Below are 72089 nucleotides of genomic sequence, written 5' to 3' on the forward strand. Positions count from 1 at the left end.
CAATGGTACCTTGTCATTCAAACTGCATACAAACGTGGTGCCAGGTTTTCAAGATTTTGTGGAGATGATCAATCCTTTCCAGTCCACTTCTTATTTCATCCATCAATTCTGGGCCAGTGCATTTATCTGTTCCTTCCCTATGTATAACCTTTATGTCGCAAACAAGAGAAACTGCACTGGGAAGGAGAAGCTGGGAAGCCTCCCTGGATCTGTGTTTGAAACAGGGATGTCTGGCCAGAGCTACAATATCTACAATGCTGTCTATGCTGTAGCACATGCTCTCCATGCCATGGATTCATCAAGAGACAAGTACAAAACAGTGGGAGATGGAAGAACATGGGATCTCCGGAAACTTCAGCCATGGCAGGTAGTTGCACCTCCAGGATTGAAATGGCAAAACAGTATAATATACCATACCAGAATTAACTCAAAATACAAGAAAAGCAAAATCATAAATAAATTAGAAAAGGGACAACTACATTGGCAGGCTTAATTTCTTAGACCATGACTGAAAAGGAATGTCCAGCCCCTTTGAAACCCATGAAAGCTGTGTTCTGGCTGGAAGCGGCTGTGGCAGTCAGTAGGATTCCGATATAAGCTGTGCTTGTATGTCCATTATGGACTTGCACAGTCATGTCCAGAAAGTGAACCTGTTGTGTGGACTGGCTGAGATTTTGTCGTAAACAGTGCTTTTGCTGGTTTCCTCAGTTTGGGCAGGGGGCAGGAAGCATTGTATGCAAAACCCCAATCCAGGGTCACAACTAGGGATGGACGAAAGTCCCTTGCCTGTTCTCGAAGCTTGCTTCGCGGTGGGGGGGAGGTGCTTCAGTTCTCCCCCCGAAGTTCAGGTAAGGGGGGGAGGCGCCCCATCCCTCGCCTGCGAAATTCAGGCCGTGTAGAAGCGCCCCGTCTAGGCAAATAGCGTTCCCTTATTTTCGCCATAGTCTACGTAAATTTTTACATAGACTAGACGTGCCAAAATAAGGAATTCAAATGGCGGCACCCATGGGCCGCCGCCATTTGCGTACGCGCGTTTTTTGTTTTTTTTTTCAAAGTCACCCATCATAGGCTACGTGACGATTTACGTAGCCTATCGCGGTTGACTTTGGAAATCTAGCCGTGATAGGCTACGTTACTCGTTACGTAGCCTATCACGGGGATGGTTTGGTTTTTTTAACTTTCCTTTTTTTTTTTGCAATGGCGGCAGCGGCAGCCGGTCGGGAGACCAGCTGCCACCCCCGCCCCCCAACGAACCGCCGCCAAACCGCCGCCGGGACCCGCCGCCGAGAAGGACATTTGGCTACGGTAAGTCCCATCCCGGGGGGGTGGGGGGCCGGCGGAGAATTTCCCCACCAATTTCGGGGAGAAATTCTCCCCCATCCCTAGTCACAACCCTCTGAAGAAGCCCATTCAGAATTCCTATTGTAGCATATTAGGATTCTTGTTTTGTATATTGTGGAGACCACAGGTGTTCTGAGAGTTATTCGGTTTGTGTTGGTGCTCTGATAGTTGACATCTTTCTTCCTACCTTGGATAGACATTTTAAAATGTTGGGAAAGTACAAACTCTTGTAGATTCATTTTTGGTAGTAATGATTCAGTGGCTAATAGGTAGTTAAAATCAGGTTTGCATAGCAGTGATATTAACCAGTTCCTTGCTTTTTGACCCCATTCCTTTTTTTTCTCCTTCCGTTTAGCTTCACTGGTTTCTCAGAAACACCCATTTTAACAACAGTGCTGGTGAAGAAATATTTTTCAATGATAATGGGGACCTGGCAGGGGGATATGATCTCATCAACTTGGTCACCTTCCCCAATGAATCCTTTCAGAGAGTCCAAGTTGGATGGATGGACCCCCAGGCTCCTGCAGGGAAAGAGTTCATTGTGAATGGAAGTGCTATTATGTGGAATCATAAATTCAGGCAGGTAAGCACAGTGATCAACATCGCCACCATATTTTATGCACAGACTCTGGATATTGGCCTCAGGATCTTCTGCATTGGGATTTAGCAGCAAAACCTGGTGTCAAGGTTCATCTTATGACCTGGACCCCCAGAGCAACTCCTTCAGGATCTCTTGCCTCCCTAAGAGGCCCACCTTCCTTCTTTGCAACTTCCCTTTCCCAGTAACATGGGGTTTAAGCTGTAGACGTGGGGTGACTGACACTGTAGAACAGGAGTTTAAACACAACAGCTTACGAGTAGATTTAAAGCAAACAAATTACATCCAAAGGTATTTACACAATAGAGCTGAGTGATACAAACGGCATTAAAAGAGAATAAAAGTGGCAAAACACAAGTTCCTTTACCTTAGCTGTACTTAGACTTCTCCAGGCTGCTTCTTCCTGCTCCCTCTTCAGTCTCTGGTCTCCCAGACTCTGCTTCTACTGGCTCCTCACTCTCTTTTTATACCCCCTCCCTCAAAATCAAATGTATTGTTTCAACCATGAAGAAACGAAACTTCAGTGGAGAAATGAAACTGACACCTGACTGGAGAAATGAAACTAGTCCTCTCAGGGTTACCCCTCCCAACAGAAAACCCCAGACCTCTAGGCCTGACCTGGCTTCCTTTTCCCTCTGTAGGCCTCAGACCTTTGCACCTGGGCACAGCTAATATGATGGAGATCAGCTACTCAGCCTCTCCCTGCTGTTCCCCCCTTCCCACTTTTCTTTGGTACATGATCATCAGATGATGTATTCAATAAGCTTTCCAGGAGGGTGAAATATATGTAGGACCACAGGTCTCAAGATTGTCTGCTTCCTGTCTAGGACTGGGCAAATCTGTCTGTTTTGCTTTCTTTGTTTGTGTAAATCTCAAGGTCTTTCTCTCCCAATATGAGCTTCATGAATTGTAGTAAAGTCTTATCAAAAATTAACTGAAACAAAATTCTCACCCATCTACACCCACCAGATTGAATCAGCACAAGTATTCCCAGCATAAAGAGGATCATGACGTGCCTGCTTGCCGTATAGCTGCTTAGAGTAGCGATGGGCAAACTCACCAGTTCTTGGCTGACACACCCCTTACTAGGCCCCCAACAGCTGCCTAACCCTACTCGCCACACACGGCGAGCTCCTGAGCGGTCCATGGGCAGGTGGTGAGAGGCTCATGGCCACCCACTCCCTTATTGACCTGTCATTTTGAGTAAAATTGGCAGCTGGGCCTTTTCCATAAATAACCATTTACGCAAATGGTGGCCATAAGGTGGCCATTTACACAACATTACAGGTGTCAATGGTCCATTGACGCCTGTAACGTTGAGTAAATGGCTGCTTTATGGCCACCATTTGCATAGATGGTTATTTACGAAAAAGGCCCAGCTGCCATTTTAACGCAAAATGACAGCTTGGTGAGGGAGCGGGTGGCCACGCACTTGCCTGACTGAGTTGGGCAGGCAAGGGCATCCACGGACCGGTGTTTCACGGATGAGCCAGTGAAAAATTGCTGAGCTTCAAACCCCCACCAGAACCCCTACCACCCCTAGTTTAAAATGTGGAGGAGAAGAAGGTGGCAACCCAATTAAGCACTAACATGGTTGAAGACATCGGGATTCATATCCAGACTTATAAGAGCTCAGGACTCAGATCCCTGGGCTTGGGTGGGGAGTTTGCCAGTTTGGGTTCCTCCCCCATTTCATTTTTTAAAAATCTTAAATCCTTTTTGTCCTGAATATGGAGATCTTTGCAAAGTTTGATAAGTTTTTCAAGTTTTTCTGATGTATTTACTATTTTATTATGTTTATGATACGGTAATCTATCCAACTGACTAAACTAATGATGCAGTTCCCAGAGGCTGTACTTTTGCGTTATACTACCGTCTGATTGCATTGCTTTTTTCTCTCTCTCTCTGCACCAATGGGAAATTGGAAATCAATGGTAGGACTAAATGAATCTGATGAAGTGGACTTGTTAGTCTCTCACTCTGCAGAAGACTCTCTCTTTTGTTAACCACAAGAGACTATCAAGGCTACATTCACTAGAAACTAGGGATGGCAGAGGATTCCACAATGGATCTCGGTGAGGCCGAATGCCAGAAGGCCCCCTGAAATCTGTGGCGGAACGGCCTGCCACCTCCCCGCCCCCCCCACTGATCCCCCCCCGGCACGAGACTTACCTGGGACAGATCTTCTGGGCAGTGGTGGCGGCGGCGGCGGCGGCTAGTCTTCCGACCAGCTGCTGCTGCCACCATTTGTCTTGTAAAAAAACACACACCAAAAAAGACAAAAAACACAAAAAAACACAAAAAAATAGGACACGCTACGCTATTTTCATTCCCCTTTATTTTCGCCATCATACTCTACGTAAATATTTATGTAGATTAAGTGGACAAAAATAAGGAACGCAAATGGCGGCGGCCATAGCCGCCACCATTTGGGTAGGGGTGCACGAAAGTCACTTACCTGGTCTCGCAGCTTTTCACAGGGGGGGGAGGCGCTTCGCTTCTCTCCCCGCGAAGTTCAGGCTGGGGGGGGAGGCTTCCCACCTTGCCCAGCCGAAATTCAGGCCGGGGGGGAGGCTTCCCACCTCGCCCGGCCGAAATTCAGGCCGGGGAGGAGGCGCCTCGCCTCGCCCGGCCGCGAAATAAAAAGTTTTTTTTAAAAAACGCCCCCGTGATAGGCTACGTGACGATTAACGTAGCCTATCACGGCTAGATTTGCAAAGTCAGCCATGATAGGCTACGTAAATTGTCACGTAGCCTATCACGGGTGACTTAAAAAAAAAAAAAAGCGCGTATGCAAATGGCGGCGCCCATAGGGAGCCGCCTTTCGCGTTCCTTATTTGGTCGCTGTAGTCTACGTAAATCTTTACGTAGACTAAGGCGAAAGTAAGGGCAACGCTATAAGGAGACTCTGACCTCAGAAGTGGGAGTTGGACATCCCTCCCTGTGCTGCCCTGTCACAGCTGATCCAGGAGCCTGACCTCGCTTGCCCTTGCTCATGTCCTCCCAGACTCACCCTGACCTGTCTGGCAAGGGCCCGCATAATGCCTCTAGTATTGCACATGTTACACTTTCCTGGTCTCAAACTGCACATAAATATGCACATTTTTAAGCCCCCTTTTTCACAAAAAAAGGGTTGCAAAATGGTGGGCACTCACCAGACAGTCCTGGAGTGAGTGCGGGCATCTCGTCAAGCTTGCAGGGGCAGCGTTTCAGCAGGCGCCCTGTGAACCTGAGCCTGGGTGGGTTCCTACATGCCTACCTGCAAAGGAGATTGGTTTCTTATGGATGTTTGCAGGTCCTTTACATGACATTGTCAACCTCCAGTGCCTCTTCTGTGCTTTCTGACCATTTGGTGTGGAGAATGTGGATATGCAGACATTTTTCTGCCTCTCTCAAAATACTAGAACCTGGGGTATCCCATGAAGCTGATTGGAGGAGATTCAGGAGAGATCACAGAAAATACTTCTTCACACAGCGCATAGTTACACTATGAAATCTGCTACCTCAAGATGTAGTGATGGCCACCAATTTGGATGGCTTTAAGAGGGGATTAGATAAAAACCTGGAGGAGGAGGCTATCAATGGCTCCTTGTCCTGATGGCTATGTGCTACCTCCAGTACCAGAGGCAGTAAGCTTATGTACACCAGTTGCTGGGGAACATGGGCAGGGGGGTGGTATTGCACTCATGTCCTGCTTGTGGCTTTCCTGTGGGCAGCTTGTTGGCCACTGTGTGAACAGAAAGCTGGACTAGATGGACCCTTGGTCTGATCCAGAGTGGCTCTTCTTATGTTCTTATGTCTCTACCAAATGCACAAAGAGAAAGACTGCCCACAGCTGCTTATTCGCTGATATTTCTCCTTGATACCTTTCCTCCAGACTGACTCCTCCAGCCTTGGGTAGATAACTCTGTTGAAGGCTCTCTGGAGTTTGCTCTTCAAGGGGCAATGTAGGAAGAGGATTCGGTCTCTTCTCTCCCCAACAAATGGGGAGAGCAGTAAGGCATATCTGATGCTTTCAAATAATAAAAGACAGTGTATGACTTTGCTTTCCTTTCTTTTATGAATTTCTCCCATATTTTGTTTTGTCATTGATGAAGTAAACTATTAATAACAGAAATTGATGCATTTTGATTTTATTCTGCTGATTTGTGTATGTGTGTGTGGCCACTTTGGTTTGGGCAGGAGTTGGTTTTGATTTTTCAGAACTCGAAGAGGCCATCTAGGCCATCAAGTCCAACCCACTGCTCAGTGCAAGAATCCCAAGGGGCTATCTCCACCAGTGATTTACTCCAAGCCAGCTGTGTGTTGAGGTTGTTAGGGATACATGACATCATGGCCATCTAGCAGCCACCCTGAAGTTATCAGGGAAACCTGGATTTCCTGTGTCTGCTTAAAGTCCGATTCTTTTCCTTGTCAGGTTCTCCTCAGTATAGTTGCTGTGTGCCCCAAACCCCACCTTTACCTCAGATTAAGGATGGACGAAAGTCCCTTACCTGGACCCGCAGCTTGCTTTGCGGTGGGGGGGAGGCGCTTCGGTTCTCCCCCGAAGTTCTTGGCGGGGGGGGAGGCAACCCGCCCCTCCAAGCCGAAATTCAGGCCGGGGGGGAGCGCCCCGTCTCCCCAGCTGCGAAATAAAAAAAGTAAATTAAAAAAAAAACACGTGATAGGCTACGTAACGATTTACGTAGCCTATCACGGCTAGATTTTCAAAGTCAGCTGTGATAGGCTACGTAAATCTTTACATAGCCTATCACGGGTGACTTTGAAAAAAAAAAGCACGTATGCAAATGGCGGCGCCCATGGGCACCGCCATTTGCATTCCTTGTTTGGGCAGGGGTAGTCTACGTAAAGATTTACGTAGACTACGGCAAAAATGAGGGTTGCAAATAGCGTTACCCTTATTTTCGCCGTAGTCTACATAAATCTTTATGTAGACTACCCGTGCCCAAATAAGGAACACAAATGGCGGCGCCCATGGGCGCCACCATTTGCATACGCACTTTTTTTTTTTTCAAAGTCACCCGTGATAGGCTACGTAAAGATTTACGTAGCCTATCGTGGCTGACTTTGAAAATCTAGCCGTGATAGGCTACGTAAATCGTGGCGGGTTTGTTTGTTTGTTTACGTTGTAAAGGCGGCGGCGGCAGCCGGTTGGAAGACCGACCGCCACCCCCGCCCCCGCCGAAACGCTGCCGAAACACCGCCAGGACCCGCCACCGAGAGGGACATTCGAAGGAGGTAAGTCCCATCCCGGGGGGGGGGCGGAGAATTTCACCACCAATTTCGGGGGGCCGAATGCATTGGCATTCGGCCTCCCAGAGATTCATGGAGAAATTCTCCGCCATCCCTACCTCAGATATGATAGCCCTGCCCAGAGATGTGGCTTTCACCATGACCTGGGTCAAGGGGTGTTCCCTGTGTGTCCCGTCCCTGCACAAACCAATTCGTGTCTCCTCAGAAGTAACTCCCATTGTGGCCAATGCGGTTTGCCCTCTGAATGCCCACACCAGAACGTACAGAGATCCCCCTCAATTGCCATGGCACAGTTTAAAGCCCAATCCCCTAAGTGTGGTAAAGCTCGATCTCAAGGCTCTGTTTCTCCTTTGTTTGTTTTATCGCCTTAGGAAGTAACTACTTCAACCTTTCATTGTAGCGATCCTGTGGGTTAAAATGGGGGCTGGTTTCCCATCTCTATGTTCTCCCCCTCTCTTTCCCAGCACAAGCATATGTGTGTCTACTTGGAAGAAATTTCCATTCTGCTCAATGAGGCTTGTTCCTGAAATGCAGGCACATTTGGAGTTTCAGGTGAAAGGAGGAAGGAGGAAGGGGGGAAGCCTCTCTTACTGGCTGAGCAGCCCCTGCTGGTGAGATGACATTCACTCCAACCCCCGCCACGAAGTATGTTCTGTGAAGTGATTTTTACTGCTACAAAGAAACTGCTCATGGAGCCCTGCATGGACCAAAGCACAGCAAAGCTGATTCCTTGTTTAAAAGATCCAGTACTCCTCCATTAGTTTCTCCTTCCTTTGTTGTGGAGACAGAACCCAGTTTAAAGCATTCCGTGTTAGAAGAGCCAATGCTGATCTAACATATGCAGTTCGATGTGTACTGTTTGCCATATCTAAGAATATGATGTTCCAAAACTGTAACACACAACAGGACATAATCACTGCATATGAATATATAAACCCTGCTGATTCCAATTTCTCCAACATAGAATCATAGAATCATAGAGCTGGACGGAGCCACTTAGACCATCAGACCCTCTGCTCAGTGCAGGAATCCCTGAGAGATGACTGCCCAGTTTTTCCTTGAATACCTACATTTTTTATTGTTTCTAGTCGCTCTCCTTGCCAGATGCACCATATTCCATCAGTGTAACAATTTTAATGAATTCTCTCTAAGGATTTTCGATACGGTTTTCTTTGATTGATTTATCCATAATGTATCCCATACTTTTTGCTCGATATCATTACTGGTTCCAGGAGGCATTTTCACTTCCTCACCTGAATTATTTTATTTATTTATTTATTAAATGTCTACACCACCAATTAGCCAAGGCTCTCTGACAGCTTCACAAAACGAAACGTGTAACCAACATAGTAAATCATAAGATGAAAACATACATTTAAAATGGAATACAAGTGAAGTAGGAATGAAGATAACAGCCAGCAGCAACAGTGCAAAGATCTAAAAAAATGCACTAACACAATATTTAAAATGGAAGGGCTATAAAGCCTGGAAAAATGAGGTCTTGATCTGGCACCAGAAAGACTACAATCATGTAGGTGCCAAGCGAGCCTCTTTGGCAGGGTGTCCCAGAACTAAGGTGTCACTGCTGAAAAGGCCCTTACCCTAGTAGCCGCCTACCTCACTTCAATCAGCCAAGGCAGCCAGAGAAAGGCGTCTGAGGATGATGGAAGGGTCAGGGCAGATATTTATGGAAGTAGACAGTCCTTCCAGTTACCTGGCGCTACGCTGTTTAAGAGCTTTGTAGGTTAATACCAGCACTTTGAATTGGGCTAGAAATGGACTAGCACCCAGTATAGATCATAAAGCACTGGCATCATATGATCATATTGGCCAGTCCCTGTTAACAATTTCACTGCCATATTTTGGACCTGAAGCGAAGGAAAAGAAAACAGGAAAGAAAGCACCAACAGCCTCATTCTGTCTCCCTCCCCCCAGCACACCCCAGTTATCTGTTAGCTGTACTTCAATGTTGTCGTTCAGTCGTGTCCGACTCTTTGTGACCCCATGGACCACAGCACGCCAGGCCTTCCTGTCCTCCGCTCGCTCCCGGACCGTGCTCACATTCATATTCATTGCATCGGTGATGCTATCTAGCCATCTCATCCTCTGCCATCCCCTTCTCCTTTTGCCTTCAATCTTTCCCAGTATCAGGGTCTTTTCCAGTCACTTTTCTCTTCGCATTAGGTGGCCAAAATATTGGAGCTTCAGCTTCAGTATCTGTCCTTCCAATGAGCAGTCAGGGTTGATTTCCTTTAGGATTGACTGATTTGACTAGGGATGTACGAAAGGTACTTACCTTTCGCGGATTATGTTTATGGTTAGGGGGGAGGTGTTCTGTCCCTCCCCCTGGAATCCTCGCTGGGGGGGGAGGCGCTCTGTTCCTCCCCCCCCCAGAATCCTGGCCAGCCGGCTGTGCTCCACAGCGATTCTGCGGAGCCGCCGGCCAGCTCCGCCAGCAACTGGACATCCGGCCACTGGCTAGCAGGGACGCAAATGGCGGTGTCCATAGCTGCCGCCGTTTCCGTCCCTGCAGTCAGCTGTGATAGGCTACGTAAATGTTTTCTTAGCCTATCACGGCTGACTTAAAAAAAAAGCTTGTACACAAATGGCGGTGGCCATGGCCGCCGCCATTTGTGTACACGCGTGTGTGTGTGTTTTTAAAGTCAGCCGTGATAGGCTACATAAACATTTACGTAGCCTATCACGGTTTTTTTTTTAAACCTAGCCGTGATAGGCAACGTAAATCTTTACGTAGCCTATCACGTTTTTTGTGGTTTTTTTAACTGAAAATGGCGGCAGCAGCAGCTGGTCGGAAGACTGGCCACTGCAGCCGCCGCAGCCGCCGCCGAGCCGCCGCCGCCAGGAAGATCCGCCCAAGGTAAGTCTAGTCCTGGAGGGGGGCGGGGGGGGCAGGACATTCCACCACCAATTTCGGAGGGCCGAATGTGCTGGCATTCTGTCTCCCCGAGATCCATGGCAGAATTTTTGTACATCCCTAGATTTGACCTCCTTGCAGTCCAGGGGACTCGTTGTGATCCACACAATCAAACGCTTTAGCATAGTCAATGAAGCAGAAATAGACTTTTTCTGGAATTCTCTTGCTTTCTCCATGATCCAGCAAACGTTGGCGATTTGATCTCTAGTTCCTCTGCCTCTTTGAAACCCTGCTTGTACTTCTGGTAGTTCTTGGTTCACATCTCAGTTAAACTGGAATTGGAATGTAAACTGACCTTTTCAAGTGTTGTGGCCACTGTTGAGTGTTCCAAATTTGTTGGCATATTGAGTGCAGCACTTTAACAGCATCATCTTTTAGGATTTGAAATAGCTCAGCTGGAATACTGTCATCTCTGCTAGCTTTGTTGTTGGTAACACTTCTTAAAGCCCACTTGACTTCACTCTCTAGGATGTCCGGCTCAAGTTCAGTGAGCACACTATCATGGCTATCAGGGACATAAAGATCTTTCCTGTATAGTTCTTCTGTGTATTCTTTCCACCTCTTCTTAATCTCATCTGCTTCTGTTAGGTCCCTGCCTTCTTTCTCCTTTATCATGCCTGCCTTTGCACAAAACGTTCACTTGAGATCTCCGATTTTCTTGAAAAGATCTCTAGTCTATCCCATTCTATTGTTTTCCTTGATTTCTTTGCATTGTTCATTTAAGAAGGCCTTCTTGTCTCTCCTTGCTATTCTCCGCAACTCTGCATTCAGTTGGATATATCTTCCCCTTTCTCCCTTGCTTTTCCCTTCCCTTCTTTCCTCAGCTACTTATAAAGCCTCATCAGACAGCCACTTGGCTTTCTTGCATTCCTTTTTCTTCGGTATGGATTGAGTTGCTGCCTCCTGAACAATGTTACAGACCTCCGTCCATAGTTCCTCAGGCACTCTGTCTATTAGGTCTAATCCCTTAAATCTATTCCTCACCTCCACTGTATATTCATAAGGGATATGATTTAGGTCATACCTGAATCGTTTAGTGGTTTTCCCTACATTCTTCAATTTCAGCTGAAATTTTGCAATAAGAAGCTCATGATCTGAGCCACAGTCAGCTCCAGGTCTTGTTTTGACTGACTGTATAGAGCTTCTCCATCTTTAGCTGCAAAGTACATAATCAATCTGATTTCGATATTGACCATCTGGTGATGTCCATGTGTAGAGTCGCCTCTTGTGCTGTTGGAAAAGAGGGTTTTCTATGATCAGCGTGTTCTCTTGGCAAAACTCTATTAGCCTTTGTCCTGCTTCATTTTGTACACCAAGGCCATGCTTGCCTGTTATCCCAGTGATTTCTTGACTTCCTACTTTAGCATTCCAATCCCCTATGATGAAGCGGACATCTTTTGTTGGTGTTAGTTCTAGAAGGTGTTGTAGGTCTTCATAGAACCAATCAACTTCAGCTTCTTCGGCCTCAGTGGTTGGGGCATAGACTTGAATTACTGTGATGTTGAATGGTTTGCCTTGCATTCGTACTAAGATCATTCTATCATTTTTGAGATTGTACCCCACTTCTGCTTTTCCCACCCTTCTGTTGACTATGAGTGCTACTTCATTTCTTCTAAGGTATTCTTGCCCACAGTAGTAGATATGACGGTCACCTGAATTAAATTCGCCCATGCTTGTCCATTTATTTCGCTGATTTCCAAGGTGTTGATGTTCTTGCCATCTCATGTTTGACCACCTCCAGCTGACCTTGATTCATTGCTCTTACATTCCAGGTTCCTAAACAATATTGTTCTTTACAACTTCGGACTTTCTTTTCACCACCAGACACATCCACAGCTGAGTGTCCTTTCGGCTTTGGCCCAGCTGCTTCACTCTTTCGGGTGCTACTTGGAAATTCCCTCTGTTCTTCCCAGAAGTATATTGGACACCTTCCGACCTGAGGGGCTCATCTTCCGGCGTCATATCTTTTAGCCTTGTGATACGTTCCATGGGGTTTTCTTGGCAAGAATACCTGAGTGGGTTGCCATTGGGGATGTCAGGGAATTCCACCACGGACTGAAGTGGGATCGAATTCCCTTCAGTCTGTGCCACGGAATCCTCTGCGGAACGGCACCACGAGGTCCTGCAGAGCCAGCAGTCATGCGGCTTTTTTTTTTGTCATCCACACAGAGTCACAAAATTTTCTTAAATAAGAACTCAAGGTAGTATATTCCGATAATAAATACGCAAGTTTTTTTTTAAAAAAATGAATTGTGGTCACCGCCTTGTTTGTGGGTGTTCTTTTTCAATTGAAATCCTCCCTCTCCGTTTACTTTCAGCCAAAACACTTCCTCCTCCTCGGGGCTTCCCAAAACAAGGCTGCCCTAGGTGTGCCTGAGCGCTGCACTCCTTGTTTAAAGCAACACTGTGAAAGAAAGAAAGAAAGAAAGAAAGAAAGAAAGAAAGAAAGAAAGAAAGAACCTTTTAAAATGACCATGCTGTTCTGGAGCCCTGCACGAGTATTATTCCCCCTGCGAGGCTTTCTATTTCCACATCCAGCCTTGTTGGTGACATGGTGAGGCTAAAATGAAGAGGAGAAACAACTCTGTGCATGTCTACTGAGAAGTAAGTCTTACTGAGTTCAATGCAACTTACTCCTACACATGTCAGCACCCCACTTGCCCTCAGCTCAGCTTTGTATTTCCACATCCAGCTCATTAGCAAACCTGTTAGATATCTCACAGGGTGACTTTGGGCTGGACTCTAACCACTACATCATATTTCTATTATGAAACTCATGAAGAAAAAGAGACAGTATAATGGAAAGTTCTTTCTGAAGCAGTCACACTTGTACAAATGCAGCATGAAGGGAAAGATCAGCAACCTTCTCTTTGTTTGAATAAAAAGCACACTCTGCACATGCTCAGGGAATGGACAAAATGAGGAATAAACATCCCAGGGAATATGAAGAACTATATTCTTCTAGTGTGTGCGTGTGCGTGTGCGTGCGTGTGTGTGTGTGTAATCTCCATCCATCCAGCTGATGCCTGGAACCCCTCCCCCCATTCACCCAAGGGTCTTCTGAGATAACTAACAGGAGGTTTGATAATGAGCTGGATGTGGAAATACAAAGCTGAGCTGGGGGCAAGTGGGGTGCTGACATATGTAGGAGTAAGTTGCATTGAATTCAGTAAGACTTACTTCTGAGTAGACATGCACAGACTTGGTTCTCCTCTCTGCTCAGCTTTGTATTTCCACATCCAGTTCATTATTATACCTCCTGTTAGTTATCTCAGTTTTACTCCACAGGACCTCGTGGTTAGGGATGGTGGAGAATCCCGCCATGGATTTCAGTGAGGCCGAATGCACTGGCATTCATCTAGGGATGTACGAAAGTCACTTACCTTTTCACAAAACTTGATTCGAGGTGAGGGGGAGGCGCTCCGTTCCTCCCCCAAAAATTCTGGCCGGGGGGGGAGGCGCTCCGTCCCTCCCCCCCAAAATTCTGGCAGGGGGGAGGCGCTCCATCCCTCCCCCCCGAATCCTGGCCGGCCGGGTCTGCAAATGGCGGCGGCCATAGCCGCCGCCATTTGCGTCCCTGCAGTCAGCCGTGATAGGCTACGTAAATGTTTATGTAGCCTATCACGGCTAAGTAAAAACAAAAAAACGCACATACACAAATGGCGGCGCCCATGGGCACCGCCATTTGCGTTCTTTATTTTGGCACATCTAGTCTACGTAAACATTTACGTAGACTACGGAGAAAATAAGGGGAACGCAAATAGCGTAAACGCTACGCTATTTGCGTTCCCCTCAATTTCGCCGTAGTCTACGTAAATATTTACATACACTAGACGTGCCAAAATAAGGAACGGAAATGGCAGCACCCATGGGCGCCGCCATTTACGTACGTGCAGTTTTTTGGGGGGTTTTACTCAGCCGTGAGTTTTTTTGGGGGGGGTTACTTAGCAGTTTTTTGGGGTTTTTTACTTAGCCATTTACGTAACCTATCACGGTATTTTTTAAAAATCTAGCCATGATAGGCTACGTAAATCTTTACGTAGCCTATCACTTTTTTTGGTTTTGTTTTTGTTTTACAAAAACCAATTTGTAAAACAAATTGTCCCACCAATTTCAGAGGGCCGAATGCGCTGGCATTCGGCCTCCCCAAGATTCGTGGCGAAATTCTTTGACATCCCTACATTCATCCCTCCGAAATCCGTGGCGGAATGGCCTGCTACCCCCCCCCCCGCGCCACCGCGGATCCCACCTGGGACGGGACCAGCTGCCATGGCCACCATCTTCCGACCAGCTGCCATGGCCACCATTTGCACTCTGATCTTTTTCTTTTTTTTACCCAGACGTGATAGGCTACGTAAAGACATACGTAGCCTATCACGTCTGGGTAAAAAGAAGAAAAGGCGTATGCAAATGGCGGCGGCTACAGCGGCCACCATTTGCATTCCTTATTTTTCGCTGTTTTAGTCTATGTAAATATTTACGTAGACTATTACGGTGGGGAAAAAAGGGAACGCAAATAGCGTAGTGGGCACTATTTGCGTTCCCTATTTTTCACCGTTTTATCCTACGTAAATATTTACGAAGGCTAAAACGGCAAATAAAAAAGGAACGCAAATAGCGCCCACTACGCCATTTGTGTTCCCTTTTTTTTCCTGCCGTAATAGTCTACGTAAATATTTACATAGACTGAAACAGCGAAAAATAAGGAACGCGAATGGCGGCCGCTGTAGCCGCCACCATTTACATATGCCTTTTTTTTTTTTACCCAGCAGCCAGTCCGTGGCCGGAAATCCAGCTGCGGATGGCCCTGGCCTGGCTGGCTGCTCCACGGAGCAGAGCTGGCCATCGAGGATTCCGGGGGGAGGACCGGATCCCCTCTCCCCCCATCAAGGATTCCTGGGGGAGGGACGGACGGCGCTACTGGAACAAGGTAAGGGATTCGTACATCCCTACTCGTCCTGCCATTCCACAGAGGATTCTGTGGCACAGACTGAAGGGAATTCGATCCCATTTCAGCCCGTGGAAGAATTCTCTGACATCCCTACACATACTATCATCCCTACTTGATCACAGTTCAAAGAGGGTTCACAAGGGACTTCCGGTTGGAACCAATGTCGCCCTCACAGCATCCCGCAGAGTCTCTGCGGGATGCTATCTCAAACGGCTTTTTAAAAGGTTGAAAAACCTTTTCATCTCCCCCCTGGAATTAAAGGGGGGCAAGGCAGCATCTGGATAACATCTTGCAGAAAAGTACTCCCCATGAGGCAGCAGGGGGGGGTGGATTCCAGGATTATCTTCCCAGAGCTTAACCATCGCAAAAAGCTGTGCTGAAACTCCTATTTAATAGGAGAAAACAGGGCTGACGTGTTCCATTCTACTATATGGATTAAGAAATATCAACAACACCTGAGGGATGGTTTAAGAATATCAACAATATTTGAGAATATTGGAGGACCTGCAAGATTTGGTTGAAGAGAAACATGGCTACAGCGAGGAGAAGAAAGGGGATTGCATCTCCGCCCACTCCTCCTGTACCTCCTTTGCCAAAATCTCCCAGAACAGAAGATATAGGGTAATTATTTACTTTGATAAAAACTTTATCTTCGCAATTTGTGGAGCAAGCCAAGAGGTTGGATTTAATCCACAATTCCATCACCGCCCTGCAAGGAGCTGTGGATTTAATTAACCCTTCCTGGCAAAAAATGGAGACGAAGGTTAATGAGCTACGAGATAGGCTGACAATAAAGGAAACTACAACACAAGATTTTTTCAAAAATGTCTCTGCCAGAATATCCCAGCTGGAGGCCTTCTTGCACAGATCCAATGTACGTATTACTGGGATTAAAAATCTGCCTAGTGATGTAAATTTGCCTACCTTTGTGGACAAGCTTTTGCATGAGATACTCCCTGTGCCATCTGATTACATCAAAGAGGTGGCGAATAAAAGAAGGCAATTCATCAAGGGGAAAAACATGGCAAAACAAATGAACTTACAACATTACTTAAAATATCCTGCTACATTTTGCATTGTTTCTGGAGGTCAGATGAAGAAGTTCTTATCATGAAATGGCGGAGGCATGTCTGAACATAAAAATGCATGACATTTCTGTTCCAGCCCCATGAACTGGAATCTTTAAATAAGCTTTGATAACTGTTTATGTTTAGTGTACATAATTCTGGCTAGGCCAGAAGATCTCTGATTATACATAAATTCGTTTACTTTCCTTCATTTTTCTTCTCTTTTTAATTTTTCTTTAAATTCTCTTTTTCCAAAATAGATATGATCTGCTGTATTTAAATATATTGTTTGAGGGTGTATTGTGCACACTCATTTATATATCTAGTATAAAATATACCACTGATTGCTGTAAGGTTGCTTTTAAGCTTTATTATTATATAACATTATAATTTTATCTTTTTTTAGATCACTATTATTATTATTATTATCATCATTACTATAAGATTACTTAGTAAGATTTTGATTGGTTGAATTGTTAAGCTTTATTATTACTATTATATTTTAACTTAAGGGCAATATATGGTTACTGGAATTGAATTGTACACCTGCTTCCTTGTTTTAAGATTGATGATACAATATTGAAATGTAAGGTTGATTATTAAACTGTAATATTGTTAATTATATAGGATCACTGCCTTGTTGTGGCGAAGGGGCTTGCGTAACTCAGTGAAGCCATAAGCTATGCCGTGCAGGGCCACCCAAGACGGACAGGTCATGGTGGACAGTTCTGACAAAATGTGGTCCACTGGAGAAGGAAATGGCAACCCACTCCAGTATTCTTGCCAAGAAAACCCCATGGAATGTATCACAAGGCTAAAAGATATGACGCCAGAAGATGAGCCCCTCAGGTCAGAAGGTGTCCAATATACTACTGGGGAAGAGCAGAGGGAATTTCCAAGTAGCGCCAGAAAGAGTGAAGCGGCTGGGCCAAAGGTGAAAGGACACTCAGCTGTGGATGTATCTGGTGGTGAAAAGAAAGTCCGATGCTGTAAAGAACAATATTGTTTAGGAACCTGGAATGTAAGAGCAATGAATCAAGGTCAGCTGGAGGTGGTCAAACATGAGATGGCAAGATTGAACATCGACATCTTGGGAATCAGCGAACTCAAATGGACAAGCATGGGCGAAGTTAATTCAGGTGACCATCATATCTACTACTGTGGGCAAGAATCCCTTAGAGGAAATGGAGTAGCACTCATAGTCAACAGAAGGGTGGGAAAAGCAGTACTGGGGTACAATCTCAAAAATGATAGAATGATCTCAGTACGAATCCAAGGCAAACCATTCAACATCACAGTAATTCAAGTCTATGCCCCAACCACTGAGGCCAAAGAAGCTGAGGTTGATCGGTTCTATGAAGACCTACAACACCTTCTAGAACTAACACCAACAAAAGATGTCCGCTTCATCATAGGGGATTGGAATGCTAAAGTAGGAAGTCAAGAAATCACCAGGATAACAGGCAAGCATGGCCTTGCAGAACAAAATGAAGCAGGAAAAAGGCTAATAGAGTTTTGCCAAGGGAACATGCTGATCATAGCAAACCCTCTTTTCCAGCAGCACAAGAGGCGACTCTACACATGGACATCACCAGATGGTCAGTATTGAAATCAGATTGATTATAACTTTGCAGCCAAAGATAGGAGAAACTGTATACAGTCAGTAAAAATAAAACCTGGAGCTGACTGTGGCTCAGATCATGAGCTTCTTATTGCAAAATTTTAGCTGAAATTGAAGAATGTAGGGAAAACCACTAAACCATTCAGGTATGACCTAAATCATATCCCTTATGAATATATAGTGGAGGTGAGGAATAGATTAAAGGAATTAGACCTGATAGACAGAGTGCTTGAGGAACTATGGATGGAAGTCCGTAACATTGTTCAGGAGGCAGCAACTCAATCCATCCCAAAGAAAAAGAAATGCAAGAAAGCCAAGTGGCTGTCTGATGAGGCTTTACAAGTAGCTGAGGAAAGAAGGGAAGCGAAAAGCAAGGGAGAAAGGGGAAGATATATCCAACTCAATGCAGAGTTGCAGAGAATAGCAAGGAGAGACAAGAAGGCCTTCTTAAATGAACAATGCAAAGAAATCGAGCAAAACAATAGAATGGGAAAGACTAGAGATCTTTTCAAGAAAGTCGGAGATCTCAAGGGAATGTTTTGTGCAAAGACGAGCATGATAAAGGACAAAGAAGGCAGGGACCTAACAGAAGCAGATGAGATTAAGAAGAACTGCAAAGAATACACAGAAGAACTATACAGGAAAGATCTTAATGTCCCTGATAGCCGTGATAGTGCGCTCACTGAACTTGAGCCGGACATCCTAGAGAGTGAAGTCAAGTAGGCTTTAAGAAGTGTTACTAACCACAAAGCTAGCAGAGATGACAGTATTCCAGCTGAGCTATTTAAAATCCTAAAAGATGACGCTGTTAAAGTGCTGCAATCAATATGCCAACAAATTTGGAACACTCAACAGTGTCCACAACACTGGAAAAAGTCAGTTTACATTCCAATTCCAAAGAAGGGCAATGCCAAAGAGTGTTCAAACTACCATACAATTGCGCTCATTTCACATGCCAGCAAGGTTATGCTCAAAATCCTACAAGCTAGGCTTCAGCAGTATGTGAGCCGAGAACTACCAGCAGAGGAACTAGAGATCAAATCGCCAACATTCGCTGGATCACGGAGAAAGCAAGAGAATTCCAGAAAAAACATCTATTTCTGCTTCATTGACTACTAGGGATGGCGGAGAATTCTGGCACGGATTTCAGTGAAGCCGAATGCACTGGCATTCGGCCCCTCGAAACCTGTGGCGGAACGGCCTCCCACACCCTGCCACCCCGTGGAATCCCCCCTGGGACAAAGCTTACCTGGGACAGATGTTCTGGTGGCGGTGGCTCTGGCGGCAGCAGCGGCAGCTGCTGGTCTCTCGGCCAGCTGCTGCAGCCACAAATGATAGGCTACGTAAGTATTTACATAGCCTATCATGGCAAAGAGCAGAGGCGCAAACAGCGGCCGTTTGCGCTGCTGCTCTTTCCGTGATAGGCTATGTAAGTATTTTGCGTAGCTGCCTTTACCGTGATAGGCTACGTAAATATTTACGTAGCCTATCACAGAAAGAGCAGCAGCGCAAACGGCGTAGCGGCCACCGTTTGCACCCCTGCTCTTTGCCATGATAGGCTAAGTAAGTATTTATGTATCACGGCAGCCTGGCAGGACGCAATTTGAGACGCAGCAGCTGGCCGTGGCTGGAACTCCGGCTGCGGACAGCCCTGGTCAGCGGCTCCGCGCAGCCACCGCCGCGCAGAGCCGGCCCAGGGAGGATGCCAGGGGGAGGGTCAGAGCGCCTCCCCTCCACCGCGAAGCAAAGCTGGAAAAAGGTAAGTGACTTTCGTACATCCGTTTTGACTATGCTAAAGCCTTTGATTGTGTGAATCGATTGGTTCAAAATTGGGAAAGGAGTATGACTAGAGATGGCCCCCCGAAATCTGTGGTGGAACGGCCTGTCCCCCCGCCCCCCCGCAGATCCTCTCCGGGATCAAGACTTACCTGGGGCGTATCTTCCGGATGGCGGCGGCAGCGGCAGCAGCGGTGGCGGCTGGTATTGGAGTTTAAATTTAACCCTTTAAAGGAGGAGAAAGAAGAAAAAATTTATTTTCCTTTGTTCTTTTCCTTTCTTTTCCTTTTCGTTATTGTTGTGTCCTCATAAGAATACTTCATTGTTGGGAAATTGTAGTTATTGATCAGGTTGTTGGTATTGTTTATTTCATTTATAGAGACAAAATAAATAAAAACTATTTAAAAAGGGGGGGTTCACAAGGTAAAGCCACTGTCTGAAGTAGGTCTGGGAAAGTACAAGTTCAGAAGCCCACACAGGACTGCAAATACTGACCCAAGGGCTCAGGCTCAGGACCAGGGAAAGCGAACCTGCAGCCAAGGTAAAGAGGGCAACCCACCAAATAGGGCATCAAATATTGCCTGCCCTAAGAAGAAGAGAAATAAGAAGGAACAGCAGAACAGAGAAATCCTTAGGTAAGATATACTTGAAAGAAAGAAAGAAAGAAAGAAAGAGAAAGAAAGAAAGAAAGAAAGAAAGAAAGAGAGAGAGTTTTACTCTGAAAATATTGACACACAACACAGGTGCTGGGGGAGATACCTGGAACCTCAGGTCAAAAGGTACCAGGTACCTCCATGTTTTCATTATAGAGAAAGGAACTCAGTAGGAAACATAAGATTTGGGTTGCAAGTAATACTCCCTGCCTTCTGGAAACATGCAGAGGTATATAGCAATTCATCATTTCCTTAATTTAAAAAAAATATATATCACCCTCTTCCCTCCCCATTCCAAGACATCCAGTGGGGACAATTGTTTGGTTTTGTTTTTAAAGTGGTGATCTGTGGTTTGAACTGTGTTGCAATCTGCCCTGGAATCTATTACGATTAAGGGTGGTATATGAAGATTGCTAGCTCTTCCCCTCACTAAATACCGCATGCAAGCAAGCCAAGTTCAGCCATGAAGGGAGGAGAAGCAGGACTGGAGTTGGCATAAGGAAACCAAAGTGGCCACTGTCAGCTGGAATGTTTAGAGAGACCTCGTTACATCACACAGGCAGAGCCCAATGCTCAAACAGAGGAGAATAGTTTCTTATTAGTAGTAAGGAAATGTAGCCATAGCACTCTTCATTGTACAAAGTGTTCTCCAGTTCTCCTTTCCCCAACTAAAGCCATTTGCATCTTGCGCCTAACGTAAGTGCAGGAAGTCTATGGAGGAATTATGTCCACCTAAAAACAACACAAGGTTCTTTTCTGTGTAACCAGCTTTCCTCAGATCCAGATGCCAGCCCTGAAATGGCCTTTCCACCCTTCGTAGTCAGCTTTTAGCAGCTCTGTGCTTGTGCTGAAAATGGGCAAACAAAAGAGAGCACGGAGAGAAAAAAGGAGAAGGAAGGGAGTAGGCACGTCTCCTTAGAGGAACAGGCTGAGCAATACTTTATTCATTCCAGATGCCTTCAAACCCATTTCAGTCCGACTTTTCTGCTGACAAGGAAATACAAAGTACAGCAGAGGCAGGGAGGAGGGGAGGAGGAGAGACCACTCTTCTTCCTTCTTGTCTCTGCCCTCACCCCCTCGGTGCAACCTCAGATGCCTCAGAACGGTGCCTCATGCCTAGGTCTAGTCTTGGGCAACTGGGTCATCTTATCCATGTTTACTCAGGATTCAACTGCACTGAACAACACGCCATGTACTTCTGACTAAAAGTGAATCCAGTCAGCTATTGAGGCCCCTGAGAAATAGGAGGGGAGTACTAGCATGTTTGGGACAGCTCCAGGTTTTGCAGACATACAACAAACCTTTTAGGGGCAAAACTATGTAGGGATGTCAGAGAATTCTGCCACGGACTGAAATGGGATTGAACACCCTTCAGTCCGTGCCACGGAATCCTCTGCGGAATGGCACCACGAGGTCCTGCGGAGCCAGCAGTCATACGGCTTTTTTTTCATCATCCGCAAAGAGTCGTGAAATTTCCATAAATAAAAACGCAGTGTAGTATATTACAATAATAAATACGTAAGGTTTTTAAAAAATGAATTGTGCTCACTGCCTTGTTTGCGGGTGTTCTTTTTAAATTGAAATCCTCTGTCTCCGTTTACTTTCAGCCCAAACACTTCCTCTTCCTAGGGGCTTCCCAAAAGAAGGCTGTCTTAGGTGTGCGTGAGCAATAAACTGTTTGTTTAAAGCAATGCTGTTTTAAAGAAAGAAAAAACCTTTTCAAACTGACCATGCCACTCCCGGACCAGCAAGAGGGCATAGGAATGTGAATTTTCAGGGATGTAGACTCATAAACTGGGGGTCTTCCTGGTAAACAGAGATGGTTGGAGATGGTGGCATTCATATCTGATGCAAATGATACTCATATCAGCTGAAATATGGACCTCAGAGGAACAGGTGGTTTGTTTAGTCTTTTCTTGAGCTCATATACAGAGATTCAGAGACAGGGAGGAATCCAGAAGTACAACAGGAACCAGCAGCCATTTCATAGAATTTATGGTCATGGCAAGTACATCTTGTCATTCCATGTGTTCCACACAGCTGTGATTCATCGCCATCAACTGCTGGAACGTTCTGAGGCTTGGCATCTCCTCCAGGACATCCGGCCTCATTTGTGTGTAAGATCCCACGGTGTCCAGCTGGTCTACCTGTATATTAAGCACCTGTGTCTAAAGGATACTCTCAGAAACATACCAGCAGAAGGGGACACTTGGCCCACTACTCTGTGTGACAGAATTGCATTACGTCTGGTAAGAGGAATGTTTCTTGTGCAAAGGTGTGAACTCTCTCCAACATTCTTTTGGGGAGAATAACAGGTGGAAACACATTGGGCTTCTTGTTACTAAACTATTTTGCATCCTGAGAACCTGTTTCTCACCTTTGTGACTTACTTTGGATGCTCATCTCCCTCCGCTTTTTCCCTTATTAACATACAGACAGGATGGTGTGTTTGGGCTGAGTGGTTAAGAGCCTTCTTTGTATTTCCATTTAAAAAATGCGATCAAACAAACAATGACAAAAATCAGTTGAACCCTGATGAACACTTCGTCATTAGGTTTAGTCAAGATGTAGTCCAGGGGTGTAAAGAAATGCTGTTGGTTAAAGGGCTGAATTCAATTTTGGAGAAGTTCTTTTGTTCCAGTGATGAGTGAGGTCTAAAGCAAAAGGGATGGAGCCCCAAACACAAAACTACCAGCAAACTTTAGCTTGCAACTCTTTCTGCCAGTAAGTAAATCCAAGGAGAGGCATTTCAAGTTTTTAGAAAGGGGAAAAACGTGCAAAAGGCTGGAAACGAACAAACCACCTGTGGTGGGGGGATTGGTGGTGTTGGCCAGGTGAAGGGGCACAGCTGCCTGGGCAGCCCTGAAGGCTCAGCTTGGGGGTCCAGGAGAGCTGGATTTGACCCACAGACCTGAGGTTTCCCTCCCCTCCTCTAGCCCTTTGATGAGCCTGATGATACTGATGATACTGAATAGACCTTTGCAGAGTTTTAAAACTTTTTTTTTTGGTAGTCATGCGAAGAGGCTGTTATGGTGGTGGATAAACCAGTCTCAACATCTATGTGCCATGTTACTTTACAGACCATCCCCCAGCCTGGTTAACAGTGGTGGCCTTTCAGCAGTGCCCCTTAGTCTCAAGGTGCCGTTGAATAATGCCAGGTCTTGCAGGGGAAAGAGTATGATCTGGCCCAGAAAGAGAGACCTAGTTGGATGAAAGGGAAGGATAAACTTCTCCCAAATGTGTCCTCCAGAATATGCGGGGGGGGGGGCAGTCTAGCACCAGTCAAGACTTGAGGGGCCTGGAGAGGCATAGCTGCATGCCATAAAGATTCCATCTTGTTGACCAAATACCCCATTCAGCAGTTGGCCCGGTTTGAGTGTCTTTTCCTGTTAAGAGAGCTAAGCAAAAATCCTAAATAAGTGACCACAGCATTGATAGTTGGAGGTTGGTTGGAGCGGTATCAGTTGAACCCCTTACCAACCTGGGACAATTCTGTCTCCTAACAAAGGCCACTTCAGTGACTGTTGTGAAGGTAAGACAATGTAATTAGGCCATTTTGAGCTTACTGGAGGAAGGATGGATTATATATGTGATAAATAAATAGTGCAATATGTTGGTGGGGAAAACAAGTAATGAATTCTACCCATCCCACCCTCCCATACACACACACACACACACACACACACGTGATTTGCTTTTTCATTTGTTCAGAGATAATTAGGAAGAGACACAGCGAGCCATGGCTGCAAAGGGGCTTTGTCTATTACGGCTGCTACTGGTGTTCCCTTGGATGATGGTAGGGATGGAAGCTTTCCGTGATTATGAATACTTCAAACTACATCATGTCGATTTTCCAAAGACAAATGCCCGGAATGACAATGTCTACTGCAGGATGATTCTGACCAAGAGATGCATTGCCTTTGGAATCTTTCACACTTACATCATTCATGCCTCAGAAGAGCAGCTTCAAGACATCTGCACCGTTGATGGCAAACCAGTCACTGGAGACCATCGAAACTCATCTCCCCTTTCACTGACTTCCTGTTATGATGGCTCTCATGACCTCACTTTCTCTGGTGAAGGCATCACTGGAATAATTGAAGTTCGGTGTAAGAATGGAAAACCAGTTGAATTTCTGGGATTTAGGAGATTTGTTCGGCTCCCAAGTCACTGAATGTCTCAGGCAAAAATGTAGGCCAAGGTTGTAAAAGATCTGGAATGTTAATGAATTTAGATCTGCCTTAGATGACCTTCAGTCTGTCTAGAGATTGAAATGTCCACCCTGCTCCCTTTGGGCTTCCTTCCACCCTCCTCTGATCCTTCACCTCACTTTGCATGATTTCCTTGCTTGCTACTTTTCCTGCTGTAGGGCTGCAGCTGCTTTTTGACATCCTGCTGCCTTTCTGGCTCTCCCCATGGTGACTCAGATAAGCATACCTGGAACACTCTGATCAGCTTGTGAAAACACACCTGACAATTACATCACTAACTTCAGCCTAGATTGGATAGCTCAAAGGGGTGGGGAAAGAAGTTGGTGTCTGCATAATTTATCAAGCACATCTGGCAAAGCTCAGGACTTCTGGGCCTTTGAAGGGTCCACTTAAAGGAGCCCCATACTTGGCCAAATCCCGAACTCTCCTCCTACAGCCTTTAGTTAGCAAGCGTTTAATTTGGTAGCAGGTACACGTTCTGGATGGTTTTCTTCTGTATCTGAGATCATGGATCATTCTGGCTTTGATAAAATAAAACTTGTCCTTGTTTAAGCATGAAAAGATGTGCTTCATTATTCAAAGAAAACCTCTGGCCTCATTGCACAAAATCTTCTCAATGGGGGGGGGACAAAGGAAGGGGAGTCTAGATGTCTCTTTGGTGATAGTCCTGCTTCTGTAACCAGAAGAAAAAATCACAACCTCCCCTGCTTGCCTCCAGAACCCTAATCTCCTTGTGCACCAAATACCAGATGAGGTGGCAAACCTCTGTGTCTGGACTGTACAATTTGGGATTGCACGTGGAGGCTGACATAACCGAATGACCTTCCATTCTACATTATTCCCCCCATCATGAAAAATAGCTTGTTACATTGATGTTTGGGCTAGAATCCTCTCACCATTAGTTTAGTTTCCCTATGTGCATTTTAAAATTATATTGCTTGTCTTTGGATAGAGGAGGCTTCAGTTATATGAGGCCTCACCTCCAGTGGGACTGCCCAGTCATGGATTTGACACTGCAAGAAGAACTAGGCCTGAATGTAAATATGGGAATTCCTTGTAGTTATTGAGATAACAGTCCTTCTAGGATCTGTGACAAAGGAACTCTCGTTGCATTGTGTTCAGGGGTGGAAACAGCAGTTGTGGTCTTGCACCCCTCTATGTAGTCTGCTGATATTGTCCTGCCTTGGCTCAAAGTTCCCAGGGGAGCCAACCTGAAGCAGTTGCACTTACTGGAAGGACAAGGCGGAGTCACGTCCAGCTATGCAGGATGGCAGGACAGGGTCTTTCAGCACTCTGGCCAGATCTATGCTGGCTGGAACTCACTCAGGAACAGCTGTTGTCTCAGCAACATGCAGAGGCCTTCTGAAACCGTCTGGACCTGTGTTAACTCTGCCTGCTCTAAGGAGCGGTCTGCTTATTAAAGGACCATTTTCTGATTCTGCAGCTGCTGGCTCCTACTTGCAATGAAGACTGTATTGGAGGGGTGCCCTCTGAATCTGAGTAGTCTACTCAAGCTGCATAATTCTGCCTGGAAGATCCCCGATTAGTAGATGATAGGTGACTGGATGAAACCTCCTTCCCCTCTGAGTCCTCCTCTGAGTCATAGGGGGGAATCTAAGCCAGAGAACATGTGGATGGAAATTGGTGTGTGGAAATGGAGGTAGTCTCAGAGGAGATGCGGAGACCTCCAAGACTTATAGTCTCAGGCAACTTTAACATGCATGCCAAGGCTGCCTTGTGTGGAGTGGTTCAGAACTTCATGGCCACCATGACAGCCATGGGCCTGTCTCAAATAATATCTGGCCCAATACATGTGGCAGTGCACACATTGGGTTTGGGCATCTAAACTGGAATGGAAGAAAATGATATGTGGGTAGGGGAATCAATGATGACTATTGGTTTGTTGGAGAAATCCTCCACGGACCCTAAAGAGGCTGGATTCTATTGAATCCGGCCCTCTAAAGTCCGTGGAGGATCGGATCTCCTACCTCCGCCTTCCCCGTGAAGTCCTCGCTGGCGGATCCTGCCTGCTGCCGGCTCTGAAGCCCCAGTGATATGGCCACCATTACTGTATTGCTGGCTGGACTGACGGACTGAACACACAAATGGCATCCAACATAGCGGACACCATTTGCATCCCTGCTGTTTGACGTGATAGGGTACGTAAATCTTTACGTAGCCTATCGCATGAAGGAACAGGGACACAAATGGCGTATGATCACTCCTAAATGTGCTCAGCCAAACAAAAATCAGTTGAACCCTGATGACCACTTCATCATTAGGTTTAGTCAAGAGTCTAGTCCAGGGGTGTAAAGAAATGCTGTTGGTTCAAGGGCTGAATTCAATTTTGGAGAAGTTCTTTTGTTCCAGTGATGAGTGAGGACTAAAGCAAAAGCGATGGAGCCCAAAACACAAAACTACCAGCATACTTTAGCTTGCAACGCTTACTGCCTGTAATTAAATCCTAGGAGAGGCATTTCTGCTTTCTGCTTCATTGCCTATGCTAAAGCCTTTGATTGTGTGGATCACAACAAACTCTGGCAAATTCTGAAAGACATGGGGGTACCAGACCACCTTACCTGTCTCCTGAGAAACCTGTACGAGGGTCAAGAAGCAACAGTAAGAACCAGACATGGAACAACTGATTGGTTCAAAATTGGGAAAGGAGTACAACAAGGCTGCATATTGTCACCCTGCTTATTTAACTTATATGCAGAGTACATCATGAGAAATGCCGGGTTGGATGAATCAGAGGTCGGAATTAAGATTGCCCGGGGAATTATTAAAAACCTCAGATATGCAGACGATACCACCCTAATGGCAGAAAGCGAAGAGGATCTCAAGAGCCTCTTGTTGAGGGTGAAAGAGGAGAGTGCAAAAGCTGGTTTGAAACTCAACATTAAAAAAACAAAGATCATGGCATCTGGCCCCATCAATTCCTGGCATATAGAAGGGGAAGAAATAGGAGCAGTGACAGATTTTATTTTCTTGGGCTCCAAGATCACCACAGATGGTGACTGTAGCCATGAAATTAAAAGATGCTTGCTCCTTAGGAGGAAAGCTATGGCAACCCTAGACAGCATAGTAAGAATCAGAGACATCACCTTGCCGACAAAGGTTCATCTAATCAAAGCTATGGTTTTCCCAGTAGTAATGTATGGCTGTGAGAGCTGGACTATAAGGAAGGCTGAGCACCGAAGAACTGATGCTTTCAAACTGTGGTGCTGGAGAAGACTCTTACGAGTCCCCTGAACTGGAAGGAGGTCAAATCAGTCAATCCTAAAGGAAATCAACCCTGAGTGCTCATTGGAGGGACAGATACTGAAGCTGAAGCTCAAATATTTTGGCCACCTAATGCGAAGAGAAAACTTTTCTCTGGAAAAGACCCTGATGCTGGGAAAGACAGAAGGCAAAAGGAGAAGGGGACAGCAGAGGATGTGATGGCTAGATAGCATCACTGATGCAATGAATATGGACTTGAGCACGCTCCGGGAGAGAGCGCAGGACAGGAAGGCCTGGCGCGCTATGGTCCATGGGGTCACAAAGAGTCGGACACGACTGAACGAGTGAACAACAAGAGGCATTTCACCTTTTTAGAATGGGGAAAAATGTGCAAAAGGCTGGAAACGAACAAGCCATCTGTGGTGGGGGGATTGGTGGTGTTGGCCAGGTGAAGGGGCATAGCTGCCTGGGCAGCCCTGAAGGCTCAGCTTGGGGCTGAAATTGCCGTATTTACATACAGGCCCAGTCACGGATTTGCCACTGCAAGAAGAACTGGGCCTGTATGTAAATACGGCAATTTCTTGTAGTTATTGAGATAACAGACCTTCTAGGATCTGTGACAAAGATACTCTCATTGCATTGTGTTCAGGGGTGGAAACAGCAGTTGTGGTCCTGCACCCCTCTATTTACTCTGCTGATATTGTCCTGCCTTGGCTCAAAGTTCCCAGGGGAGCCACCCTGAAGCAGTTGCACTTACTGGAAGGACAAGGCGGAGTCAGGTCCAGCTACGCAGGAAGGCAGGACAGGGTCTTTCAGCACTCTGGCCAGATCTATGCTGGCTGGAACTCACTCAGGAACAGCTGTTGTCTCAGCAACATGCAGAAGCCTTCTGAAACCTTCTGAGGGCTGGCAGGTCTGGACCTGTGTTAACTCTGCCTGCTCTAAGGAGCTGTCTACTTATTAAAGGACCATTTTCTGATTCTGCAGCTGCTGGCTCCTACTGGCAATGAAGACTGTATTGGAGGGATGCCTCTGAATCTGAGTAGTCTACTAAAGCTACATCCTCTGGCCTGGAAGATCCCCGATTAGTAGATGATAGGTGACTGGATGAAACCTCCTTCCCCTCTGAGTCCTCCTCTGAGTCATTGGGGGGAATCTAAGCCAGAGAACATGTGGATGGAAATTGATGTGTGGAAATGGAGGTAGTCTCAGAAGAGATGTGGAGACCTCCAAGACGTATAGTCTCAGGCAACTCTAACATGCATGCCAAGGCTGCCTTGTGTGGAGTGATTCAGAACTTCATGGCCACCATGACAGCCATGGGCCTGTCTCAAATAATATCTGGCCCAATACATGTGGCAGTGCACACATTGGGTTTGGTCATCTAAACTGGGATGGAAGAAAATGATATGTGGGTAGGGGATCCTATGATGACTCTAGGGATGTTGGAGAAATCCTCCACAGACCCCAATGAGGCTGGATTCTATTGAATCCGGCCCTCTGAAGTCCATGCAGGATCGGAACTCCTACCTCCATCTCCCCTGTGAAGTCCTTGCCAGGGGATCCTGCCTGCCGCCAGCTCTGAAGCCCCAGTGATATGGCCACCATTGCTGTATCACTGGCTGGAATGACAAACTGCACACAGAAATAGCGTCCAGCACAGCGGACTCCATTTGCGTCTGTGCTCTTTGACGTGATAGGGAACGTAAATCTTTACGTAGCCTATCGCATGAAGGAACAGGGATGCAAAAGGCATATAATCACTCCTAAATGTGCTCAGCCAAACAATAGAGTCATATTGGCTCCTTGGTATTCTGAGGAGCTGGGAAATGGCAAGGTCAACAAGTAGAATGCAGCTGGTGTAAAAACTGAAGCAAATATGACTAAAAATATGGCCCTTTTAGGGCCTACTCCGTGGATGTGACTTTGGTGTGTAGGGGGGAGTTTATTTCTTCCCCATCACTGTGTCTGCACAACATTTGCCAATAGAGCTGTTTCAGGTGGTCAGGAGTCTGCTTCGTATAGTTCAACACACACACAGAGGCCCATTGTGTTACATTTGTAGATACAATTATTTATATTTTCTCCAACTTGGATACCACCATTCTGAAAGAAATGGAGAAGGATGTAGCCATGGCACCCGCTCGTCCTGTAGCTATGGATACTTCTCAGCTTGTGCAAGCTGCTTCGAGGACTGAGGCCTGTCACTTGGCCTTTAGGTCTTTGCTCTTGCTGGCTGGAGAGGTCTTCCAGGGCTGGGTGTACAACATGAATATCAGGAGTGGGCAATGCCTCATTAAGGGATACATAGTTACAGCATTCCTAAAGGAGGCAGTAGTAAAACCACTGTTTCAAAAGGCCTGTCTAGATCCCTAGGCTATGAAGAATGATCACCCAGTTTTGAATCTACCATTTCTGAGCAAGATCTTGGAATGGATGGCATCATGTGAGGGCCAGTGAGGTTTAGATGACACTGATTATTGAGATACATTCCAATCTAACTTCCAGCCTCATTTCAGAACAGTGTCCTTAGCTCCAGGGACCATAAGTTCTAGTAGCAGGGCTCAGTTAAAAGGAAGCCAATTTCAATGGCAGGGAGAGATCTTAGAGCATCTTTACTAGTCAGTACTGGGATAGATGCACTAATGGGCTGACTCAGCTGAAGGCAGATTCAGATGAGCTCGACCAGGCTAGGGATGTAGAATGGACTTCCACCATCCACCTTCTCTCCACTGGTCCTATGCCAATCTGTATCTATTCAGACAGTTAGACCAAGTCTCCAATCGATTGCTTCACCCCAACAGAGTTTTGTATCTTTCCTGCCCCAAGATTAAGCAGGGCAAGCCCTATACGGGGATATGACCAACACATTTTATTTCCTTCTACTGGGACTTGAGGACTTGGAGAAAACAGATGATGTGCTCTGTAATTTTTAAAATGAATGTGTTAGGCACTGCTGATCTTGGAAGCCCCACAGGTAATCAGAGGTCCCCATGGGGAAAAAAAAAAAACCTGATACCTCAAACAGCCCATCTCTACTGTTAGATGCAACATTCAGTCTATAAAGACTCCTGTCTGAACAACTTACTCCACCATAATCTGGGAGATTAATTTGAGGCAGGCACAGCTCTGTCAACTGAAGCTTTTCTATATCTTCTGCTAGGACTGATATTGATGATGATGGCAATAAGTGATCATGAACAGGTCCGGTTGGAGCTTTGTCCAAATCTGTCCACGTTCCATCTGATTTTGCTGCTGCTACTGTTATATTATTCTTCGAGCAGGAGTTTGAACTCCAGCTCCATACATAACTGGAGGTCAACAGTCCAATCTCATTCATATAAACCTTCAGATGAGATGTTCATTGGCCAATTTGTGTCCATGGCACTTGCTCACACTGTTACACAGGAGTTTACAAAACACCCCAGTTATTCCACTGCAAGAAATGCTTAGTAAGTTCTTTCTTCCTTTCTTCCTTTCTTTTACTCTCTCATATGAAAAGTTCTGTACTGGACCCAGTGATCGTTCTTCACGTCAAAAAATAAATTGCTACCTTTAAGCAACATCGTTTCTCTTTCTTCACTCTTGTTTTCTTTTTGAAGCCAGGATGGTGTTCATTCAGACTAATATTCTTCCACTCTACCCTGTAAAACCAGAACAATTAGCATGTCAAGGTCAGATCTGGTTCTTCCTTAAACTTTTCTATATCTCAATTGACGAAAATGTTTTTTGAGCTGGCTTGGGAGCAGAGGTCAGACATTCATCCATATGGGAAGAATCCTTAAGCGCACATCCAAACTGCCCTAGATAGTACTTTGCTTTTCTGCAGGAACACTGTTGGACGTGGGGTGGGCAAACCTCCAGGGGTTGTCCTACCCCGCACTCGCCACTGCCGAATTTGCCGCATCCAAACTTATGGCATTTTTGCAGAGGAACAAGGTGTGTTTCCCTGCATGTGCCTTGTTTCCAAGCAGAATCGTGTATCCAAGAGCATGATTCATCTTGCAAACAAGCATGCTCCGTTGTGCCTTATTCCTGAGAATTAAGGCAATTTCAGCAGTCTTGGAAGGGGAACACAGTGTGTGTGTTGCAAAATAAAGCCAGGGGGGACGGACACATGCAGCATGTAGCCTGTGTGTTCACTAACTCCTCATTTAGGTAGAAACATAGTCACATGTTATGGAGCCAATGATAGGATTCTTCTTTCTTTCTTTTAAGAAATCATGGTCAATTCAGACTTCCAGAGTCAGCTGTCAATCTCTCCAAAGGCTGCCAGGGGTAGCAAAAGAAAAAGCAACCCACCTACCCCTACCCATACACACACATGCAGACCCTCAGTCCAAAAGAAACACACATGATTATTTTCCTTATTAATATGTAATTCATTAATGCAAAAGGAAAAATGGAGAAGATTCCGAAAGGAAAAAAGAAAGCAGAGTTCTACACTCTATTTTATTATTTTAAAAGCTGTAAATGGCTGCATTTAGCTTAAACTAAGACCTTTATGGCCGCAAATGGCATAGTGGACGCCATTTGCGTCTGCAATCAATCCGCCCAGCCAGCGATGCAACAATAGCGGCCGCATCACTGGCGCTCCGGAGTCAGCTGGTGGGGAGGATCCGGGAGATGAGGATTCTTCCAGGAGGCCAAGGTAAGTCTTCTGATCCTCCATGCGCTCCGGAGGCCAGGGTCTTCTGAATCCAGCCTCACTGGGGTCCGTGGAGGATTTCTCCCCCATCCCTATCGTTAATGTTATTTATTATCCCATCATCAAACAGATGGTTCTTCATCCAGTTGCTTTGTTCCTGAGGTGCTTCTCTGACAATCCAGGGACTGTCATAGATCCTGAGTGTGGAAACAGCTTTTCCTGGTCTTGAAGCCCTCAACAATTCTCCTCATGGGCACCCCCCGCCCTCAGGGAATGGTGCCTCTCCTTGGACACACACTCAGTGCCTGAGAACCAAAAGCTTGTACATTATAGCCTAATCAAAACAGGAGCCTGACATGCACAAGGGGGTGATTTGTCCATCTCCACACCCCATTAGTTTTGCCCCTGAGCTGCAAAGCATCTGTGGATCCTTTCCCTGCTCTTTTGACAGACCAGACAGCTCCCTCCCTCATAATAGCCATCAAACTGCACTTTTATTAAAGAGGGTCTCTGTTAACACTGCAATGTGGAGTAAGTGATCTTGGTTGGTAATGAACTGAGGGGCGGGACTGATTTGGGGGGGGTTATATTGGGCAGGATATTAATCTGTGGAAATATATGATGATAGTACATTTGAGGTGATATGGGAGTCATGGAAGGGCAGGGATGTCTGAGAATTTCATCTCAGTTTTCACATCACTCATAATGCCCTGTTCGTAACCCTGAATGCAAACAGGAGTGCATGTTCTCTGAAAAAGTTCACAAATTCCTGAACTTGTGCTTGCATTCACAAAATGTGCACTTTAAAAAAAATCCCTGTTTAAAAACGGGAATCTCTTGGTGAATGCACAATTTGAGAAATGCACGACGTCTGAAAAATGCACAACTTTCCCCATTCAAATGAACAACAACAACAAATGGTGACAAATAAGAAGGGGAACAAGTTAAATCAAACTTGCAAGCAAAGTTTGGAGAATTTCAGTTTGGGGGCATCCCTGGGTCCTCCATCCCTACTGAAGGGGAATTGAATTGTTTTGAAGAGGAACAAGTTTGGGGTGCAAATGGAAAAATTTTGATTTTGATGGCTTGCCTTTGTAAAATTTAAATTCTAGTAAATCAAAATGTTCATATATGCATATAAATCAGCATATGTCAATTGTATGCAGTAATTTTTATCTGGGCTTGATCTTCTGGGTACCTAGCAATACCCCTGGAGACAAGCAGGGAGGAAAAGAGAGGTGGATGAGAAAGATTCCCTGGACTTCATTCATTGGGCAGAAAGGGAGTGGGGCATTGGAAGAGCAAGGTGAGAAAAACTGACATTTACCCTGCAAATGTTAGCCACATGGATCTAATCATTAATTTCATTGTATGTTATGCTATATCTGCAGAGAGAGCTTCGGCTCTTGGGCAGTACAGAAATGAAATGAAATTAAATTAAAAGAAATGAAATGAAATGAAATGAAATCAATGAATAAATGAATGAATTAATAAATAAATTATTGGTTGAGCAGGGGCTGCTCAACCAATAAGAGAGGCTTCCCCCCTCCAGGCTCTCCCCCTCTTTCTTCTTCCTATTGTTTTGCTGATTATGCTTTATACTGATTTGGATTTTTACTCTGCTTCTATTAGTTATGGATTTCTTTCTGTCTGTGAGTAATTCTGTGGTGAGAAGCAATGAATGAATGTTGTTTTTGTTAGGTATTATTATTATAATCTTCCTATTTAGTTAGATGAGTGAATCATAATGCAAGATGCAACATACTTGATTTAATAATATATAACCCTCTCATTGCAGCATGATCCCTAAAAACTACCAGCATGTGCTTGCCTGTACTTTTGCCATTCATGAGATCAACAAGAATGTCGAATTTTTACCCAACGCCACACTCGATTCCAAGATTTATGACAGTGCATTTGATCCAGGGCGAAACTGCTGGGCCACTCTGGATCTTCTCTTCACAGGACAGAGGAATCCCATCAATTATTACTGTGGCAGGAAAGAGAAATTGATGGCTGTCGTTGGAGCACTCACCTCTCAAAACTCCATCCAGATGGCCGACATCTTCAATGCCTACAAGATGCCACAGGTATGTGTTCATGGTTAGATTAACGTAAGCACAGGGCAAGCTCCTGCTTGTATCAAAACTGGCTCCCTTCTGATCTTCCTGCCCCTGCTGCTGAAGTGGTGGCACAGCAATGGGGCAGGAAGATGAGAGGGGGCTGTTGATCCCCTCTCATCCTCCATTTTGCGCACAGCAGGCAGCTGCTGTGTGTGAGACTTCCCATCTCCTTCCACAGCCTGTGCACAAATGGCTGCTTCTCCCCCTCCTGGGGCCCAGGAAGAGGAGAAGGAGCCCTCGCACACAGTGGCAGTGGTACTCGCGGCAGGTCGTGGAGGTGGAAACTCCTGCTGGTGCTGCCCACTCCCTGCCGCAACCACCATGCCCAAACCCCTCACACTCTCTTTTCTGGTGTCGGGAGGGAGAGCACGAGAGGTTTGCTCATGGAGGCGGCAGTGCTGCTGACATTGGCAGGGGGCCGCAGTGCGATTCCCTGCCACTGCCATCCACCGACTACCCCTGGCACCGCTGCTGCCATTTGCAAATGGCTCCTTCTCCCCCTCATCAGTCCTGGGAGGGGGAGAAGGAGTCATTTGTGTGCAGTGCCCATTTGCGCACAGGAGCTATTTGCACACAGCACATCTGGTGGGGAGCCTGTGGCTTGGCTCACTAAAGCAAACTGAGCCAGGGTCTCAGGGGGAAGCCATCGAACCCCAAGAGGGCTTGATTTCCCCATGCTGGACACCCCTAAATGGGAATAGCAACACTGAGCTACTCTGCAAGGCTCAAGTAACCCACACTCAGTTACAGCCATGACTCCTGTAATGTAGATATAATAATGATGAGCTTTATGAGCATTGCAATGCCAGTTAAAAAAAAATACTGTTTACAAACTCAGAAAAATATTAATTAATTATTAAGAGCTGAGTTCGAAAGAGCATGAACAGCTGTCCTTCCTCCAACATTTTATTTTGGGGGTGGGGGTAGACACACTACAGAGCTACACTAAAAGCCTGGATTTCTGCATTGATCTTTTGAGGCAGTAATCACTTTTCCACAAGGAAAGACCCACCAAAAGTCTTTCCAATGAACCAGGAAGTCAATTCTGTAGACAGAGGGTGTGTCAAACGCTGCTATGACTGCATTCATTGGCTCAAACCGATGAAAGGTGGGAGGTGCTATATTTTCTTACAAACCAAATGGGCAGAGAAGTGTCTATGCATATCTCAGGTTCTACAAGAGCAAGAGGCTTGCTTTTTAAAAACATGAAAGCTGGGAATCTGGAGATTATGGGTCGAGGTGGGCAGCGTCTGCCCCCCGCTGGCCCTTCCTGTGGATGCCCATGAAAGCTAGTTACTTCAACATCCTGTTTAGAATCTACTCGCAGCCAGAGTATTGATAACACCAGGTGAGTTTGCTAGGAAATTTAAGATTAGAATGTTAGAGACCACAATGTATAAGAGTAGATTATATTGAGTGAGGTCAAGATGTTGGCAAAGGTTTGGATGGAGTCAGTTTGGGTCAAGAACGATGTGATGGTTTTCTCCGTCCTGAAGGTATCATATCATTCCCATTAGCTCAGCTATGGAGCCTTTGATCCAGCACTGAGGGACAAAACTCGCTTTCCTTCTTTCTACCGGATGGTCCCAAGTGAAGGTCCTCAGTATGTCGGGATTGTTGGGCTACTCAAGAATTTCGGATGGGACTGGATCGGCCTCATTGTTTCAGAGGATGACAGTGGGGAAACCTTCCTCCGAACGCTGAGACCAAGGCTCTTGGAGAACAGTCTTTGCGTTGCTTGGATGCACGTGATCCCAACAGTGACAAAATTTTTACCACATGAAATACTTCAAAAAAAATTGGGACCAATTCAATCAACTCTCATACAGAGTGAAATCAACGTGATTCTTGTGTATGGAGACAATCAGTCTCTGGAAGCGCTACAGCTAGTTTTATACTCCAAGGAAATGTTTTATATGAATCCAACAGAGAAAGTGTGGATAACGACAGCTGAATGGGATTTCACTGCTTTAGTACCTGGGGGGAAATTCTCCACTAAATCCTTCAATGGCACCTTGTCATTCAAACTGCATACAAACGTGGTGCCAGGATTTCAAGATTTTGTGGAGAGGATCAGTCCTTTCCAGTCCACTTTTTATTTCATCCATCAATTCTGGGCCAGTGCATTTATCTGTTCCTTCCCTATGTATAACCTTTATGTCGCAAACAAGAGAAACTGCACTGGGAAGGAGAAGCTGGGGAGCCTCCCTGGATCTGTATTTGAAACAGGGATGTCTGGCCAGAGCTACAATATCTACAATGCTGTCTATGCTGTAGCACATGCTCTCCATGCCATGGATTCATCAAGAGACAAGTACAAAACAGTGGGAGATGGAAGAACATGGGATCTCCAGAAACTTCAGCCATGGCAGGTGGTTGCACCTCCAGGACTGAAATTGCAAAACATAATAATATACCATACCAGAATTAACTCGAAATACAAGAAAAGCCAAATCATAGATAAATCAACGGTAGAAAAGGGACAACCACGTTGGCAGACTTAATTTCTTAGACCATGACTGAAAAAGAATGTCCAGCCCCTTTAAAACCCTTGAAAGCTGTGTTCTGGCTGGAAGCGGCTGTGGCAGTCAGTAGGTTTCCGATATAAGCTGTGCTTGTATGTCCATTATGGACTTGCACAGTCATGTCCAGAAAGTGAACCTGTTGTGTGGACTGGCTGAGATTTTGCCGTAAACAATGCTTTTGCTGATTACCTCAGTTTGGGCAGGGGGCAGGAAACATTGTATGCAAAACCCCAATCCAGGGTCACAACCCTCTGAAGTAGTCCATTCAGAATTCCTATTATAGCATATAAGGATTCTTGTTTTGTATATTGTGGAGACCAGAGGTGTTCTGGGAGTTCGTCGGTTTGTCTTGGTGCTCTGATTAATGTTAGTTGACATCTTTCTTCCTACCTTGGATAGACATTTTAAAATGTTGGGAAAGTACACACTCTTGTAGATTCATTTTTGGTGGTAATGATTCAGTTGCTAATAGGTAGTGAAAGTCAGGTTTGCATAGCAGTGATATTAACCAGTTCCTTGCCATTTGACCCCATTCCTTTTTTTCCTCCTTCCTTTTAGCTTCACTGGTTTCTGAGAAACATCCATTTTAACAACAGTGCTGGTGAAGAAATATTTTTCAATGATAATGGGGACCTGGCAGGGGGATATGATCTCATCAACTTGGTCACCTTCCCCAACGAATCCTTTCAGAGAGTCCAAGTTGGAAGGATGGACCCCCAGGCTCCTGCAGGGAAAGAGTTCATTGTGAATGGAAGTGCTATTATGTGGAATCATAAATTCAGTCAGGTAAGCACAGTGATCAGGATCTTCTGCATTGGGATTTAGCAGCAAAACCTGGTGTTAAGGTTCTTCTTATGACCTGGACCCCTGGAGCAACTCCTTCAGGATCTCTTGCCTGCTTAAGAGGCCCCCCTTCCTTCTTTGCAACTTCCCTTTCCCAGTAACATGGGGTTTAGGCTGTAGACGTGGGGTGACTGACACTCTAGAACAGGGGTTTAAACACAACAGTTTACTAGTAGATTTAAAACAAACAAATTACAACTGAAGGTATTTACACAATAGAGCTGAATCCTCCCAACAGAAAACCCCAGACCTCTAGGCCTGACCTTTCTTCCTTTAGCCTCTGTAGGCCTCAAACCTTCACACCTGGGCATAGCAAATATGATGGAGCTCAGCTACTCAGCCTCTCCCTGCTGTTCTCCCCTTCCCACTTTTCTTTTGTACATGATCATCAGATGTATTCAATAAGCTTTCCAGGAGGCTGAAATATATGTAGGACCACAGGTATCAAGATTGTCTGCTTCCTGTGTAGGACTGGGCTAATCTGTCTGTTTTGCTTTCTCCATAATTCAGGGTTTGTTTGTTTAAATCTCAAGGTCTTTCTCTCCCAAAATGAACTTCATGAATTATACTGAACTCTTATCAAAAATGAACTGAAACAAAATTCTCTCCCATCTACATGCATCAGATTGAATCAGCACAGGTATTCCCAGCATAAAGAGGATCATAACATGCCTCCTTGCCATATAGCGGCTTAGAGTAGGGATGGGCGAACTGACCATTTCATGGCCGATACACACCTTACTAGGCCCCCACCAGCTGCCTAACCGTACTCGCCACATACGGCGAGCCCCTGAGCGGTCTGTGGGCAGGTGGTGAGAGGCTTAAGGCCACCCACTCCCTTACTGACCTGCCATTTTGAGTAAAATTGGCAGCTGGGCCTTTTCCGTAAATAACTCTTTATGCAAATGGTGGCCATAAGGTGAGGGAGCAGGTGGCCATGCACTTGCCTGACTGAGTTGGGCAAGCAAGGGCATCCACGGACTAGTGTTGGGAGGGGCGAGCCAGTGAAAAATTGCTGAGCTTCAAACCCCCCCCCAAAAAACCCTTACCACCCCTAGTTTAAAATGTGGAGAAGAAGAAGGTGGCAACCCAATTAAGCACTAACATGGTTGAAGACATCGGGATTCATATCCAGACTTTTAAGAGCTCAGGACTCAGATCCCTGGGCTTGGGTGGGGAGTTTGTCAGTTTGGGTTCCTCCCCCATTCCATGTTTTAAAAATCTTAAATCCTTTTTGTCCTGAATATGGAGATCTTTGCAAAGTTTGGTAAAATTTTATCAACACTGCACTGAAATGAATTTCTCATCCATCCCTACCCTGTATTTATAGGGATATTTATTTATCCAGAAGGCTAAACAAGTACACTAGCACCTTATTAGGATTTCCTGTGAGAAACCTTATGGTATCTTTTAGGAATGTGGATTTTGCTCTGGTAGCTGCTGACATGTCAGTAAAAGATATCTCCATGTAGTCAAGTTACCACTTTTTAAAATCCTCTTTCATGTTTTTCTGATGTATTTATTTTTTTATTATATTTATGATACGGTAATTTATCCAATTGACTAAACTAATGATGCAATTCCCAGAGGCTGTACTTTTGTGTTATAATACCATCTGATTGCACTGCTTTTTTCTCTCTCTCTCTGCACCAAATGGGAAATTGGAAATCAATGGTAGCACTGCATGAATCTGATGAAGTGAACTTGTTAGTCTCTCACTCTGCAGAAGACTCTCTCTTTTGTTAACCACAAGAGACTATCAAGGCTACACTCACTAGAAACTGATGTATCTATTCCTGCTGTTTTTCCTGTTGCTGTAGTCTTCCCAACTTGGGTCCCTCCAGAAGTTTTGTACTTCAGCTCCCATCATCTCTGACCATTGGCTAGAGTGGCTGCAGCTGATGGGAGCTGTAGGTCAAAACATCTGGAAGGACTAAGGTTAGGGAAGGCTGCTCTGGGTGGGTGGTAGTGTGGATTGGGTCCAGTTAGTCAAATCCTTCCCAACTCCCCAAAAGGGAGTGTAGGAGAATGAGCAGGAATGAAATATCTGAGCTGTTCACCCAACTGAGACAGTGGACAAGCAGTCTGTGGCAATGGCAGCAAGAAGCACCTTCATGAATGGTCTGTGGTAAGAATTGGGCCTTTCTGATGCATTAATGTCTTGCCACATGCCCAAAGATGCTGACCTGACCAAAGTCCTGCAATCTTACCATGTTCTGAAGAAAAAGAGATGTAGCTGAGGATTGCACCTATCAGGAAAAGTTACTTGCATGCCAAATGGCTTTCCTTCTGCTGTCCATTAGACGCTGCCCACTTCCACCTGTGTCGAGAGCTGCCACCTGGGACAGAGCAGGTTCATCCAGCAGGGGAAGCAAGTGTGTTGCTATGATTGTGTTGAGTGCCCCCAAGGGAGGATTTCCATCCAGATGGGTAAGTGCAGGAATCCCGAGTGATTTGAAAATAACCCAGAAGTTTGTATTTCAGGTATACTTTAATTCCTACCATGGTTCTCTAAATAGGAATATATGAGTGTGTTTACTATGAATGGGGGTGGACAAAGGAAGAAGAAACTTTGTTCTATGAGCTCCAGTTAAACAATTCCAGCTAAATATAGGGAATCTTTGTGTTCTTTGGCCACTTACCCATCTGAATTCTAGAGATACTCACACAAAAATCGAACAGTTTCAGGTTCATATGTATTTTAATTCCTAACACTTTTCTTGAAATACAAATATATTACTGTGTTGAGTATGAACAGGGGCAAGAAGAGGAAATGCTGACAGAACCACTATCACTAGAGGATTTGTTAAATGAGGTCAAATTAAAAGACTGCAGCTAAACCCAGAGAATATGTTTTAATGTAAAGTTTCTGCTCAACACTTTCAGATGCCGATCAATGTGAGAAGTGCCAAGAAGATCAGTATCCAAACAAGAATCAGGACCAATGTATTCTTAAAGTCATAAGCTACCTATCTTATGAGGAGCCTTTGGGAGCAGTTCTCACCTCCTTGGCTCTTTTCATTTCTGTGATCACACTTTTGGTGTTGTGGACCTTCATTCGGCACCAAAATACACCCATTGTCAAAGCCAACAACTGGAGCATCACCTGTATCTTGGTCTCCTCCCTGCTGTTCTGCTTTCTCTGCTCCTTCCTATTCATTGGCCGGCCTGGGAAGGTGACCTGCCTTCTGAGGCAAACAGTGTTTGGCCTCATCTTCTCCATTGCTGTGGCTTGTGTGTTAGCAAAAACCATCACTGTGGTTTTGGCCTTTGTAGCTACAAAGCCTGGAAACAGGGTGAGGAAATGGGTGGGGAAGAGACTTCCTGTATCAGTGGTATTGTCTCTCTCTCTTATTCAAGCTGGCATTTGTTTTGTGTGGCTGGCAACTTCTCCCCCCTTCCCAGAGTTGGACATGCACTCCCAGGTCGACGCGATCCTAGTTCAATGCAATGAAGGCTCAGCCCTCATGTTCTACATTGTCCTGGGCTACATGGGGTTTCTGGCCCTCATCAGCTTCACGGTGGCTTTCCTTGCCAGGAAGTTGCCTGATACTTTCAATGAAGCCAAGCTGATCAGTTTCAGCATGTTGGTCTTCTGCAGTGTTTGGGTGTCCTTTGTGCCAACCTACCTGAGCACCAAGGGGAAATACATGGTTGCCGTGGAGGTCTTCTCCATCTTGGCCTCCAGTGCTGGCTTATTGGGTTGCATCTTCCTCCCGAAATGCTACATTATTATATTCAGGCCTGAACTGAACACCAAGGAGCAATTAGTCAGGAAAAAAGAATAGTCCCAGCTTGGGGGAGAAGTGACATCACCCTTGATTTCAGAGTGTCTTTTTCTTGAGCTATTTCCCAACCTGGTGTAACTAAAGTGGGGATAACACTGTTCCCCCACATTTGCAATGCCAGTGGTGTCCTTTGAAGTTGGTGGGGCATTTTTGGTGATTTTCACGGGTGGTATTCAAACTCTATCCATTTCTGGCTCGTGGTGGCTACCATTATCTAAGATCCATGTTAAGTGGCCTTGCAGACCAGTTGGCACATGGATTGTTGAGGATTTCAGCATGGAGATGAGAGGATAATTGACAGGGAGGTTGCTTGTTTGGGCTTGAAGTCATCTGTGGCTGACGATTAAGAGGGTGGGGATTTGTGGGCTGGTTTAGTTTCGTGTCTATGAAACTGAGGTACAAATCAAGGAATATCTGGTTTGGACCTTCCTTCTGCCATGAACTCACAAGGTCACCTTAGGCAAGCCACTCTTGCTTAGCCTCCATCTCCCCCCCACCCTTCCATCTGCATTATGGGGGATAAAAATACTGACATAGCTTATATATGGTTGTTGTAAGGATTACACTAGGTCATTCACACAGAACACTTTGAACCCCTAAAAGCTGTGCAAATGTCATGTATTACTGTTAAGGTCAGCGGAATGCCATGAGTTCCTTCCCAATACTGTGGGGAAGCTTTGTTCAGTGAGGATAATAACCAGACAATGAAACTGAGCCTTTTAGGGAGCAATCTTAAGCCCCTTTAGCATTGTATGAGGGCCCATAGGATAGTTGGGATTCCCCCCACTGACCTCAGAAGTGGGAGTTGGACATCCCTCCCTGTGCTGCCCTGTCACAGCTGGTCCAGGAGCCTGCCCTTGCTTGCCCTTGCTCATGTCCTCCCAGACTCACCCTGACCTGTCCGGCAAGGGCCCGCATAATGCCTCTAGTATTGCACATGTTACGCTTTCTTGGTCCCAAACTGCGCATATTTAAATATGACATTCACTCCAACCCCCGCCAGGAAGTATATTCTGTGAAGTGATTTTTACTGGTGCGGAGAACCTGCTCGTGGAGCCCTGCATGGACCAAAGTGCAGCAAAGCTGATTCCTTGTTTAAAAGATCCAGGACTGTTCCATTAGTTTCCATCAGCCAATGCTGATCTAACATACGCACTTCGATGTGTACTGTTTGCCATATCTAAGAATATGATGTTCCAAAACTGTAACACACAACAGGACATAATCACCACATATGAATATATAAACCCTGCTGATTCCAATTTCTCCAACATAGAATCATAGAATAATAGAGCTGGACAGAGCCACTTAGATCATCAGACCCTCTGCTCAGTGCAGGAATCCCTGAGAGATGACTGCCCAGTTTTTCCTGGAATACCTCCATTTTTTATTGTTTGTAGTCGCTCTCCTTGCCAGATGCACCATATTCCATCGGTGCAACAATTTTAATGAATTCTCTCTAAGGATTGTCGATACGGTTTTCTTTGATTCATTTATCCATAATGTATCCCATACTTTTTGCTCGATATCATTACTGGTTCCAGGAGGCATTTTCACTTCCTCACCTGAATTATTTATTTTATTTATTTATTAAATGTCTATACCACCAATTAGCCATGGCTCTCTGAGAGCTTCACAAAATGAAATGTGTAACCATAAAATAGGATAACATAGTAAAACATAATATGAAAACGTACATTTAAAATGGAATACAAGTGAAGTAGGGAACCAAGATAACAGCCAGCAGCAATAGTGCAGAGATCTAAAAAATGCACTAACACAGTTTTTAAAATGGAAGGGCTATAAAGCCTGGAAAAATAAGGTCTTCATCTGGCACCAGAAAGACTTCAATGTAGGTGCCAAGCGAGCCTCTTTGGCGGGGTGTTCCAGAACTAAGGTGTCACTGCTGAAAAGGCCCTTACCCTAGTAGCCGCCTACCTCACTTCAATCAGCCAAGGCAGCCAGAGAAAGGCGTCTGAGGATGATGGAAGGGTCAGGGCAGATATTTATGGAAGTAGACAGTCCTTCCAGTTACATGGCGCTATGCTGTTTAAGAGCTTTGTAGGTTAATACCAGCACTTTGAATTGGGCCTGGAAATGGACTAGCACCCAGTATAGATCATAAAGCACTGGCATCATATGATCATATTGGCCAGTCCCTGTTAACAATTTCACTGCCATATTTTGGACCTGAAGCGAAGGAAAAGAAAACAGGAAAGAAAGGACCAACAGCCACATTCTGTCTTCCTCCCTCCAGCACACCCCAGTTATCTGTTAGCTGTACTTCAATGTTCAGTCGTTCAGTCATGTCCGATGCTCTTCGTGACCCCATGGAACACAGCACGCCAGGCCTTCCTTTCCTCCGCTCTCTCCTGGAGTGTGCTCAAGTTCATATTCATTGCATCGGTGATGCTATCCAGCCATCTCAACCTCTGCCGTCCCCTTCTCCTTTTGCTTTCAGCCTTTCCCAGCATCAGGGTCTTTTCCAGAGAGTTTTCTCTTCGCATTAGGTGGCCAAAATATTTGAGCTTCAGCTTCAGTATCTGTCCTTCCAACAGTCAGGGTTGATTTCCAATCGGTTGTTCCATGTCCAGTTCTTACTGTTGCTTCTTGACCCGCGTACGGGTTTCTCAGGAGACAGGTAAGGTGGTCTGGTACTCTCATCTCTTTAAGAATTTGCCAGAGTTTGTTGTGATCCACACAATCAAAGGCTTTAGCATAGTCAATGAAGCAGAAATAGACTTTTTCTGGAATTCTCTTGCTATCTCCATGATCCAGCGAAAGTTGGCGATTTGATCTCTAGTTCCTCTGCCTCTTGAAAACCCCGCTTGTACTTCCAGTAGTTCTCGGTTCACATGCTGCTGAAGTCTGGCTTGTAGGATTTTGAGCATAACCTTGCTGCCATGTGAAATGAGCACAATTGTGCGGTAGTTTGGACACTCTTTGGCATTGCCCTTCTTTGGAAATGGAATGTAAACTGACCTTTTCCAGTCTTGTGGCCACTGTTGAGTGATCCAAATTTGTTAGCATATTCAGTGCAGCACTTTAACAGCATAATCTTTTAGGATTTTAAATAGCTCAGCTGGAATACTGTCATCTCCGCTAGCTTTGTTGTTAGTAACGCTTCCTAAGGCCCACTTGACTTCACTCTCGAGGATGTCCGGCTCAAGTTCAGTGACCGCACTATCACGGCTATCAGGGACATTAAGATCTTTCCTGTTTAGTTCTTCTTTGTCTTCTTTCCACCTCTTCTTAATCTCATCTGCTTCTGTTAAGTCCCTGCCTTCTTTGTCCTTTATCATGCCCATCTTTGCACAAAACGTTCCCTTGAGAGCTCCGATTTTCTTTAAAAGATCTCTAGTCTTTCCCATTCTATTGTTTTCCTCGATTTCTTTTCATTGTTCATTTAAAAAGGCCTTCTTGTCTCTCCTTGCTATTCTCTGGAACTCTGCATTCAGTTGAATATATCTTCCCCTTTCTCCCTTGCTTTTCCCTTCCCTTCTTTCCTCAGCTACTTATAAAGCCTCATCAGACAGCCACTTTGCTTTCTTGCATTCCTTTTTCTTTGGGATGGATTGAGTTGCTGCCTCCTGAACAATGTTACGGACCTCCGTCCATAGTTCCTCAGGCACTCTGTCTATCAGGTCTAATCCCTTAAATCTATTCCTCACCTCCACTGTATATTCATAAGGAATATGATTTAGGTCATATACCTGAATGGTTTAGTGGTTTTCCCTGCGTTCTTCAATTTCAGCTGAAATTTTGCAATAAGACTCTAGTGGTCGGAGCCACAGTCAGCTCCAGGTCTTGTTTTTACTGACTGCATAGAGCTTCTCCATCTTTGGCTGCAAAGGACATAATCCATCTGATTTCGATATTGACCATCTGGTGATGTCCATGTGTAGAGTCGCCTCTTGTGCTGTTGGAAAAGAGGGTTTGCTATGATCAGCATGTTCTCTTGGCAAAACTCTATTAGCCTTTGTCCTGCTTCATTTTGTACACCAAGACCATGCTTGCCTGTTATCCCAGTGAGTTCTTGACTTCCTACTTTAGCATTCCAATCCCCTGTGATGAAGAGGACATCTTTTGTTGATGTTAGTTCTAGAAGGTGTTGTAGGTCTTCATAGAACCGATCAACTTCAGCTTCTTCGGCCTCAGTGGTTGGGGCATAGACTTGAATTACTGTGATGTTGAATGGTTTGCCTTGGATTCGTACTAAGATCATTCTATCGTTTTTGAGATTGTACCCCACTTCTGCTTTTCCCACCCTTCTGTTGACTATGAGTGCTACTCCATTTCTTCTAAGGTATTCTTGCCCACAGTAGTAGATATAATGGTCACCTGAATTAAATTCGCCCATGCTTGTCCATTTTAGTTCGCTGATATCCAAGGTGTTAATGTTCAATCTTGCCATCTCATGTTTGACCACCTCCAGCTTACCTTGATTCATTGATCTTACATTCCATGTTCCTAAACAATATTGTTCTTTACAGCATCGGACTTTCTTTTCACCACCAGACACATCCACAGCTGAGTGTCAAACCTCCTGTAAGTTATCTCAGAAGACCCTTGGGGGAATGGAGGGGTTTTTTTTCCAGGGAACAGCTGGATTGAGGGAGATTACACACACACACACACACACACACACACACACACTAGAAGAATATAGTTCTTCATATTCCCTGGGATGTTTATTCCTCATTTTGTCCATTCCCTGAGCATATGCAGAGTGTGCTTTTTATTCAAACAAAGAGAAAGTTGCTGATCTTTCCCTTCATGCGGCATTTGTCCAAGTGTGACTGCTTCAGAAAGAACTTTCCATTATACTGTCTCTTTTTCTTCATGAGTTCTTACCTGTTTCTTACCTGTGTTCGGTCAGACTCAGCATGAGTTTTCCTCCACCTGCATTCTAGCCATCTCCCCTCTTGCTTCATTGCCCTCAGCTCAGGTGTATACCAAGGAGCTGGCTGGGCTCTGCTCAGAAGTAGAGTGTGCTTGGGCACGATCGTGTCAACCGCCCGAGTCATCTCTGCATTCCGCAGAGCAACCTGGGCTTCGACAGGAGCACCAGCCATACCAGCAGGAAAATCCCCCAGAGCCCTCTGGAATCCATCGGAATCCATTAATCTCCGGGGGCGGACCATTTTAATAGGTCCCCCACCCTTGCAGAGAGGGAAGGCTGCCAGGAGTCTAAACCTCAGCAGGAAGTGATCTGACCATGACAAAGGGACAGATGTTAATTCCTCCACTTTCAGATCACCATCCTCCTGCCCAGTCGAGAAAACCAGATCAAGCGTGTGTCCCTTTATATGCGTTGGGCCAATGACATGTTGGGACAGCCCCATGGTTGTCATGGTGGCCATGAAGTCCTGAGCCGCCCCGGATACAGCGGCCTCGGCATGGAAGTTGAGATCCCCCAGGACCATCATCCTAGGGGTCCTCAACACCAAGTCCGAGACCACCTCCGTCAGCTCAGGCAGGGAGTCTGATGGGCAGCGGGGTGGGCGGTACACCAACAGAATCTCTAATCTGTCCCAGGTACCCAACACAAGGTACAAGCACTCAAGATCTGCACTCGAATGAGCAGGAAGCCTGGAGAGGGAGATTGAATTCCTATAGACCATGGCAACCCCCCCTCCCCAACCCTCAAGTCGATGTTGGTGCTGCATCGAGTACCCAGGGGGGCACAGCTGGGAGAGAGTGACCCCTCCCAGTTCCTCCACCCAGGTCTCAATAATATATACCAGGTCAGCCCCCTCATCCACAATCAAATCATGGATGAGGGAGATTTTATTTTGGGCCGACCTGGCATTCAGCAGCAGCACCACCAGACCTGAGGGCAGACTGGTAAGGCTTGTGTAGGAGTAAGTTGCATTGAACTCAGTAAGACTTACTTCTGAGTAGACATGCACAGAATTGGTCCTCCTCTCTGCTCAGCTTCGTATTTCCACATCCAGTTCATTATCAGACCTCCTGTTAGTTATCTCAGAAGACCCTTAGGGGAATTGGGGGGGGTTTCCAGGGAACAGCTGGATGGAGGGAGATTCCACACACATACACACACACACACACACACACACACACTAGAAGAATATAGTTCTTCATATTCCCTGGGATGTTTATTCCTCATTTTGTCCATTCCCTGAGCATGTGCAGAGTGTGCTTTTTATTCAAACAAAGAGAAGGTTGCTGATCTTTCCCTTCATGCTGCATTTGTACAAGTGTGACTGCTTCAGAAAGAACTTTCCATTATACTATGTCTTGTTCTTCAAGAGTTTCATATAACAGAAGTATGATGTAGTGGTTAGAGTCCAGCCCAAAGTCAGCCAGTGAGATAACTAACAGGTTTGATAATGAGCTGGATGTGGAAATACAAAGCTGAGCTGGGGGCAAGTGGGGTGCTGACATGTGAAGGACTAAGTAGCATTGAACTCAATAAGACTTACTTCAGAGTAGACATGCACAGAGTTGGTTCTCCTCTCCATTTTAGCCTCACAATGTCACCAACAAGGCTGGATGTGGAAATAGAAAGCCTCGCAGGGGAAATAATACCTCGTGCAGGGCTCCAGACCGGCATGGTCATTTTAAAAGGTTTTGTCTTTCTTTCAAACAGCGTTGCTTTAAACCAAGAGTGCATCACTCAGGCACAACTAGGGCAGCCTTGTTTTGGGAAGCCCTGAGGAGGAGGAAGTGTTTTGGCTGAAAGTAATTACTGCACGTCTCAGGGCAGGGGAAAAATACGTAAATAGCCTTTCTTATGGAAGTTATGCAGACTCACGGAGGTGGCTGGGCACCAGAATTACAGCTGTCCGTACGGATTTATCTTCGTACTTCTCAGAGTGGAAAAAAAAGAGGAGAATTTCGGGGGCTTGCAAACGATGGTACGGAGCACTGGCCGCAAACTGCGGAAGTCAAGTGGCACGGAAGGTACACAATTCGTACATCCCTACCTTTCGCTCTGCACTCGTGCTTCTTCAAAGTCCATAGTGCCTTTAATATAGGCTGACCTCCAGTTGGAGCGCTCATGGGTTACAGCTTCCCAGTTCTCAATGCTTGTGTTACATTTTTTTAGATTAGCTTTAAGAACATCTTTAAATCTCTTTTGCTGTCCACCAATATTCTGTTTTCTGTTCATAAGTTGGGAATAGAATAGCTGCTTTGGAAGACAATAATCAGGCATTTGAACAATATGGCCAATCCAGTGAAGTTGATGTTGGAGAATCATTGTTTCAATGCTGGTGGTCTTTGCTTCTTCCAGTAGTGTAGGCTCCAGGAGTGTACCCAAGTCACCTGTAGTTTTAGAGGGGCCTAGAGATCCATAATGCTTTGCTTAGGTTCATTATAAGTGCAATTCTGTTGCTAGTGGGCCTCTGAGCATGTGAGATGAGTCAAAGGTTGATAGCGTGGCCTCAGCACATTCCATGCTAATGAAGGCTGGTATCTTATCAGGGCCTAGGATGTGCCTGAGAAGTGAGGCTATGTTTATGCTGAGTTACAAGTGGCTGTGCTGGGAAAGTTCTGATTGTTTTCCTTCTGAACAAGCACTGTTAGTCTATGCTGGGAATGAACGCTAATTAGTGCTTGCTGCTGTCATGCTGCCTCAGTGCTGACATGTATGGTATAAAACGCATTTGACCCCATGGCTCTGGGTTCAGAGAAGCTGTCTGATCTCACCATTGGGTACGCCTGTGTGCTGTAAGTACTCAATAAAGTCTCCTTGTAAGCAAACCTGGGTCTGGATTATCATTATCTAGCTATTTGCGTTGCCCTTATTTTCGCCGTAGTCTACATAAATCTTTACGTAGACTACAGGGACCAAATAAGGAACGCAAATGGTGGCGTCCCATGGAGGCCACCATTTGCGTATGCACTTTTTTTTTTTCCAAAGTCACCCATGATAGGCTACATAACGATTAACGTAGCCTATCACGGCTGACTTTGGAGATCTAGCCGTAATAGGCTACGTTGATCGTTACGTAGCCTATCACGGGGTTTGTTTGTTTTTTACTTCAGCTGTAATGGCGGCAGTGGCAGCCGGTCGAAAGACCGGCTGCCGCCCCCGCTCCTGCCGAAAGCCCGCTGAACCGCCCCCGGGACCCGCCGCCAGGAGGGACATTCGGCTGCAGTAAGTCCCATCCCAGGGGGGGCGGGGGGCGGAGAATTTCACCGCCGATTTCGGGGGGCTGAATGCATTGGTGCTCGTCCCACCGAAGATTTGGGGAGAAATTCTCCGCCATCCCTAAAAACATGCAGTTTCCTGCTACGACGCAGCTTTCTTTCGCTGGGAGGGACGGGGTCATGAAGTGCACGTAGCCTGCCTGAGGCTGAGTCACGAACTGCACGTAGCCTCATCTTTTGTTTTATTGTCTGTGTGTGAAGGTGAGGTCAGGTTCAGGTCAGGTGAGGTGAGGTCAGGTGAGCGAGATCCCTCCAGGCCACCCCCCCACCCCACCAGGAAGATAACGTCTTTGAGGGGAGGGAACTCATCGACCATTTATCCCACGGATTCTTGCCTTCAGTTCACATAGGATGGCGGTTGTGCATGTCCAGCAGCCTCAGTTGCTCCAGGCCAGACTCCAAAGTCCACTCCAGACTAGAACAGAGGCGCCGCTGCCACAGACAGAGTGTCCATCCCAGCAGCTGCAAGGAGTGTGTTTCTGCATCCCCCCGTTCTACGGCACTGCAGTTCAACCTTTATTACAGTGAATGTATGTTTACTTTACCTGAATGTGCCCCTATGATTAGTGATTTTGGGTTGAGATGGAAGAGCAGGGGGAACTGGGTGGGAAGGCATCCTCCCTCCAGCAGCCTTTGTTAGTCTGCTGGGCCTGGGTCCGGCTTTCTAGGATTAATCCATGTACCTATGTATTTCTGAGTGGTTGGGGCAGGGGGGACTGGGTGGGGGGGAAGGCATGCTCCAGCAGCCATTGTTAGTCTGCAAGGACTCCATCCCCCATCCTCCTGGGCTTTCCAGGATTAATCCATGTGCCTATGTATTTCTGAGTGGGTTGGGGTGGGGGGAACTGGGTGGGGGGGAAGGCATGCTCCAGCAGCCATTGTAAGTCTGCAAGGACTCCATCCCCCATCCTCCTGGGCTTTCCAGGATTAATCCATGTGCCTATGTATTTCTGAGTGGGTTGGGGTGGGGGAAACTGGGTGGGAGAGAAGGCATGAGTGGCCATTGTTAGTCTGCCGGGCCCAGGAAGGACTCCATCCTCCAGCATCCTGTGTGTACTGTAGGCTTGTGTTTTTCAGGCCGCATGGATGGACTACATCCTCCATCCTGGGCTTTTCAGCCTAGTCTGCTGTACAATATGCCCCTGTTTAGTTAGCACTGAATGGCTGGATTGGAGGGTAACTACTTCTACACTGTACTATATCTGCGATAAGGCTGTTCACATGATTTCAGCTTTGCCACATGCATTTATGTCTCCTTCTGCCCAGAGACATGAACATGGAGAAAAGAGGAACCCGTGGCCAATCCAGCACTCAAAAGAGGCGTGGACGCCCGGCGAGAACATACACCACTGAGGTTGCATTTCAGCGGTATTTTAATAATGAGATGGAAGTGGAGGAAGCCCAAGGTGTGACCAGCAGCGACAGCGGCCCCAGCCCCAGCCCACCCCGCACCTGTAAGCAGCGCACACCACCAATTACCGCCAAAAAAAGTGGTGCAGGCACAGCTGGCCACAACTCCAGAGGAAGAGGAAGGAAGTTCATGGATGGTGAGCAGAAGGGCAGTGTCTCCAAACCCAAAGCGGATGAAAATGTTTCCAAGGAGACTCTACAGCGGCGGAATGAAAGTCAAGATATCTACCTCATTCCAAAGGATGAATCTGGTAAAACTCTGTCATCACAGGTGCTTATAAATATCTGGATACAAATAAATATCTTCAAATATTTGAATAGTCCCTACATTAGCCTTCTGCAACCTGCAGCTTTCCAGATGTTTTGGACTACAACTCCAGCATTATTAACCATTGGTCATGCCGGCTGGGCCTGATGGGAGTTGAAGTCCAAAACCTTTGGAGGGGACCATTTGGGGAAGGGATCTTCTTCTTCAACACAACAAAACATACACGACTGTTTTACATTCATTCATATTCTTTGCTGTGAACATATTTCATATTATTTAAATGTTACATGGTACTCCAGTACTAAAGAAAACCCCAACTCTTTAAAAGAACTGCAGTACTTTCTCAAACGATACACCTTTTCAGTGGGAAAACACTTCAGTGTTTTGTGCTTGCTTTGTTTCCAAAGCCATTCATCATAGTTTGCTGTCTTGTTTGGCCTTGATCTCTTTTAACTAGAGCTGCAATGTGAATTGATTAAGCAATTACATTTCTGAGGATGGTTTTTAAAAGAGGGCCTGACTAATCAGGCACTGCTCCCGGGGGACCACAAATGCACCCCGGAAAAAAGCAGTGGGATTTGCCAAGTATGTGCTCAGGTCAGGACCAGCCCTATTGTTCGGTAGCAGCGAGGTGTTGGGGCACAGAACTGGGGGTGCTCCTCAGTCTGCATTGTACCTTCTCAGCCAGCTTGTTGTCCTTTGGTGTGGTGAAAGAAGCTCTCCCATTGTCACTGTTCAAGTAAGATTCAGCTATCGCTCTATGTAGGATGGAGGGGTGCCATTTTATCCTTTGCCTCAGGAAGCAAAATGCTTTGGGCCAGCCCTGTAGGTGCTGAGTCCCACACAGTGGTATAATAGAGCTGATACAAAGGAGTGGACCTTGCAAGGGAGCCAGATATCTCCTCCCCCATGCTTTTCAGACTTTCACCAATGAGAACACGTTTGGATAACTCTCGTTGAGTTTCCAAGTCTGTACAGAACATTTTTTTTGCACCTAATGTGTTTTCGCAGTGCTAGCTAGTGCAGTAGTAGCTTACATCTGCACGTTGTGTCATGTTGATTGATCGCAATTCCAAGCTATGTTTCATAGATTTCTACAACTACACAGTTTTATTCTCTTGGCTATTACTCATGTGTAAAAGTCGCATTTTTCATGAAACTCTGCTTCTATGTATTTTGAATCTTTACAGAGACGCCCACAACCCTCCTCCCTGCATCCGACAGCGGAAGTGGGACAGGTGAACCAGGTCCACAGCTGCCTGCTGATGATCACCTCGTGGGCGGCGGCTCAGGGGATTTTGAAAGAAAGGCCGGAGGACTTAGCGTCATCAGTGATCCGGACAGCGAAGATGATGAGGAGCTCTTCTATATCACTGATGTCCCTGCTGAGACTGGGTCTGACTCTGTTCTCCACTTCCAGCCTTCTGCGTTCTGCGGGACCAATCCCAAACCTCAGGAACAAACGTCCCCTGCCAAGCACTGGTCAGCGCCATCAACAACACCGACAACAACACCATCCACAGATGAGCGGAAACATGCAGCTCCAGATGCCACCTCATCTGGAACTGAAACCCCCATTCCCCAAAGAAGAAATGGTGGTGGCAGGGTGAGCTCCTATGTGTGGCGCTTCTTCAAATATGCAGAGAACAACCGCTATGTCGTGATTTGCGATATTTGTAGAAGCCGTGTGCGGCTAGGAAAAGAAGGGGGCTGTCCACGAGTGGGCACGTCTGCCATGAGGCGAAACGTGGAGGTGCATCATCTGCTTCTTGTGCCCAAAGATAGCAACGGGAAGCCACAACCATCCAAAAAGAACAGTACCGCCTTCTTTGCCTCATCGTCCAAAGACCTCACGCAAAGTGGTCTGGGTGAGAAGGGCACAGAAGGCAGCTTCACTAAGAGGCAGGCGTCACTGGAGAAATGCCTCACGCTGACACAGAAATTCCCCTCTGACAGCGCCCAGGCACGACAGTGGAATCACCTCCTGACAGTGGCCATTGCAGCACGTATGCTTCCCTTCTCCCTGGTAGAAGATGAAGACTTTTTGACCTTACTTAAGAGCATCTGCCCTCGGTGGGATGTCCCCTCTCATCACTACATTAGTGGCGTAGCCATTCCAGCCCTGGCTTCTGCAATCAGACGGGTGCTCCAACAGGATTTGAAATGTGCAGTTGGAGGAAGTGTACATTTAACGAGTGACACATGGACAAGTAACCAAACAAAGTCTTATCTGTGTGTCACTGCGCAATGGGTATCCATCAGTGCGAGCAGCCGACTGACTCGTAGAACAGCGACATTGTCCCTCACAATGCTCTCAGGGACACACACAGCGGAAAACATCAGCAGTAGCATCAGTGGTGTTGTTCAGTCCTGGTTGGCCCCCTTAAATCTTACAGTGGGCTGTGTAGCAACAGACAATGCCTCCAACTACCTAAAAGCAGCCAGCATCGCACAGCTAAACCACATTCAGTGAGTTGCGCACTGTTTGAACCTTGTGGTGCGTTCTGGATTGAGCAACGTATCTCCTAAAATAGGCAAGCTACTTAAGGTGGCCCGATCCATTTGCACCCACTTCAGGCAGTCCTGCTCAGCAATGGAGGCAATCGACGCCATCCAATGTAGCCGTGGCCTTCCAGAACACAAATTCATTTTGGATGTGTGCACACACTGGAACAGCACATTGCATATGCTTCAGAGACTCTGTGAGCAGAGATCAGCTATAAACAACTACATTACTGAGAAACAACACCACTCCAAATTTTTTGTCACACCACATCAGTGGCTCTGGATGCAAGACCTGGTGGACATTTTAAACATTTTTGATGAATGCACAACGGTACTGAGTGCAGACTATGCCACACTGGGCCAAGTTCTACCTGTGCTGAAGATTATAGAGGGGGTGCTGAGAAAACGCCATGCTGAGCTTTGTGAGTGCACCAGTGCTGTAGGCAGTCAAGTCCCCAATCCTGCAGTTAGGCTTGCTGAATTCCTTCTGCAGGAGCTGGGCACCAACAAACACATAACGTCAATGAGGGGGGACATGAAATACGTTGCTGCTGCATTCCTTGAACCACGGTTCCAAGATAGCACAACAAGGGCGGTGCTGCCAAACCAGAACCCTGACTTCCAAAGTGTAAAAACATATTTGACAGAGAAAGTCATGGAGTGCTGCCGCAGCCAGAGAGATGTGCTGGATGAGAAGGAGCTGGGGAAGAGTGAGGCTAGTAGAACTACTACCTCCCCTGAAGATAATATCTGCAGCAGTAGCACCATCACCAGCAGGGGGGGCCGGGCAATGATGACGCCACAGCAGCTGCACCACCAACACAACATACAGAGTCAGACACAGGGGCATCTTGTCTCAAGTTCAACTTGTACTCCTCAATGGCAGTGGAGCTTGGTGTAAGTGGGAGCAGGCAGGGGGAATGTGCCAAAGCAGCCAGGAAAGGATCAGCCTATGATGTGGCTATCCAGGAACTGGAAGCTTATTCCAGAGAATTTCTTAGGAACACAGAGCAGCCCAGAGAGTGATCCTCTCCTATACTGGGAGACAAAACGTGGCGTTTGGCCACATCTGACCAAAGTCACCATTTGGCATCTATCTTGCCCTCCCTCGAGTGTGGCCTCTGAAAGGCTTTTCTCCACCACAGGCAACATTGTCACCACCCACCGAAGCAGACTCACGCCACAACATGTCTCCACCCTCGCCTTCATACGCTCCAACAGGGGATGGATTCCCAAGGAGCACCTCCCCCCCCACCACCAGCTGTCAGCAGCAGAGTAGAGCAGTCATCAAGTGACGAGGAGGAACCCTGGGATGATGATACTGCTGCTAATGTGAGCCAGAGTTCTGAGGGACAATGAGGCAGAATGATACAATTTATGAGTGTGGTCACACTGAGGTGTCCCTCAGAACTTTGTCCAAACAAGCAGTCCCTGTCTGGCCCGGGCAGAGCCCAAAGCACTGGCGATATGTGGCGGAGCTTTATAATACCTCACATGCAGAGTCCAGTTGCTCTGCCCAACTTGAGTGTGGCAGCCTATGCAACAGCGTACATCCCTACTACACACACACACACACACACACACACACAGAGTTTTCTATGCATCCCAGAGTACTTCGCTATCGACTGTATATGTGTATCTTTACCCCTCTGAATGTTAGTATGATTCTGATTCTGCAAATGTATGTATAGTTCTAATTCTCTTGATGTGTGCTTTTAATTCATTTGAAATTCTTTCATAAATCAAGGAATTGCTTTCAAAGACCTTGTTGTGGTCTCTCCCTGGACTCCCTCAGCTTTTGGGTTTTCCTAAGCACCGAGAGTTCTATGTGAAAAGATCCCTCTGGTATGTGTCCAGTTTACATGTATGTGATATGCACCTCCACGTAAAACAAAGCATACTTCATAGAATCATAGGGTTATAGAATCATAGGGTTGGAAGGGGCCTACAAAGCCATCGAGTCCAACCCCTGCTCAATGCAGGTATCTAAGCCAGAGCATCCCTGGCAGATGGCTGTCCAGCCTCGTCTTGAATGCATTCATTCATAACGTCAGGGATGCTGACTGACCATCTCCCTATGAGGGAAGCTTACAGCAGCTGTGCTTGTTTGGCTGGGATTCTGGGAAGGCATTCTTGTTGCGGTTAACAGTAAGCAAACACAGAGATCATTGTGTACAATGATCTAGATTTAAAAAATTATATCTGTGGACTTGAACCAAGGAATTGTTACCTTTTTTTTAGAAAGAACTTTATATACAAACAGAACAGATCAAAACAAAACACAGAAACAATTGCAATGTTGGGCTGGGCACTGGCTGGCTGCAGGCCTCAGTTCGTAGGAGGAGGATGCAGTTCCCACTCCATGGCCTCCACCCTTCTTTGAAGGTCGTCACCTGTGTGTAGAAAGAGAAGAATAAAGCACAATGGTAATATGCATCTTGCAGGCAGAGTTGTTAGCTCAGGTCAGGTGCCATTCTGTAGTACTACTTACAGGTCCTCCTTAGCATCTGGACGTCTCTCATCAGACACATCAGGAGCACAAGAGGAGGGGCTTCTTCTGTGGAAGAAGGGTGGCCTTCCTCCACAGATGCTGCTCCTCTTGCTGCTGGCTCTTCCTCCTCCTCCTCCTCTTCCTTGTCCTCCTCCTCTTCTTCCTGTTCCTCCTCCTCCTCTGTCCTCTCCCTCTCCACGGCCCTCAGTGCCTCCTCTGCCAGCAAGGCACGATGTGCAACTGTGGGATGTCACAGTAACAGAATGAATGCATTTATATATGTGGTGAGTGAACAAAACCACAGTCATTGATTGATCTGTCTATCACCATCCCCACTACCATAAGAACCACTGATTCTGTCCTCCCACCACAAGGTCTAATGATGAGGGGATAATTAGGGAGGCAGATTATATAGTACTGACTATAGTTTTGGTGTGATGGGGACTGTTGGACTTCTGTAAACATGCACAGGATTGCACTTCTAGTCACCCCACTTCTACATTTGCAATGCCATGGTATCTGTTTATTCTATTGATGCATTGCATAAATGCCACCTTTTTTCCTAGCGCAAGGAGCCCAAGGCGGCTCACATTAGCCTCTTCCTCTCTATTTAACGCTCACAACAACAACACTGAGGTAGGCTGGGGCTTTCTGACTGGGCCAAAGTCACCCAGCGAGCTTCCATGGCTGAGTGGACTATGCCCAGATCTCCAAGCTCTCAGATGAACACTTGCTCATGAGTTGACTTGAGTGCCAATGTCTTGGTAGAAAGGTGGGGTGGGTGGGGTGCAAAAATTCAGCAATCACTACATGAAGAAGGATGATGTGCACACCGAGAGGCTGGTCCTGTTGCTGCTGGGCTGGTGCCAGTCCCCCTGTGTGCACTGCAGAGACCGGCAGCAGCAGCATTTCCCTGGAAATGGACAGCGTGTCAGTCAGTGTGTAATATGAGTTGTAGCCAGGCCCGCATAATCCTATGCATGTGGTTGTACAGGAAAAAGCAATGCAGTTCCCAGCATCCCTTCAACCAGCCAAAGTGGCCAGAAGATGTTGGGACCTTTTTCTGTCCAAGTTCAACAAGCATAGGATTGCAGGCTAAATGTCAGGATTTGTTTGTTTCTGCATGAGACCACAAAGAGATAGCTTCATTTTCGGTACACATCCTTGTCTTCATATTTAGTTAAGCTTGATGATGGGATGGGATAACTATAACTTACCAGGCATATACCTCTGCAAAAATGGGGGCTGGCCTGCTTTGACCCACATTCTGTGGATGCACCAGTAGTAGGTGGGGGGGTTGGACAGCGGTGCCCACCTCTGGGCAGCAGCAATCCCCTCTCTGACGAAGGACTGCTTTAGTGCCTTCCATTTGGACCTCAATTGTGCGATGGTGGCCCGCTTGCTCCATCCTCCTCTTTATCTGGGCCCAATAAAGTACTTTGCGGCAGGAGGAGCTGCCAAACAGCACTGCCACTGCCTCGCTGCTCTTAATGTTGATGAGGAGGGCCTTGGTCTCCTCATGGTCCCACCTGCTGCCACGCACTGGTGCAGCCATTTTAGAGCAGCCACACCACTACTACACACAAACACACACACACCAAGACAGCCACACACAACCACCACTTAACTACACACACACAGACCAAACCGGACAGAAACACCACAGTGCACAACTACACACACACACAGAGACCAGACAAAACCTCCACAATGCACAAACAACAGGAAATCCACTAAGCACCACCACTAACACACCACCACCACCACACAACAGAACTCCACCCACAAATCACCACGCAGATGCAAGCGCAAATGCAGATGACATTCAGGACGTTAGCAGGAAGTTGACGACAGATTTTGCGGAAGCGGAGCTGCAGCTCCATTTTTTTTTTATTGTGAGGCCATTAGGTTAACAAGACCAGTAAACGCGAGGATCATCAAGCACAAATACACAGAAATTAATAAAATTACAGTCCCTGTCCCTGTCCGAGAAAACAAGATAGTGGGGGAGCGCACAGAGGGCGGGAAACATTTCGGGCAGCAACGAAAAAAAATACATAAATAATTACGGAAATAGTGGGAAAGTTCTGGCCAAGGCAATCCACAATGGCAAAAGTGCGGGGGAAGCTACAGGGGGATTCCCCCCTAGGGAGGAAATACGTAAGCAATCCCAACAATGGCGAGAGTGTGGCGGAAGCTACGGGGGGATTCCCCCCTAGGGAGGAAATATGTAAGCAATCACAACAAGGGAGAATGCGGAGGAAATTACATAGGGTCAATTCCGGCCAACGGAAACTACGTAAATATTTGTGACGAATAGTCTTTCGCAGAATGGCGGAATGGGACAGGTGGCTATTGGGCGCGGAGAATTTTTTGATGTTTGCTGCGATTTTATTTATGTAACTTTCGAGGCGAGGAAAAAAACACAATATTTCGGGGGTTTGCGGACAGCGGGGCGGGACAGAGGACGCTGACTGTGAAAGTCAAGCAGGATGGTAGGAGCACAATTGGTACATCCCTAATATATAGTTAAAGAAGGTATGCCCTAAAAAGGTACGACCGATGCATTTTCTGTCCTTATGTTGAGACTTGATGACTCAGAGAAAAGACAGGGTCTACTTTGTAATTTTTTTAATTATTCTGTTTTGTACTATTGCCCTTGGAAGGCCCATGGGTAATCCAAGGCCACCATGGGAAAAATCAGTACCTCAAACAGCCAGTTTCTACTCTTACATGCAACGCTCAGTCTATAAAAACCCTTGTCCAAACAAGTTGTTCCACCACAATCTGGGAGGTTCATTTGAGGCAGGCACAGCTCTGTCAATTGAAGGCTTTCTGTATCTTCTTCCAGGACTGATACTGCTGATGTTGTCCATCAGTGATCACAAAGAGTTGGGGGTTTATCAAGATTTGTCAGCATTCCATCTGATTTTGCTGTTGCTACTATTACACTATTCTTCTAGCAAGAGTTTGAACTCCTCCAATCGTAGCTGGAGGACAACAGTTCAAACTCGTTCACACAGACCTTCGGATGAGATCATCATTGGCCAATTTGTGTCCATGACAGTTGCTAAGATCATTACCCAGGAGTTTACAAAACACCCAAGTTATTCCACTGCAAGAAATGCTTAGTAAGTTGCTCGCATGCATGCATGCATGCATGCATGCTCTCTCTCTCTCATGAAAAGTGCTGTACTGTGCCCAGTGATCATTCTAAGCTTCAGAAAACAAATTACTAATGTTGAGAACCAACTTAACTCTTCCCAATTTACCAGTCTCTTTCTTCAGTCTTCCATTCTTTTCTCAATGTGAACCCTTCCATCAGATCATTTTTTTTGCTCTTTGTGCTCCTCGACAGAAGCACAAAGCTTCTCTCTAGAAGAAAGGATTCCAGTCTCTACAGCAACTGCTGGCCAGCTTCTTACATTGTGCTTGTGTCCCACCCACAACCATGGCATGCATCAGGGTTGGGACTTGGGAGGGAGTGGGAGAGGGAGAGATTGGCATGAAGGTGGTGAGATGAAGTCAAATGGGTGGGATGGGAAGATATGGGAGTGAAGGAGGCATGGCAGAGATAGAGGGTGGAGAGAAGTTGGGAGGGAAAGAGAGGTGGAAGAGAAAGATCCTCCCATGGTTCACTGAGTGATTGGGCAGAAGGGGACTGGGAAGTTGGAGGAGCAGGATGCGCTACACTGATGTTTACCTAGGGTAAATTACCTAGGGAGATGGTGGGCTCTCCCACACTGGAGGCGTTCAAGATGAGGCTGGACAGCCATCTGTCAGGGATGCTCTGACTTGGATTCCTGCATTGACCAGGGGGTTGGACTCAACGGCCTTGTAGGCCCCTTCCAACCCTACTATTCTATGATTCTATGACTTGTGTTAGCCCTACAGCTGTAGTCATTCTTGTTTTGTATCCTATGCTATATGTGCAGATTTCAGAAAGGAAGTAAACTGTGTTCGAGAAAAAAGAAATTACGTCTTAAGAATACTTGTCAGGTAATGCTATGAGTGTTTAACCAGAAATAAGTCTCAATATATTTAATGGGGCTTACTCCCAGGTATGGGATTACAGCTTTAGTGAGCTTTCCAGGTGAAGAGGGATTTGGTTTTGGATTTCACAGATCCAGAACCGAAATGTTTGCCGCTTCTCTGCCGTGATTCTCTTTAGCTTACTTGTTGCATACATCTGTTCATGTTATCTAACAAGACAACCCGTGTATCATTAGTATGAGCAATATTCAAAAATGAGCAACCTTTGTCAGGAGAGAGACCAAGGAGTGTTTGGTCCCTGCTGACACTTCTGGATCTCTCCAAGGCATTCAATAACATCAGTCAGAGGATCCTCCTGGAGTGACTGTCTGAGTTGGGGGCACTGCTTTGTGGCATCTCCATTCCAACATGGATGGCTGTTTCCAGAGGGTGGTGCGGGGGGGGGGGGCTTGGCCCTGTGGAGCCACCAGTTTGGGGTTCAGCCAGGGTTGATTCTGTCTCCCATGCTGTGTAATACCTACATGAAACTGCTGAGTGGGGTCATCCAGAGTTTCGGGGTGTTCTATAGCCAGTATGTGGATGACACAGTTTTACATCTTCTTTTTACCTCAGACAAGTGACTGGTGGTGGATGTGCTGAACTGGCTTCTGGCCTTGATTATGGACAGCATAAGAGCAAATAAACTGGAACCTAATCCAGACAAGACTGAGGCTCTGCTGGTGGCCAGATCCTCTGGCCAGATGGGGGAACTGCAGCCAGCTCTGGATGGGATCACACTCTCGCTGAAAGAGCAGGTGCACAGTTTTTAGGTACCCCTGGATTCATAATTGTAAGTGGGGGCTCAGGTAGCCTCTGTGGCACAGAATGCTTTCTACCAGCTTTAGCAGTTAGCCCAGCTGTTACCCTATCTGGATGGGGTTAACCAGGCATCAGTGATCTATGCTCTGGTAACCTCTAGGATTGGTTGCTGCAATGTGTTGCATTTTGTGCTGCTTTTCCAGAAACGGCATTTGGTCTAGAATTCAGTCACCAAGTTCTTCACTGAGACTAGGTGATATGAACATACATGCCAGTCCAGGCTCATCTTCAGTTGTGGCCAATTTATTTCTGGGCCAAATTTATACTGCTGGTCTCAACCTATAAAGCCCTACATGAGGCAGAACCTGAATAGCCCAAGGACAGCCTCTCCCCGTATGAACCTACCCAGTTCCCAAGGACGGCTTCAGAGACCCTTTTCTGTGTGCTCCCCCAAAAGAAACTTGAGGGAATGACATTTCAGGATGAGTCCATTTCTGTGATAGCCCTGTTTTCACAAAACTCTCCCCCTAAGGAAGTTTGCCTCATGCGGACACTGTCATTGTTTTAGCTCCGGCCGAAGACCTTCTTATTTTCCCAGGCATTTGGACATTAGCTATGGCCCAGTTCTTGTGAGCACCTTTTGTAGTGTTCAGTCCAGGCTGGTGGGGCGAATTCGTATATCGTGGATGAACGCTTTTTGTATTGTGATGGTTTTTGATTATGTTTTTTATGGTGAGCATTTTTATTTGTATTGTGCTGATTATGGTTGATGTTGACATTGATTTTTTTTTCTCTTATATGAATTAGTGATTTGTGTATGTTAAGTCATTTTGAGACTGTTTTGAATTTTTGTGGTAGGAAGCAATGCACACATTTTAATCAACATCACCATTGTCATCTTCCTATTTAGTAACATGACTGAATCATAACGGAACGTGCAGTATGCTTGATTTAATAATATATAACAATCCCATTGCAGCATGATCCCTAAAAGCTACCAGCATTTTCTTGCCTTCATTTTTGCCATTGGTGAGATCAACAAAAATGCTGAATTGTTACCCAACACTACACTGCGTTCCAAGGTATATGACAGTGCTTTTAATGCGAGGAGAAACTGTTGGGGCATTCTGAATATTCTTTTCACAGGTCCACAGATTCCCCCCAATTACAACTGTGTCAGAGAAGAGAAATTAATGGCTGTCATTGGAGGGCTCACCTCCCAAAACTCCATCCAGATGGCCAACTTCTTAAACACCTACAAGATACCACAGGTATGTGTTCAGGGTTAGAGACATGCAACCACATGGAAAGTTCCTAGTTGTATCAAAATTCCCTCCCCTCTCATCCTCCTGCCCCAGGCCACTAAGGTATTCATTGACTCCACTGCCATGACAGCATCTATGTCAATTCCTGGAATAAGAACCCACACCAGTAAGGATCCCAAGATGTGATTGCTGCATGGCAGAACTGTAAACATCCAGAATACTAGTTACCTCCTCATCATGCTTAGAATCTGCCCCCAGTCTGAGTATTGATAATACCAGTTGAGTTTCGTAGGAAATCTGAGATCCGACATTTAGAGCCACAGTGTTTGTGATAAGATTATATTGAATGAGATCAACATACTCACAAATGTTTGGATGGAGGCATTTCTTATCAAGAATAATGTAATGGTTTTCTCAGTCCTCATGATATCATATCACTCCCATTAGCTCAGCTATGGCGCCTTTGATCCAGCACTGAGGGACAAAACTCGCTTTCCTTCTTTCTACCAGATGGTCCCAAATGAAGATCTTCAGTATGTCGGGATTGTTGGGCTATTCAAGCATTTTGGATGGAACTGGATCAGCCTCATTGTTTCAGATGAAGACAGTGGTGAAACCTTCCTCCGAACGCTGAGACCAAGGCTCTTGCAGAATGATATTTGCATTGCTTGGACACTGGTGATTCCAGTAGTGACACTGTTTTTTAAAGAGGAAATACTTCAAGAAAAACTGAGACCAATGGAATCGGCTCTCCAATTGACTGAAATCAATGTGATCCTTGTGTATGGAGACAGTCAGTCTCTGGAGGCTTTACGACTAGTTTTATACTTCAATGAAATTGTTTATATGCATCCTATAGAGCGGGTGTGGATCACAACAGCTGAATGGGATTTCACTGCTTTAGTAACTGGAAGTAAATTCCCCACAAATTCCTTCAATGGCACCCTGTCGTTCAGACTACATGCAAACATGGTACCAGGATTTCAAGAATTTGTTGAGAGGATCAGTCCTTTCCAGTCCACTTTTTATTTCATCCATCAATTCTGGATCAATGCCTTTATCTGTTCATTCCCTATGTATAACCTCTATGTCCCAGTCAATGGAAACTGCACTGGGAAGGAGAAGCTGGGCAGCCTCCCCGGATCTGTGTTTGAAATGGGAATGTCTGGCCAGAGCTACAATATCTACAATGCTGTCTATGCTGTAGCACATGCTCTCCATGCCATGGATTCATCAAGAGACAAGTACAAAACAGTGGGAGATGGAAGAACATGGGATCTCCAGAAACTTCAGCCATGGCAGGTAGTTGCACCTCCAGGGACAAATCACAAAACATCTTAAAGCACCATAACAAAATTAATCCAAAATACAACAAAAGCAGAATAATAAATAAATTAACAGCAGAAAAAAGAAACCAATGTATCAAACTGAATTTCTTAGATCACAACCAAAAATGAAGATCTCAGCCTGTGTTTGGGACACAAACAGAGAGGGGGCCCTAGCTGGGTATCTCATCCACAAATTTATTTAGCCCCTTTCAATATAATCTCTGCTACAGGTTATCTCTACTGACTTATACATTCCCTGAAATATGGCTTCCTTTAGGAGATCTTGAATCTATTGCCAATCAATAGATTTCATTAGGTGACTCCAAGGTCTAGTATTATAAGAAAAGTAGAAAAAATTCTCCTTCTGCTCCTTACCATTCATAACCTTATAAGCCTCCATCATATCCTTCCTTAATTATGATGACCTTTTGAAAGTAATGAAGCTCTGCACAGGACATTCCTGATCATTTTGTTTGCCCTAATTAGATCTAGATGGTTCAACAAGAATGAAGGTAAGAAGAATGATGGAGAGCATCCAGGTTATAAGCCTAGTGGCAACAGGCCACGTAACTATGATACACACACAGAGACCAGACCCTGCCACAAACCCAGCTGGCAGCTCTGTCCCCGTATCTACCCTGACAACACTATTACAGGGCCTAATACTGTCAGTAATGTCACCCACAATATTAGGGTTTCATGCAGTTGCTCAACTTCCAATGTGATCTCCTCCTCCTCCTCCTCCAGTTTAATGTTATAAAATACCTAGCTGGTTTACATATCACAATATAAAATGGCAGTTTAAAATACACTACTAAAACTATTTCATTTTACAATAACAATAAAAGCACTACAAAAACAAGATGGAGAACCACCATGATTAATTCTGATTAATTACAAGCCAGAGAAAGCCTGCATAAACAAATGCGTTTTCTACAGCCATTTAAAATAGGGCTGTGTGTGGACGTCCCGATTTGCTTCAGACACTAATCTGGATCTTATGAATCGGCCCTGATTCGCTTCAGACTGATTCGGACCTGATCTGACTTGCTTCGGATTTGGATCCAAATTGAGATGTGGATATCCGAATTATTTGGAATTTATGTTTTCCCATTGACTTGCATTGGAACACAGAAATGACCACAACTTTTTCAGTGTTTATCATAAATGCATGAAATCTGGGCACCTGTCAGCCCCAGTGGAGGTAACTGAACCTGCAAAACTCCAGACAGTTTGGCCCAGCAGGTTTTTTGTGCTAGGCACAGGTAAAATTTGCTTTTTTTCAAGGAAATCTCTCAAAGCAAAGAGCTATATGTCTTCAGTGCTTCCACGGAAGTGCATGCAATTTGGGCACCTGGCAGCCCCAATGCAGCTACGCCATTTGCGTCCCTGCTCTTTGCCGTGATAGGCTACGTAAATATTTATGTAGCCTATCACGGCAAAGAGAAGGGATGTAAATGGCGTCCGCTATTCCGGACACCATTTTCTTCCACAGACTGGCAGCGGACGGCAGCAGACGGACCAGACCCGGCTGTTGGCAGGTAGGATCCATTCCGGGGCAACTTCGCAGGGTGGTGGAGGTGGGTGGTCCATTCCGCCACAGACTCTGAGGGCTGGAAAAGTCACACTGACTGAACTCAGCAGGGCTTATTTATTAATTGCACTGCTGCAATTTCTCCATATAATTTTATAAACCTTCCCCCTTGTTTGCCTTTCTTCTAAATTAAATAGCCCAGACATTGAAACCTTTTATAGTGGAGTTGTTCGAGCCCTGATCATTTTGGCAGCCTTTTTCCCCAGGAAGGGTAAGGTGAAGCCTCCAATGACAAAGATGGATTTAGAAGCACCCCCAAAGTAGTATCTGTTCCTTCAGAAGAAGTGCAACCCCATCCAGATTAAGTAAACAACTTAGTTCCTGGAACTGGGATCCCCCCACCCATGGGATCTCTGTCTTATCAGGATTCAGTTTCAATGTATTGGCCCTCATCCAACCCAGGAGTGCATCCAGGCACCAGTTCAGAATGTGGATAGCCTCTCCTGACCCAGACATTACAGAGGAATACAGCTGGGTGCCATTAGCCACAATCATATCATGGATCAGTGATATGTCTTATTATGAACAGACCTGGCGTTCACATACACCACAACCAGGCCGGAGTGTACAGTAGCCAGTCCACCAGGGAAAGGATCAAAACAGCGATTGGACCACAGCCATCTGGGTCCCCCACAATTCTGAAGGAATCTTCTCCCCATCAAATCAGGCTATCCCTCACTCACAACAACCATTATGGGGGGTACCCACCTCCTCCGTATCACACGCCCTCCTACTTAGACATGTCTTGGCTTTTCCTTTCTCAACAATTTTCAATAGAGATAGATAGATAGATAGATAGATAGATAGATAGATAGATAGATAGACAGATAATGTTGGAAGCGCCACAAGGCATGCAAAGATGTAAACCAGACTGACTAAATATAATTGTAAAGGCCAATTATGGTTAGGGATGTACGAAAGTCACTTACCTTTTGCAGATTATGTTGATGGGGGGGGGAGGCGCTCCGTTCCTCCCCCCCCCCCCGGAATCCTGGCCGGCCGGCTGTGCTCCACAGGGATTCTGCGGAGCCACCGGCCAGCTCCGCCAGCAGCCGGACATCCGGCCTCTGGTTAGCAGGGATACAAATGGCGGCAGCCGTAGCCACCGCCGTTTGTATCCCTGCAGTCAGCCATGATAGGCTACATAAATGTTTACGTAGCCTATCATGGCTGACTTTAAAAAAACAACAACAACGCACGTACGCAAATGGCGGCGGCCGTGGCCGCCGCCATTTGCGTTCCTTATTTTCGCCATCTTAGTCTACGTAAATCTTGACGTAGACTAAAACGTGCCAAAATAAGGGACACAAACAGCGGCGGCCATGGCCACCGCCATTTCCATACGCGCGTTGTTGTTGTTGTTTTTAAGTCAGCCATGTTAGGCTACGTAAACATTTACGTAGCCTATCACGTTGTTTTTTTTTAAAATCTAGCCATGATAGGCTATGTAAATCTTTACGTAGCCTATCACGTCTTTTTTTTAAAAAAAACTGGAAATGGCGGCGGCGGCAACCGGTTGGAAGACCGGCCACCGCAGCCGCCACCGCCGAACCGCCGCCAGGAAGATCCGCCCCAGGTAAGTTTCGTCCCAGGGGGGGCAGGGGGGTAGACCGTTCCACCACCAATTTCAGGGGGCCGAATGCGCTGGCATTCGGCCTCCCCGAGATCCGTGGCGGAATTCTCTGACATCCCTAATTATGGTACATTAGGGCAATAAAATAGATGAGGCCAATAAAGCTGAGCACATTCCACCCCCCACCCACCCCCCGCTAGTCAGAAGATGATAACTTATAGCCTACATCCTATATCCCTCCCCACGCCTTCAAAGTACAACTTCCACCAGCCAGGCTCTCACCCTAGGTCAGGGCCACAAGCCTGGCTGTCACAGAGAAGCCCATTAACATCCCAGTTCCCAGTCGACAGTGGGGGATGTCCCCATTCCTGTGATTCCCCAAAGGGGGGACAGCAAAGGAGAGCCTGCCATGGCCGACTCTGCCTCCTGTGCCAGGACTGTTTCTTATGAGCCTCTTCCCAGAACCGTTCAGTCGTGGTGAGTGAGGTCCTAACCTAATCCAGTCACAATGAAGTCCCAGCTGCCAGCACTCAACAGCAAACGCCCACAGTCAAGCAGAAAGCAAAACAAAAGAGAAAAGGGGGCTGTTGCTGGCAACTAAGAGCAGGTGACGCAGAGGCCCAGAAGCTCTCAGTCCGCCCCACTCTGCTCAGCTGTTCTCTCTGCACTGGTCTCAGGGCCGGCTCTCGCACAACGCAGGGTGAATTCCCTGCCTCAGGCAGCAGAGCAGGAGGAGAGGTGAATCGCAGCTCCCTCTCCACACCCAGAGGGCTCTCAGCCACTGCCTCAGTTGGTCTCCCACTGTGGCATCCGCCACAGCAGAAGAGCAGGACCAGCCGGGCCCTCTGGAGCTGTCGCCTGTCCAGGGGCATAGAGCACGTGGCACGGCTCGCCCCTCTCCTCCACTGCAGCAAATGCCACAGGGGAGGAGCACCTGGGGAGTCCCCAGAGTAGCTGCCCACCCTGTGGCTCGCCCTAATCCTCTCTGCACAGGCAGTCTCCTTGGACACCCCTGCCAGAAAGCCTGGCTCTGATGAAGGACCCCATTAGGGCCAGGCATTTGGCCTGCTGCGCACTCTGGAGAGCCATGCCAGCTGCTTCTTTTGGCCAATGCAGCCCTTCTGAATCCACCTGGGAGCGGGCCAGAGGACGAGCTGTGGCGGAGGAGGTGGGGCTGACAGGGGGTGATGCCGGACATGCCAGGAGTGGGGGTGACAACGGGGAGGGGTGATGCTGCAGCAGCGCATTTGTAGTCTTGACTCAGGGGCAGGAGAGCTCGCACAGGCCCTGACCCATCCCAGAGGGGTACCCCCTGAGGCCCTAGCCCAATCCAGCCACAGGACAGTCCTAGCTCCAAGCGCTCAAGGAGCCAACCCCAGCAGTCCACCAAAAAGCAAAACAAGAGATAAAGGAAAAGACGCAATTGCTGGCAAGTCATAGCGATGGAACAAAGTCCCCGACGTTCTCACCTGGCCCCACCTGCTCAGCTGTTCTCTATACAGCTTCCAGCTTCGGTCAGCAGTGCCCATCTGCATTCTACATAGGGCAAACAGGCCAGTCTCTTTGGAAAGGAGTAAATGGATACAAATCTGACATCAGAAACTGTACTATGTAAAAACAGGCAGATGTCCTGGGAGGATGAACTGTTCTTTAACGGTTTATTTTTTCGCACTGCCATTTTGATGTCCAATTTGTGTGGTGGCACAGTGTTGTTTTCTCTGTGCTGTGGTAGATGGTTCTTGGGTGCAAGTCTGTCTTTGTCAATCTGTTTTTTTCACTTCACTGGGTGGGTAGTTTAGACGGAGGAGTGCCTGAGGCCAATCCTTAAATTATGAGTCTTGGCCGAATGAATTTGAACACATACAGTTGTATTGTAGGGCTGTAGATAATGGATTCTGTGGTGTGTTCCGGCTGAAAGAGGGCAACACGAAAGCATGTGTAGTGGTCGGTAGGTTTCCAATATAAGTTGTGTTTATCTGTCCATTACGTACTTGCACAGCCATGTCCAGAAAGTGAACCTGTCTTGTGGACTAGCTGAGATGGTGTCGTAAACAATGCTTTTTGCTGATTACCTCAGCTTGAGCATAGTGCAGGAAGTGTTTTATGTAAAAATCCAATCCAGCGTTACAAACCCCTGGAGGGGTCCATGAAGAATTCTTCTTCTTCTAACATTGAGCGGATGCTTGTTATGTGGACTGTAGACTCCAGAGGTGTTCTGGGTAGATGGTAGTTTTATGCTGGTGCTCTGGTTAATGTTACTTTACATCTTCCTTCCCACCTTGGATAAACATTTTAAAATGTTTGGAAAGTACATCTACAAATCTTGTAGATTCATTTTTGAATGTTTCAGTGGCCAACAAGTACAAAAAGTCAGCTCTGCACAGAGCTGATGTTAACCAGTTGCTCATTTTTTTTAATCTTTCCTTTAAGTTTCACTGGTTTCTGAGAAATGTCCATTTTAACAATAGTGCCGGTGAAGAAATATTTTTCAGTGATAATGGGGACATGGCAGGGGGATACGATCTCATGAACTTGGTCACCTTCCCCAATGAATCTTTCCAGAGAGTCTGAGTTGGAAGGATGGACCCCCAGGATCCTGCCGGGAAAGAGTTCATTATCAATGGAAGTGCCATTACTTGGAATCAGAAATATAATCAGGTAGGCATGGCCACCACCACCACCATCTTAATCACCATCACCATCATCACCATCTCTTATGCACATACCCTAGATATTGGTCTCAGGGTTGTCTATGTTAGGATTTAGCAGCATACCCCAGGCACACCTAATATGACAGAGATAAATTTCTCACTCTCCCCCTGTTGTTCTCCCTCTCTACTCTTCTTTTGTATTTGATCATCAGATGTATTTAAGAAAATGTCCTGTAGGGTGAAATATCTGAAGCACAAATGGCATCAAGACTTCCAGGAATGTCCCTTTCCTCTCTTGGAATGGGCAACTCTGTCAATTTCACTTTCACCCATATTCAATTTCAGGGAGGGGGGTTGCTTTGTTCTTTTGATCTCAAGTTCTTTCTCTCCCCAATATGAACTTCACAAATTTTGGTAAATTCTAATAAAAATGAATTGAAAATAAATTCTCACCTATGTGCACCAGCCAAATTGAATGGGTACAGCTATTCCAAGCATATAGAAGACTATTCCTCCCTTGGTCGACAAATTCCAGAAGAGGGAGTAGCTTAGACTAGCATTTTAATGAGATTTGTTGTGGCAAAAACATACAGTATATTTCACCAGTTAGATTTAACTCTGGTAACTGACAATCCCATATGAACTGTCTTTGTATTGGCAATCTTCCATAGTTTTAAAATAGTCTTGTTTTCATCCCAAATGTCCTTCCTTGTGGTTACCACCACTAGATGTTGCCCAGTTCCACCTGTGTCGAGAGCTGCCACCCGGGACAGAGCAGGTTCGTCCAGCAGGGGAAGCAAGTGTGTTGCTATGATTGTGTTGAGTGCCCCCAAGGGAGGATGTCAACCCAGATAGGTAAGTGAAGGAATCCAGAGTTATTTGAAAATAACCCAGAAGTTTGTATTTCAGGCATATTTTCATTCCTACCATGGTTCTCTAAATATGAATCTATGAGTTTGTTTACTATGAACAGGGGTGGGCAAAGGAAGAAGAAACTTTGTTAAACAATTCCAGCTAAACAATTCTAGCTAAATACGGGGAATCTTTGTGTTCTTTGGAAATGCTAAATCTTTGGTCATTACTTGAAGATGCAGAACAATGTGAGAAGTGTCCAGAAGATCAGTATCCAAACAAGAATCAGGACCAATGTATTGTTAAAGTCATAAGCTACCTATCTTATGAGGAGCCTTTGGGAGCAGTTCTCACCTCCTTGGCTCTTTTCATTTCTGTGATCACACTTTTGGTCTTGTGGACCTTCGTTCGGCACCAAAATACACCCATTGTCAAAGCCAACAACTGGAGCATCACATGCACCCTGCTTTTCTCTCTGCTGCTCTGCTTTCTCTGCTCCTTCTTATTCATTGGCTGGCCTGGGAAGGTGACCTGCCTTCTGAGGCAAACAGTGTTTGGCCTCATCTTCTCCACTGCTGTTGCTTGCATGTTAGCAAAAACCATCACTGTGGTTTTGGCCTTTGTAGCTACAAAGCCTGGAAACAGGATGAGGAAATGGGTGGGGAAGAGACTTCCTGTATCAGTGATATTGTCTCTCTCTCTTATTCAAGCTGCCATTTGTTTTGTATGGCTGGCAACTTCTCCCCCCTTCCCAGAGTTGGACATGCACTCCCAGGCTGACACAATCATTGTTCAATGCAACGAAGGCTCAGCCCTCATGTTCTACATTGTCCTGGGCTACATGGGATGTTTGGCCCTCATCAGCTTCACTGTGGCTTTCCTTGCCAGGAAGTTGCCTGATACTTTCAATGAAGCCAAGCTGATCAGTTTCAGCATGCTGGTCTTCTGCAGTGTTTGGGTGTCCTTTGTGCCAACCTACCTGAGCACCAAGGGGAAATACATGGTGGCCGTGGAGGTCTTCTCCATCTTGGCCTCCAGTGCTGGCTTACTGGGTTGCATCTCCCTCCCCAAATGCTACATTATTATATTCAGGCCTGAACTGAACACCAAGGAGCAATTAGTCAGGAAAAAAGAATAGTCCCAGCTTGGGGGAGAAGTGACATCATCCTTGATTTCAGATGGTTTCTTTCCTGAGCTATTTCCCAACCTGGTGTAACTGAAGTGGGGATAACACTGCTCCCCCACATTTTCAATGCCAGTGGTGTCCTTTGAAGTTGGTGGGGGCATTTTTGGTTTCTTTCACTGGTTGTATTCAAACTCTATCCATTTCTGGTTCGTGGTGGCTACCATTATCTAAGATGAGGCAGCAAAGGGTTTAGAGTGCCTTTTTATTCCAGAGAGAAAAATGCTGACCAGTCATACATTTTCCTGCAGCCCCTAGGATGGCATGCAAGAGACCATGGAATTGTTCTAATAAATCACTTTGACTGAAATCTACCAACTTTTCCACACGCCCCTGTTTTTCTAACCCATGACAGAATGAAGATAGCTTATTTAATTAAACCAGCCTGTTTAGATTTCACAGCATCATAAATACACTGTATCCATTGTGTAATTGCATTCTGTAT

General features: G+C 46.0%; 1 protein-coding gene and 1 pseudogene across 1 annotated transcript; both read left to right on the forward strand.

Moving 5' to 3' along the window:
- The first annotated feature begins 29761 nt into the window (after nt 1-29761).
- On the forward strand, nt 29762-41555 carry LOC146342353 (vomeronasal type-2 receptor 26-like). Its single transcript, XM_084807815.1, has 7 exons — nt 29762-29909; nt 30792-31080; nt 34075-34366; nt 35917-36771; nt 37483-37710; nt 40071-40197; nt 40654-41555. Exons 1-7 carry the CDS (start codon nt 29762-29764, stop codon nt 41553-41555), a joined length of 2841 nt encoding a protein of 946 aa, XP_084663941.1.
- A 17522-nt stretch (nt 41556-59077) lies between these two features.
- On the forward strand, nt 59078-71599 carry LOC146342354 (vomeronasal type-2 receptor 26-like; annotated as a pseudogene).
- Nucleotides 71600-72089: the final 490 nt, after the last annotated feature.

The sequence above is a fragment of the Heloderma suspectum genome, chromosome 6 (assembly GCF_057233095.1).
Source record: "Heloderma suspectum isolate Gila_16-S chromosome 6, 16-S_ref, whole genome shotgun sequence".
NCBI classification, from domain to species: domain Eukaryota; kingdom Metazoa; phylum Chordata; class Lepidosauria; order Squamata; family Helodermatidae; genus Heloderma; species Heloderma suspectum.

Bases quoted from the DNA above. Each gene is read 5' to 3' on its own strand.
- LOC146342353 (XM_084807815.1), top strand. From the start codon at position 29,762: ATGGCACCCGCTCGTCCTGTAGCTATGGATACTTCTCAGCTTGTGCAA. The intron at 29,910-30,791 runs GTGGGCAATGCC...ATCTTCTGCTAG, and splicing joins GTACAACATGAATATCAGGA to GACTGATATTGATGATGATG. The intron at 40,198-40,653 runs GTAAGTGCAGGA...CAACACTTTCAG, and splicing joins GAGGATTTCCATCCAGATGG to ATGCCGATCAATGTGAGAAG.